Below are 72,089 nucleotides of genomic sequence, written 5' to 3' on the forward strand. Positions count from 1 at the left end.
GTAACTGGTTTTTTGAAGAATTTGCCAAGAGTCACAACTTTTAAAGTGACTTGTTTTCAAGAGAGTCACAACTTTTAAAGTGACTAGTTTTTGAAGAAATTACCAAGAGTCACAACTTTTAACATGATTTCTTCAAGAGCCATCAAATGACTATAAATATGTGACCATGGCACGAATTTCAGAAATAACGATTTATTGATTCATTCTCAACATCTTTCTAAGAGTTTTTGTTCAATACTTGCTTTGTCAAGAAAAGTTCATTGGGTAAAAACTTGTGCTGTTCTATTTTCCTCTCCTCCTCCATTCTTACAAAAAAGCTTTTCAAGAGACCTACTCTTGGTGACTATTTTCAAGAGAAGGTCTTCTTGGTTGAACACTGAACACAAGGGACCAACGTTCCTTGGGTTCATTCCAAGAAGCAGGATTTGCTTCTTGGTTGATCACTGGACTCAAAAGACTAACCACTTTTGGGTTCATTGCAAGAAGTGGGTACAACTTCTTGGTTGATCACTGGACTCAAAAGATTAACCGCTTTTGGGTTCATTGCAAGAAGTGGGTACAACTTCTTGGTTGTTATCACTGGACTCAAAAGACTAACCGCTTTTGGGTTCATTGCAAGAAGTGGGCATAACTTCTTGGATGTAATCACTGAACACAAAGGAGGGGATTCCTTTGTGATTCATTGCTCTTAAAGGATTTTACAAGGATAGTGAAAATCATAAGCGGGTTGTTTGGGGACTGGATGTAGACACAAGTTGTGGCCGAACCAAGATAAATCCGATTTTACATTCTCTCTTCCCTTATCTCTTTTACTTTTTGTTGTCTTTACATTTCCGCAAGTTATTTTCCTTCATTCATTATTTCAGTAACTTGTTAACAAAGAAATAATTGAATCTGGGAAATATTTAAGAAAGGGAAAATTTCAATTAGGGATAGTCAACGAAATCTTATTTCAACTCCCCCTTCTTAAAATTTATGAGGCCAATTGTCCAACAACGATGATCTTATTTTCCTCCAGGCACCAGCCTAACCTTATAGGACTTCCATTGTTTTTCAAAAGCAAATATCAAGGGTACACCTTTGCAAGCTTACCAATCTCAGGTTTTCGAAAAACAAAGACAAAAAGAGACGAAAAGTTTTAAGAGTAAAGTAAAACATCTAGGTTCTAAATCATATTCGCATTTTCTAAATGAAGGTAACTAAGGTCCCTTGAGGGTGCCTTCGAAGAGATTAGCCAGACATAATAGATATCATACTTACAATTTATCGGAGAAATCAAAGGGGGAAGAGGGGAAAGATCCGAGAAGAAGTGTGATATTATTGCATAAATCACTATTACAAACTATTTCCTTTCAGTCTCTCTCACTAGTTTTTCTAGTGTTTTTCCAGTGTACATACAACTGAGCCAAAAGGCCTTTATATAGAGAAAACGGAAAGAAAACAACAAAAGGCCCCTTCAGTCAAGAACAATAAATTTACTATTCATTTACTTTGTTGCAAGGCCCATTTTACAGCAAAATTTTATAGATAGACTCAGTGTCTGAGTCTTAGAAAAAGTAAAGATTCGCGCCTTAAATTTACAGCTGTGTTTTTGGCAGGATGCTTCTGTCTTCAGCTCTTTGTTGATTTTGTAATAGTAACATCTTCTTCGTCTTGGATATTTCCAGAATAGAAAATGTCTGATAAGTCTTCCATTGAGAGATCGGTGGATGGAAAATGAGAGGTTTGTTGTCCATGACATCCACTGGCTTCATAAATTTCTTTATCTTTCTTCTCTTTTTGGAAGAATTGCACCAATTTGTTGTTGTGATCAACCGAGAAAGGAATAAAAAACTTCCCATTGTATGATGGCTGGAAGAGCTTTGTGTCGTGGGTTTCTCTTATTAGGTCAAACTCTCGTTTGTCTGACTTTGAGAAAAACTATTGGTACCCTTGTATTTGTGCCCTCATGAGGCTGTATTGGTACTGTGTGTTACCCTGTACATCCCAACTCTCATATTCGTCATTGAACAGACAGGGAAAATTTCTATGATCCTCTGGTAGGAGTTTCATGACATGGCAGGGGTAATTTTGGGCCAAAAAATTACTCGGGCAGGTTGTTATCTTGATGACAATGTAATCCATCATTTCTGTCTGTATTAAGTTTATGGCCTCATTGATTGAAGGGTTAAATCCTTCAAATCTATCTGGTGGAGGAATCAAGACTGATTCCAAACATCCATAGTCCAGTAGACTCTTTGTGGAAATTGCTAAGTCCTCATATCCAAAGGACTTAAACTGGTCTAGGTCTAGTTTGGCTTTCTTGAAAAGAAATTTTATTTTGCAAGGACAATTGGTTTTGTCTTCGCAGAAAGGGGTTTTGTTGACGCATACAAATTTTTGGTTGAAATAGGCATTCATGCCTATGTAGAGACCTGAAATTTGGGTTTGGTTGCTATGTACCCTAAACAATAATTTTTGTATTTTTTTAAAATTGTATAGGCTCAAGCCATTTATTGGTTCAGGGATATTTGGGCTGACAGAGTCCTTATAGGTTTTATGGCTAGTTTTGATTTGGTCAGCATTTATGACTATAGTCATGGTTTCTGGTTCAAGGGCCTTTTTTTATTTTATTGATGTCCGTGATATTTAATTCAAGGGCTTTCTCAGCTTCTTCCCTCGAATAGTAACATTTATAGATTGAGCTTTGAATAGCCTCCTTTGCAAGGCAAAGGTCTTTAAAATTGGTATAAACACTTTTATGAGATCCTGATAACTGTATAACCTTTTCTCTAGAAGGAGAGGCTTTTGTAAGGAGAGAGACTCTCTGGTTATCTGCTATACATAAATTGTATAGGGTGCAAATTATGCCCTTTTTAACTGAATAGACAAATTGGTCATTATTGTTTGTATGTTTTGGAATATTCCAAATGTTATCAATAAGACAATTGAATTTGTCATTGACAGCTTCCCTACCGGGGTAATGAAACTCGTTTGTAAGTAGAAACAATTCTTGATTGCCAAACTTCATTTTCTGCTTTTATATTTTGATAAGAAACCTTACAAGGCTTCATCTTGTTGTATCCCTAGAAAACGAGAGAGAATATCAGCAACAACATTCTTAATTCCCTTTATGTGTTCAAAATTTATTTTTATTCCGTTATGATAAACATATTCTTGGAATAATAAAAGCCATCTTTTGTGAGATTTTTTATCAGTATTTATTTGTTGGCTACCATAAGCCATTATTGCTACCATAAGCCACTATTTTTTCGCAATCGGTCCTGAAGCATACCTACAAATTTCTTCATCATGAATTTTTTTGTATTTATTTTTCTTTTTCTTTAGGATGACTCCTCATCCTTGTTCACAACCATCACATTCTATGACCAAATAGTCAGAATCTAGTGGCAAAGATAGATATGATAAATTATTAACCATTTCTTTTATTTTCTGGACTAATTTTATATCATCTATATTGAATTTTCTTTGTCTAGTCAAAGATGTTTTGTTGTAAAGAGAAGCAGTATATTTTCCTAGGTCTTTAATAAAATTTATTGCATAATTAAGTAGGCCTAGAAAAGCTCTCAGAGATTTTATATCTTCCATTTCATCTAGGAAACCAAGAATTTTTTGGGAGATATGAAGCTGGAGCCTTATTTCTCCGTTTCCTATTTCTGTTCCTAGGAAAGAGATGTGAGTTTTGCAGATTTCCATTTTTGACTTTGAAATAATTAGGCCAAATTTTTCAAATAAATAAAGAACTTGTTTAAGATGTAGATAATATTCTTTTTAGTTTTTGAGAAGATGAGTACATCATCTATAATATGTACAAGTAAATTCTTTATAATTTCCAAAAATGTTATTCTTTTCATCATGACATTCATATAGAATATTTACTTGTTTTCTCATTATTAATTTTTGTCCGGAAACCTAATGATTTTTAGTGAAATCTTTTTTCTTAATCATATTTTTTTCCATCCACAAGACTCATCCAACAACAATTTATTAACTGACTCCCTTATTTATAAGCTTATAGATAAACTACTATTTATTAGAATAATATATATATATATATATATATATATATATATATATATATATATAAATTATTATTAAATAATTATATGACATGATACCAAATTCTTTCTCTCAAATCACATTGAATTATCAAATTTCATAAAAGATAAACTTCATGTTATGAACTATAATTCAGAAAATGAAAAATTTATACTTATGTTTATTAAAATTTAAAACACCAGCGCATTATGCGAGTTCATATATAGTTTGCAATAATTTTTGCTTTTATTTTTTATGTTTTAAAATTTGTTTCAGTTTTTTAAGTTTTAAAAAACAACTTGTAATTTTTGTCATTATTCCATCAGTTTCATAATAACACCTGTCACGTTTTACATTTTAAAATAATCAATTTTACCATAATGTAGGTTTATTTTTTATTTTTTTGACAAAACAAAGTTAAAAAATCCCAATACCAAGAATCCATTCTCAAATTGCTAATCTTCAAATTAGATCCGACCTATTTCAGAATCCAACAGAAATAAGGCCTATCTTTCAGCAACTGCACATACTGATAATTATCACAAGAAACTACAAGAAATTCAGCAGCTAAAGCTCGTAATAGACAGTCAAGTAAAATGAGGAAGTTGATTTACAAAACAGATTTAGTGCACCAGTTAACTTGTTTCATGCTTTGAAAGCGCGCTGTTAGCAAAGTAATATGCACACCTATTATAAATCTACTATCAAGAAAAGCATAAGGTGTATAGCTGCTTTTAGCAATGAGTTCCGGAGCTGATTTTAATCAATATCCGCTCACTTCAGACTTCACAGTATATTATACTGTTGCACTGCACCTTTGTCTTCAAAGTTTACATTTAATCCACCCGTATCCAATGCATTTCTGTTGTGATTTGGTCTCTGCAATGAAGACAATAAAAGACCATGACATCAATAGCATTAATTATTAAAATTGAAAGATCAATATTATTCAAAGAACAAATTTGACAAATCAATCTATATTTAGAAAGTATGTAAAAGACACTTACATGGTGAAATCATCAGCAACTATATCGGTAATATCATTGGTTGATTTTCTTTTGGAACAAGCAAGGCATGAGTTCTTAGTTCTAACTGTGACACAGGATAGGCAGAAAGCAAGCACAAGCAATCAGCCCCTTCAGGAAGAGGATTTCTGTGGGGAAAAAGAAATTCTAGCTAACAACGCAGAACTAAAAAAGACTAGGTTAGAGTGAATGAAATTTTTTCTAAATCATGAATGAATAAAGACTAAAAGAGGGGATAGTCACCTTACTGACATAGCTAATCTCAAATATTAATGTTGTTATTTTATCAACTATATTAACAATTGCCTCAAGCTAAAGATCAATATCCACAATGAAGCACAAAATAGATAGGAGCTGCAGAATTAATGTCTACCGTACTCACCGCCTTACCCCTCATTCTTGGACATTCTCTATCAAATCATCCCACGGAGAAGCTTCAACAGACTGCAATCTAATAGGTGGACTAAGTTCTATCAAAAATGGAAATGCTGTTAGCTCAAGAGTCAAGACCAAGTAAAAATCCATTGAATTGATCTTGCTGTAATGTCCATTCAATTCCAAATGCACAGTAACTTTGCTTTGAATCTTGCAATTCATCCAAGCCCTGGAAATTGGTGGAGCGATTGGTGGCTCTGGTACTACACTCCTGGAAATAGAAAGGGTTCCATGTAAGGGTTTAAGATAGTCACCATAGGGTCATTCAATTTCTCTCAACCTCACGTCTTTCTTTTTTTCTTTCTCATAGGAAAATAATTTCTGGAAAGTTCTACCACCAATATGTTTCTGGTCTCTTTTACAAGTTCTTTATCAAACATTATTAAATATTCAATGCCTAGCTTTATATTGTTGTCAATTAATTATTGGAAACTGAGAATGTTTCCACGTTATAATATGTATTAACTTCGATGAAATTTTTAAATGCCTATGAATGTGTTTTGGTTTGATACAAATGTTAGGAGTAAGAGTTAAGTGGTCTTCTATAATTCTATATATGTCTGCATAACATTTTCTCAAAGATGGTGAGTGTACTAAACATGTACCAATGGGATAGAACACACTTGCACATATTATAATATACAATAACTCTTAACTCTAAAAGCAGATTGTCAAGGTATTTTAGACTTCTGTCTGAAAATTGTATATGAAATAACAAATAGTTCTCTGTAGGAAACTGGAAACTGGAAACTGATGAAAGGAGTTGGATTCACTCAATTATTCCAAGCAACAAATGGATTATGGTTAGAAGCTTCTATTTTGAGATAGCTATTATGACTATAAACAATGTTCTCTAGTAATATTGACTTCAGTATCGAAATATAATAGAAAAGAAAAATCACCACTACATCATTAATTGAAGAAACAAAAAACAGAGTATATATAAATGAATATAAAAATAATAATAATAATAATTGTGCCTTTGAGTTAAATCTTACCTCAAATGGATTAGAATTTCTTTGATGGAACTGTGGTTGAAAAGAAACTACTAGCTTTGGGTGAATGAGCTCAATTAGCGTTGTTAATCACTTGATAAAAGCTTGCACTTCCTAGATGAAGAATTTCCTCTGAACATCATGTTTGGGTTTAATTGTTGAAGATCTTCCTTAAATACCCAACGATACCCACAACTTTTCACCTGCAACCGCAAACCTTTAGGGTGGTCACGTATCCAAGTTGTGAATCCCCTTGTATCAAGACCATGCATATCAGTTTCGTGTCTAGGAAAAAGAAGGAATTCTTCCCGAGAGGCAAACAAAATCAGCAAGTGATCTAATTCACCTGTGACCAGATCATTCTGCAAATGTATTGGAAGTAATTGATGTGTTTTATTCAAAACCTGTTTATTTTGAAAACTGTATCCAATACTTGGATAATGATCAAGATGTGTCGATCTATTACCAATATTAGACGGATCATGATGTGCCACTAATAATGCACAACAGGCAACACCTATCCAATTTGGGTCTTCCATAACAGGAGACGGGTCCATGCTTATTGAATCACCCTCATTTTGTTTACTGAACCACCTTGGAATTTCAGTTCCAGGAATAACAATATCAAGCCTATTAAAGGAAAGAGAGGATTGCCAGTGTACCTGATACCAGAAAAACACGTTACAGGTAGACATAGAAAAAGTAATATAAAGAAAGAAAGAGAGTCGTTACCTCAAAGATTTGTGTCATCCAAGAAAAAACCATGCGATAAATAAGTTCCATTTCACTCAAATTGGGGCAATTGAAAGTGTTTAATTCCCCGTAATATTTGTGATTTTTTCTCTTTTTTGGTGTTGGAAGCTCGGGCAAATATTTCAGCTGCTTGCAGTGCTCTAAGTTTAGAGATCGAAGTTCGGAAAGTTGCTTAATGGTATTAGGTAGTATCACAAATTTGTTTCCCCCCAAATTTAATATTACTAAAGAATGTAAGTTCCCAATAGCATCAGGGATTTGAAGTAGATTGCAGAAGCTCAGATCAAGAACAAACAAACGTGGGAAACGAGATAAATAAGGAACCAACAAACCCAGTGAATCTACTTGTTTCCAAGAGGAGAAAATATAGAAAGGCAGCATTAGCATTTCGTATACAGAGGATGTTGATAATTGGATGGAACTTCTATTTTCATCAATTTTTTCCATATGTTCTGTCTCCCTTGGTTTCTGTAACAGCCTATTATTAAGTAATTTTGAACAGCCTGAGAGATTAAGGTACTTAAGAGAACTAAGCCCAAAAATGATATTCAGATTAAGGAAAAGATTTATACAATTCCTCAAATTCAGAGAATCAAGCTCTCTTAGGGTACCAATGGATGGATCGATGCGTACAATTTTTGTACATCCTTGGAGATTGAGATTCCTAAGATGTGGGACTCCACTTAAGTCTGGCATCTCAATAAGATTTTGGGAGTGGCTGAGATCTAAATCTTTCAAATTCGGCAGATGCTGCAAAAGAAACCAAAGTTTGGAAGTTACTATATGCATTAATTTTTAATTTTCATTTTATAAAAAAAGATAATCTGTCGTCTTTTTTAATTTGTCAATAGTGGGAGATAAAATTAAAAACATTTAGAATTTCCCGTGCTTCTTTAATTGTGTTAAATAAATTTTAAAATAATGAGATGAGATAAAGTATTTTTTTCTATTTGTTAATTTAAAGACAAAGAAAGTTGAATACGAACACTATATAGTACCTTTGTGTCTTTCCATAATTGTTTGATATTGCTATAAGGCAAAATCAATTCGACAAGTTGATCGGGATGAAAACTTGATGGCATAGACAAGAAAGGATAGTTATCCCAGTATAAATATCTCAATTCATTAGAAAGATAATTGAGAATTCCTGAAAAATTCACATTCTTAAGCATGAGTAACTTAAGATGAATCATTTTTGATAGAGCATCTACTTTCATTGTTTGTTGTAGAAACTCATCTTGGTATTTTTCATTACAAATACATATGGCTTCAAGATTTTTGGCCTCCTAAAGCATTGTGAAAAAGAAGAAGAAAACACATTAGATTTTTATAATATTGTATATATTTTTGAAAAATGACAACCTAATTTTTTTTATTAAAAAATACTTTACCTTATTTTCTATCATAACTTTTTGGAGATCCTTGTAGTCCCATAACCTGCTCCACTTTCTAGGTTGCTTGGGTGCCTTTTCTCGGATAATAATCTTGCCCAACTCTTTCAACAAGTCATGCATTTGAATATTACTATAACGATCAAAACTTATGAGTGATTTTTCAACTAGAACTTTCATACCAATTTTGGGATAAAATCCCCGATAGCCTAGAATTTTCTCAGGAGGTATAGACCGCCGGTCATAATCCTGGAATTGATCACTTGAAAAGAAACAAACAATATCTAGAAATATTTCTTTTTCCATTGTCTCCAATCCATCAAAACTTATTCGCAACACATCCATGATATCTTTACTTGGATTTTCTTTCATTCTAGTTAATGCACTTCTCCACTCAAAAACATCTCGATCAAACAAAAATGAGCCCAATACTTTGATTGCTAGTGGAAGACCATTGACATACTTCAGTACATCATATGTTACCTCTTCATACCCTTTCTCAATATCATCGGATTTGAAAGCTTTTTTGCAAAGTAATTGAAGAGCCTTATCCTTCTTAAGGAGTTGAACATTGTAAACTTTATATACTCCATAATTTTTTAAGATATGCATATTTTTAGAGATTATGATGATTCTACTCCCTTCACCTAGATATTCAGGATGCAAAGCCAAATTCTCTAATTGTTCAACCTGATCAACATTATCAAGAACAATAAGTGTCTTTAAGCGACGTAGCCTAGTTCTTATCAACATGGTTCCATGGGAAAGATTGTGTATCTCCATATTTCCTTGATTTAGAGCTTGACAAAGAAGTTGTTTTTGTGCACTTGTTGCACCAAAATCCCCACAATATTTGTTTAAATCATCAATAAAACAACGAGCATCATATTGAGGAGAGATTTTACCAAACAAAGCAGTAACAAGTGTTGTCTTTCCTACTCCACTCATCCCCCAAATTCCCACAACGCGAACAACATCATTTGCGCTCAAATCTAGAAGCTCTTCCAATTGTTTCACACGAGAGTCCATATCAACTAAATCACCACTGAAACTCCAAATTTGATTATGACCCAGTAGGTTCATTACTTCTTCAACAATTTTTTCAATTTCTTCATGTTCTGGCCTAAAACACCAAATTAGAGCAAAACCACAATCATCATTCATCACTAAGTGTTAAGAGACTTTCAAAAACAAAATCACATATATAATATAAAAAATATGGCCAAGTACTTACTTATTTTGTACATCCCAACCACTACGATTGCCAATTGCTTTGAGAGCTTTCCTCCATTTATTTACCATTTCCAAATCATCTTTGAACCTTTCTTCGTATTCAGCAAAAGCTTTTCCAAACTTTCCACTCTGTTTCCGGACCTCAGAAGGAGTGACATCATAGAAAATAGGGAGTACACTTCGCCCTGTTTCTTCAACCCTATCAAAAATCTTTCTCAGCTCTTTCAAGCACCATGTGGATGATGCATAGTCTTTTGAGAAGACAACAATGAAAACATGTGATCCTTCGATTGCCTGCAAGAGCTCAGGCTCCAAGAGTTCCCCTTTGTTGATATTTTGGTTATCCCTGAAAGCAACAATGCCTTTCCTTTGAAGAGCAGCAAAAAGATGATCAGTGAAACTATTACGAGTATCCAGACCTCTAAAGCTCACAAACACATCAAAATTCTTCGCGTGTGATGAAGAGCAAGCCATTGCAGAAGGTGAAAACTAAACCTGCTTCCTGAAGATAATTGAATAGTGGGACGACAAAGTGCGTAGATAGTTAAAATTTAAAACGCTGTCTGCAGCCGGTGGGCAAAAATGTAAATAATTGGAAGACGTGTTCTAAGGTATAGGAGTCAAGTCATAGGGACCATAATACTGCATGTGTTTAGAACAAGGCATATAACGACAGCTAGGTAAAACTTTCTACGAGTTGACAATGAATTAATATATATTTGCGCACACAAATATAAATTTTATTATTTTATAGACTAATGTTACTGTCATTCATAACTTGTCATAATTGTTTAAAAAAAGGAAAAGTCTGGCCTAGTGGCTTACACGGCCTGCCATCAAGTACTTTCTATTCGTTATTAAATGTGGTACATAAATAAAAGCAAAACTTGTTTTTTTTTTTTTAAAAGTACTGATGAAATAAGCAAAAAGAGGAAAAGATCGGAGATTTTAGGTATGATTATGTGTCCTCCGATTTAAATAAGAGTTGCATACTTTTAAATTTTATTGTTTTTATATATCAAAAATGGTGTTCATATTTAATTATTAAATACTCACAAACAATAAATAATATACTACAAATAAAAATATCACAAATTTTTTAAAACAAAAATTGATGACAAGTTATGGGATGATAGTAACATTAATCATTTTATAAATTAATATATTTTTGTGTGTGTATATTTATCGTCATCTCTTGTGGAATGTTTTACCTACCATTTAGGTGTTGCTTCTAGGAAGCCTCCCATTTTTCTCTTTCGCAATCTAGTTTAAGAAATTTCAATCAACTTCACTGGAAATTTATGAGAATTTTCCTTCTCACTATTCTTGAAATCGATATTTCAAGGACTTGCACTATTGTGTGGTATTTGTTCGTGGGAAAGGCATGATTAGAAGCTATTGGAAAGGTGAACGAAATAATAAGATGCTGTTATAAACTTATAACTAGATTTTGAACCCGGGATTTTTTTTAAAATTATATATATATATATATATATATATATCATTATTTATTTATATAAATAAAAATAATTTTTTTAAACATTCCGTATTATGTTAAACATAATTATATTATTAATGAGAAAATTGATTAATTATATTTTTAATTGAACTAATTTCATTTTAAAAATGGAATGCATTACAATTTATTGTAATTTTTTGTTTATTCAAGTAATAATGGCGATGTAATATCTTTTGAAAAATAAATGTACATAAATTAAATTATCTATTTTAAAGATTTTTAGTTGTGAAATAAATATATAAATATTAAAATTTAAAAATAATGTTAAATATTATATTTTTAATGAATATATGTTATCTTTAAACTTATTAAGTCTCTTGAATTACATTATAATTTATTTTTTCTCCAAGTAATAATTTGAATGCAATACCAATATGAAATATAAAAGTTAAAAAATAATATATATATATATATATATATATATATATATAATATGTACAATATTTAATTAAATTTTTAGTGTTAAAAAAGTATTTTTAAATTTATTGAAATAGTATGAATTCTATTAAATATATATGGTCATTAATTATTTTTAAAATTATAAATTTACGTATTTTGAATATATTAATTTTGTGTAATATTTTTAAAGTTTTGAAGTTTGAATTAATTAACCTCACTATGACGTAATATAAATCAAATCACCTTGATTTAATTATTATTATTATTATTTATGTTCTCTTAGTTTTAGTTTTATTTTCATTACTTACTAATTTTTAAGTTATTTATAAAAATAATTGTATGTTTCAAACTTTAAATATCATTGTTTACACATTTATTAACTTATTAAATATGTCACCAATTATTTGTATTTATTATTAATATGTTATTAACTATTACATTCTATTTTTTCTTTGTAATAATAATTATATTGTTAGATCCGTTAGCTATTTAAAATTAATGAGATTTAATTGATGTTTATTATGTCTAAATATACAAGAATATTAAGTTATAACCACTACAAGAAAAATAACCTATGCCCACAGACAAAAATCATCACTAATTGTTAAAAATAATGTAATAAAGATTTTCTCTTACGGACATTTTGATCATCAACTTTGAGAGAGCATAGATTATAGTCTCTCCATATAAATTTTATCTACGAATTTGTGCGTAGGTAAAAGTCATTAACTTACATCTACAACCTCTAATTGTAGATAAAAATATTAACTTGTACCCACAACCTCCAATTGTAAGCAAAAGCCATTAACTTAAGTTTATCATTAAAAGAAGGTAGATACAAACAATTTAATTACTTGTACTTATAGACTTTAATAATAGGTAAAAATCACATAATAGAAAATTCACATTACTTGTTATCTATTGAGTCCAAGTACATGGCTTCTCTCTTAATCATAATCAAATTTTTCTCCTGCCTTGACAAACCAAAGAGGCTTCCATTCAATTTTTACACATTGAATCTCCCAATAATCTTGTATCTTCACAAAAACTTTAGATATTTTTTCATGTTCAAAGAGAGCATTGACAAGGTTTGTCTCAATGACTAGGTGAAGAAAACCAAGATAAAGAAGAAAATGAACAGTGCCAACAAACCCAATATCATCATGATCTGGTCATTTGCACTGCCTTCTACATGACCATTGGCACTTTTTTCTGATATCATAAACAATGAGACACACTTCAACTTTCACCTTCAGCATTAAAAATTTTCCTGTACAGTAAGGAGCTCTTCATGTATAGAAAGTCCAACACCTCCTATTATTTGTACACTTAAACTAAGCTCATCCAACTCCTCATCTTGTCTCTAATCAGTAAAAACCAAGTGTAACAGCAAAAAGAGGTAAAAATCATAACTTTATTGTAATCACTAGACTTTATTTTATTTACGTGAACAAGAATTGGCTATATAATAATAATTTTAAAAATATTTATGAAGATAGAGAAAATTATACAACTCTGAGCCTCTGATAAATATAAGAAATACCTTAATTGCAACCTCGCAAGTATCAAGAAGTGCTCCAGAGTCAATATTCCACAATTGAACCTGTGAAAAGCAATCCACATTACTTTCATCTACAAGAGAATCATAAAGAAAATAAACAGGGATGTTGAATGAATTACTAACTGTGAAATCACCTGTTGTGGACTACAGAAACGAGCTTGTATTATTCATATCCATTAGAATTACACTTTCTTTGTATTTATAGACATTTCTATTGCAAATCCTAGGTATAATCCTAACAGATTTTGGCATTATTTGCCTTGGAGGAATTGTGAAATTGCAAAACCGAAGGCGACAGCATCTAACGGTAATCAGCTCTGCAGAATTGGTGGATTCTGCTTCTGGAAGGTATTGCCAGCTCAGCATCACTTGGCCACGTAATCCTCCAGGTACCTTGGTCTGCTGCTTCCACGTTTTGGTCTGCCACTGCTCTCATTCTTTCCTGCTTCCTGCTCTGTTTCTGCATAATTCTCTGGGTTTTGCTCTTTGTTCTGGTTCTTAATCACAACATTCCCGCGGCCATCGAAAACGACCTTGTCTTCAAGGTTGTAGTCAATCTTGAGATCCTTCCGACTTTCCCATGAAGTATCTTCAGGGAATCAATCCGACCATTGCACTAGCACCAATAAGTTCTGTCCCGAGGGTGTATTTTCCCATTTAGTGATACTTGCAAATAAAATAATAATAATAATAAAAATAAAAAGTAAAATGATATACATGATCAAATATAATCTTCAATTTTAATTTTCATTTCTCCCAAAATGTATTAAATAAATAAATTATATAAGAACTTTTTAATAAAAATATGATATTGATTCAAATATTTAATCAATCTTACAAAAATATTCAAAGAAACTATTAGACCCGAAATCAAAATATATATATAAATAACACTAAAAATAAAAAATTTAAAAAGATGATTATTTTTAAATTATGAATATAAATTCACCTTATATCTTCCTGATCTAAAAAAAAAACTAAATTCTTGATTTTCACGATGATTAAGAACACATTCAAATATCTTTTATCATTGTGTAATTTTGTATTAAAATAATCTAAAATATTTTTTTATCATTGACCAAAAAATTGTTTTAGAAAATATAATTTAATATTAGAAAATATTGTTAACTTTATCATAACGATAAATCTTGTAACATATTTTTACATATAGCTATTTTTATATAAAAATAAAGATAATAACATTTATTATTTAATTATTACATTTATAGATTTTTAAAAAATTAGTTTTTAAAATATAATTTACAATAAAAAATAATAATAATGTAAAATTTCTTATATTTATATTAACTATTCTATCATTAATTTACATTTATTTAATTTAAATAATTAACATTGAATATAACTAGTAATAATTTTGATTTTTAAATTTATATATATATATATATAATTTTTATTTTTTATTTTTATATTATTTTATAACTTTAAAGTCATGAATTTAATTTATTATTTTTTCAGATTAATTAATTATAAAAATAAATAAATTTGTGTATAGATAGTAATATTAACTTAATGTAAATTTTTATATTTATTTTATTTAATTTTTCCTTCATCTTAATTCAATATATAAAATCAAATATTTAAAATAAATTAAGTTATTATTAATGTGAAAAGTTATTAATTTTATTAAAATATATCAATGACTATTATTCAATATTATTTTGAATTAATATAATAATAGAAAATATAAAATATTCTTCTTTTTCAGATCACTAATTTGATGACTCATTTTACTGATGTGAGAGCCTACTATTGAAAAATTATTTTTCCTTCAAATCACTAGTTTTGGATGACTCCGTAATATTATAAAACTCAATTTTTATATATTGTAAATAAATAAATTTACCGAAGTATCAAGTCTCCGTTTGCTTGCCAACAAAAAGTAAGTCACCGTTACTATTTATCTTTTATATTTTCCGGGTAGGATAACAACAACTTTTTAAAGCTAACGAATAACTCACCTCCTGCTTTATAATCAAAAGAGGACAATGATATATTTAGGACTTGATTGAAAAGAATTAGAATAATACTCCTTCACGTGGGGTGCAACTGCAAAGCACTGTCATGCACTCCCAATAAATATTCTTTGAAGGATATATAGTAACACGTTTTTTTATTATATATTTATTATTATTATTATTAATTATAATTTATTTAAAATTATAACATAATGAGTAAAGTTCAATAAATATCACTAGGTCAATAATAAAGAATATATTCAAGGAAGGCAAGAAAAGGATTATGATTAAGGAAAATTATTAAGTAATTCAAACCATGATCTCAATTAATCACATATAACTATATGTTACTAAATTATTTTGCTAAATAATAAAAAAGAAAATTATATATATGTCACATAATTAGTGGAGAGTCAAGACCATAACACTTGATAGTATGACACTACCTAAAATTTCTCCACGATTAGAAAGTTAAAATAGCAGGTAGGGCCAAGCACCAATACGTGATTCCTGATGGTGTGAAATTTATGCGTTGACCCGTGTTTGTTAAAAGTCTTTCTTCTTTTGGTACACGATGGTTCGAACCTAGCTATATATAACCTTTTCTAACTAATTAGAGTGCTATTTTTTAATATTATAATCAGTTTTTAGTGCAAAATTATCACATTTAAAATCTGGAAGTTAATTCTTGATTGTGTTAGAGTCCCCGGAAAACATGTTCTTCCTATTTTTTATGATGGTGATCCATCTAATTTAAATAATTAACATTGAATATAACTATTAATAATTTTATTTTTAAATTTATATATATATATATATAATAATTTTTTATTTTTTATTTTCATATTATATTATATTATTTTATAACTTTAAAGTTATGAATTTAAGCATATAGGGTCTACAAAAGCTGCGTCAGCGCCCGTCAACGGAGAGAACACGCTCTCGAGATTTTTTAAAACACATCACAACCCACAATTTCGTTATTAAACACTTCTTCCCGTATTGCACTTTAATTATACATCAAGTCATCAACGCTCAACTAGTTAGCTTTCGCTGTTGCAATTGCTATGGCTTCCAACAGCATGGTCCCATGCAGCACTTCACCAGCGATGATAAAGAAATATGAAGTGTTTGTGAGCTTCAGAGGTAAGGACACACGCAACAATTTTACTGATCATCTTTTTGGTGCTCTCCAAAGGAAGGGCATTCTTACCTTTAGGGATGACACAAAGCTGAAGAAAGGGGAGCGTATACTCTCTAGCCTCATGCAAGCAATTGAGGGGTCTCAGATTTTTGTTATTGTGTTCTCAAAGAACTATGCTTCTTCAACATGGTGCTTGCGAGAACTTGAAAAGATTCTTGATTGTGTTAGAGTCCCCGGAAAACGTGTTCTTCCTATTTTTTATGATGTTGATCCATCTGAGGTTCGAAAACAAACGGGAGATTACGGGAAAGCCTTCACCAAACACGAAGAGAGATTCAAAGATGATGTAGAGAAGATGGAGGAAGTGAAAAGATGGAGAAGAGCTCTCACACAAGTAGCCAATTTCTCTGGTTGGGATATGATGAATAAGTAAGTAATATTCTATAATACTAATGAAAAAGTCATGAATTCACTCTCAGTTCTCAAACAACTAGACATAAGTTGATGAAAGTATTTTATAATCCCTTGATGTGTTAACATCATAGTTCTTGCAGTTGTGGTCGTGAGTGTGGTCATCATTGCGGCATGAAATTATTATATGCTTAAATATATATTTGATCTATCCGCAATAAATATTTGGTTGTGTATTTATTTCTTAATAAATTTTTGGAACGTGATGATAAAACAATAATTTTATTTTTGGTCATTAATACTTATTTTTAGTCCCTAATAAATTAACAAATTTTGTATTTGTTTTATGATAAATATTTTTCATTTGCTATTAATACAGATTAAAACAAAAATTACTAATTTATTAAGAAGTAAAGATAAATTTTTTTAATATATTAAGGACTAAAACAAAATGTCAACTATAAAAAATAAAAGTATTATTTTATTAGGGACCTAATACAAAACAAAAATTTATTAGGAACAAACACAAAAATTAGATATTTATTAGAAATCAAAAACATATTTAAACCATTATTACATTGTAGCCTATGCAATAAAAATTATTGTTATGGTTATTATAGTTATTGTTGTATATATCTTTTGTTTATAAGATTGTATAGATTTTTAGTTCATTCTTGTTAATATTTTAGGGAAATAGAAAGGTGTTAGTTATTGGATGATAATTGATTAGTTGGGTTTAAGATGAAGGTGCAGATTGAAGTATTAATTAGAAGTAATAGATGACTTAGTGACGGGATAGCCCTTAGACAATGGAATGAGGAGTTTACATGAATTTCTAAAACTCATTACATTAAGGTGCGGTAAGCCTATTTATAGGCCAACAAGGTTGGTGACATTATACTTCTAGAGATAGATCTTTTTAGACTTTATACAATAGTCTAGAATACTATCATCTACTTAGGTTCTAAATCCTTTTAGATTGTTCTTAACAATACTTTTATACTTTTCTAGTACATTTAACTTCTAGATTAATCATGAGCTTCTAGGACAATTTCTATTCTAGAAATTCGTATCATATTTTAACACTGCTCCTTGATACAAATTTCAGTAACTCTAAATTTGGTCTATGGTAAGTTGAACTTTGTTCTTGATAGTGCCTTCGTAAGTACTTGTTCTTCGATCTTGTAGTGCTTGAGCTAGATTTGCTTTTGCTTAGTTTCTTTGAAGTTTCTTCAAGTATAGCTGGGTTGCAAATTTCATATATGTCCACCAATGATTTTACTCATCTTGGAGTAGACTCTGGTGAAGAATCTTGGTGTAGAGGAGACGGAAGCATACCTGCTTCTTCTGCCACTTCTTGAACTTTTTCTGCTTCCCCATCCAAGAAATATTTTCATCAACCTCAACATCTCGACTGATGATGAGTTTTTTGTTTGTAAGTTGTAGACCCTATAGCCTTTTGATTGCATGTTGTATCCCAAGAAGATTTCTCTTGTACTCTTGTCTTGTAGCTCATGTCTCTTATGATGTATGTAGCAAATAGATCCATATACTCTTAGATGTTTAGCCGATGAATTTTGTCCGCTCCATGCTTCAATAGGAGTCTTGTCTTGAACTGCCTTAGTCGGACATCTGTTGTGTACGTAGACTGCAATGTAAATTGCTTTTGTCCAAAATGTATTAGGCAAACCTTTTTCTTTTAGCATTGATCTAGCCATCTCTGCGATTGTCTTATTCTTCCTTTGAGACATGCCATTTTGTTGCAGAGAGTATTTGATTGTAAGTTGTTGCTCGATGCTTTCATCTTCACAGAACTTATCAAGCTCGTGTAAGTTATATTCTTTGCCTCGACCACTTCCTATTATGTTAGTATGTTTTCCGCTTTTTTTCTCAACAAGAGTTTCGAACTTCTTGAATATTCCAGTGACCTCTAATTTTTCTTTGAAGAAGTAGACCAAGTTATTCTAGAAAAGTCATCGATAAAGAGGATGAATTACTTGTTGTTTAGTGACAGTGTCCTCATCAATCCACAAATGTTAGTGTGGATTAACTCTAACAAGTCTTTAGATCTCCGTGCTTTTTTAGTTGAAAATGGTATTTTGTGTTGCTTTTTGAGAAGACATCCTTCACAAGCGTCATTATATTCATCTACGCATGGCAGATGTCTCATCATATTCTTCTGATGTAGCAACTTCAAAGCTTGAGTGTTGAAGTGACCAAATCTTTAATGTCATAACCATGAATCATCAATTGTTGCTCTCATGGCAATGTTAGTATTAGTAGTATACTTGAAGCTTATTGGAAAACTTATATTTCCTTTCTCCATTTTAACTTTGGCAATTTCTTGCCTTTTGTTCTTTTTATCATAAATAGTGCACATATCTCCTTCGAAGTGAAAAGAATAGCCTTTCTCCATCATTTGGCCAATGCTCAAGAGATTTTCTTTAAGATTTGGAACTAGTAAGACATCTTTGATGAATCTCATACCTTTCTTTGTCTCCACCACGACAGTGTCTTTTCCTTTTGACCATGACTCCATTTCCCAATTGAACTTTGATTGTGGTTGTGTGATTGCTGCAACCGCTATCCAAGTACCCATTTCCACCTGTCCTATCATTGGAATCTCAAGTAGCATAGAAAACATGTTGCTTATTGTCATGCTCTTCGATGGAATTTGCTTGATGCTTGTTTTTATCGGGGCAATTCTTTTCCACATGTCCAAATTTCTTACGATAGTGACATTGTGCAACATCTTTTCCTTTCTCCATTTTAACTTTGGTTTCCAATGATGCCAGCAATTCCTTCTCCGAGTGACTTGTCTTTTTATAAATGCTTTATGGAGGATACTTTTCTTGATTGGTCTTAGAGAAATGTCTAGAGTTCTGTTTGGGTCTAGAAACTTCTCCATATTTCTTCCCACCATTTGCTTTATTTTGAAATGCTAATTTGAGCTTTGATTGGAATACATTTTCGACAGAGTCCTCATCATGCCTTTTCAATCTTTGTTCATACGCTTAAAGAGAATCCATAAGTTGTCATTGATAAAGTAGGAAGATCTTTGGTTTGCTCTATTGTGGTCACAAGTACATCATATCTAAGAAGAATAGAAATAAGAATTTTCTCAACAATTTTCTTGCGAAGATTATTTTTCCCATATGCTTTCATTTGATTGACTATTTCTTTTATCCTAGAATAGTGGTCTTTAACGGTCTCAGACTCCTTCATCTTTATTAACTCAAAGTCCCATCTTAGAATTTAAAGTTTAATGGCACATACCTTGTTGCTGCCCTGAAACTCCTCCTACAGTGTACTCCATGCATCTTTAACATTTGTGGCATTCATTATTCTTGGGAAAATTACGTCACCTACTGCTTGTTGTAAAATATATAATGCCCTTGAATCTTTTTGCTTATTCTCCTTCAACTCCTTCTTTTGTGCAGCAGTAAGAGTTAAAGTGTCTGTAGGAGCAATGAATCCTTCTTCTACAATGTCCCATAAATCTTGAGAGCCAAAAAATGTCTTCATTTTAACGCTCCAATAGTCATAATTTTCTCCTGTGAAAATAAGGACCAAAATAAATGGGTATTGGTCATGCTTTAAGGTAAATTTTCTTGAGTATTTTAGAATATGGTGGGATTTTTTTGAAAGTAGTTGGATGATATTTATACGCCCAGTTGATCGGACGTAGCTCTGGTACCGCTGTTAGTATTTTAGGGAAATAGAAAGGTGTTAGTTGTTGGATGATAATTGATAGTTGGATTTATGATAGAGGTTTAGTTAGAAACATTAATTAGAAGTAATAAATGGCTTAGTGGTTGTGTAGCTCTTAGACAATGGAAGAAGGAGTTTACATTGATTTCTCAAACTCATTACATTAAGGTGTTGTACACTGTTTATAGTTAGGCAAACAAGGTTGGTTGCATCATACTTCTAGATATAGATTTTTCTAGACTTTATACAATAGTCTAGAATACTATCTTCTACTTAGGTCCTAAATCCTTCTAGATTGTTCTTAACAATATTCTTATACTTTTTTAGTATATTTAACTTCTAGATAAATCATGAGTTTCTAGGGCTTTCTTTTTTATTCTAGAAATTTGTATCATATTTTAATTATTCTAAAATTTTGTATGTTTGCCACCGTTAGATGTCTCCTACGTTACCCAAAATCCCCACTCAACCATATCCATTTGACCATCGACACTTGGTGTCACGACCCACCCTTGGACCATGACCGACACACAGACTATGATTTCCTTAGTCTGACTAGCCTACCATATATTAAATAACCTGTAAAAGAACACATAATATATCTAGATAAATCTCTCTCTCTCTCTATCTCTCTCTCTCTCTCTCTCTCTATATATATATATATATATATATATATATATATATATATATATATATATCCCATTCCATCCATTTAATATCAAGGCCTCAGGTCACAACACAGACCCTTAACATATTATCCAGAATATCCACTAATAACACTGTTGATTTTAAATATTAATCATCAAGGTATCTCAAAACATCATAAGTACATCATCAACATACCTATAAGAGAGAGTCATTTAAATTTCAAGATAAAGGATTTCTCTCTAAATCTATTAATACTCTTATTCCTATAGTTGCATTATACTGGAGTCACTAACAAAATATCCATTAGACGCAATGGAGGCCTACCAAAAGATAATCAAATTCCTGGGTAAGTCAGCAAATCCTAGGAAGTCAGTTACTCCACTATTTGTGTATCTGAGAAAATAAAATAAAATGAGGGAATAAGTCACAAAGACTTAGTGAGAACATAAATACAAAGCGAACATGAAGGAGAGTACAACACAGCACGAGTCTTTACATCCAAAGAAATTTAAAATGAACTTAAAGAAATAAATAAAATACAACTTGCTTTTAGAAATCAGTATACTAAAAAAAATATAATTTCAATGATGCCAACAATTCCTTCTCTGAGTGACTTGTCTTTTTACCAATGCTTTATGGAGGATATTTTTCTTGAATTCTGTTTGTTTATAGAAACTTCTTCATATTTCTTTCCACCATTTGCTTTATTTTGAGATGCTAATTTGAGATTTTATTGGAAGACATTTTCAACAGAGTCTTCATCGTGCCTTTTCAATCTTTGCTCACCCGCTTCAAGAGAATCCATAAGTTTTGTCACTGATATGGTGGACAGAACTTTAATTTGGTTTTCTTTATTGTAGTCACAATCACATCATATCTAAGAGGAATAGAAATAAGAATTTTCTCAACAATTTTCTTGCCTAGATTATTTTTCCCACATGTTTTCATTTGACTAACTATTTCTTTTATCATAGAATAGTAGTCTTTAACGGTCTCAGATTCCTTCATCTTTATTAACTCAAAGTCCCATCTTAGACTTTGAAGTTTAATGGCACATACCTTGTTGCTGCCCTGAAACTCCTCCTGCAGTGTACTCCATGCATCTTTAACATTTGTGGCATCCATTATTCTTGGAAAAATTACGTCGTCTACTGCTTGTTGTAAAATATATAATTCCCTTGAATCTTTTTGCTTATTCTCCTTCAACTCCTTTTTTGAGTTGCAGTAAGAGTTAAAGTGTCCGTAGGAGCAATGAATCATTCTTCTACAATGTCCCATAAATCTTGAGAGCAAAACAAATGTCTTCATTTTAATGATTCAATAGTCATAATTGTCTCTTGTGAAAATAGGGACCGGAATAAATGAAGTTTGGGTAGTATTGGCCATGCTTTAAGGTAAATTTTCTTGAGTATTTTAGAATATGGTGGGATTTTTTTGAAAGTAGTTGGATGATATTTCTACGCCCAGTAGATGACTGAACGCAGCTCTGGGACTACTGTAAGTATTTTAGGGAAATAGAAAGGTGTTAGTGGTTGGATGATAATTGATAGTTGGATTTAGGATAGAGGTGTAGTTAGAAACATTAATTAGAAGTAATAAATGACTTAGTGGCTGTGTAGCTCTTAGACATTGGAAGAAGGAGTTTACATTGATTTCTCAAACTCATTAAATTAAGGTGTTGTAAGCCTGTTTATAGTTAGACAAACAAGGTTGGTTGCATAAATCTTCTAGATATAGATTTTTTTAGACTTTATACAATAGTCTAGAATAATATTTTCTACTTAGGTCCTAAGTCCTTCTAGATTATTCTTAACAATACTCTTATACATTTTTAGTATATTTAACTTCTAGATAAATCACGATATTCTGTGACTTTCTTTTTTATTCAAGAAATTTGTATCATATTTTAACTATTCTAAAATTGTATGTTTGCCACCCTTAGATGTCTCCTACATTACCCAACATCCCCACTCAATCATATCCATTTGACCATCGACACTTGGAATAGAATATTGAAATTTGAAATCTTTGTTTTTGACTAAAAATTGGGATAGAATTGTGTTGAGGTTCTTTTGGGCTCGGTTACAATTTCGTTACGGCTCTGTCCCAGTTGTGTTGCGGTAATTCATGCACATGATTTAAATTCACACTGCAAATAAGGTTATTGCCATTGTGGGTAGCTCCACAACCAAAGTATTGTAGCTGCATTAATAGGTGTTGTGGTTCACGATTTAGAACCATTTAACAGGTAAACTTGATGTGAATTACGTGGCACGTGTTTAAGGAAAAGTTGTTATCAAAATGAAAAAAAATAATAGTTACCTTGTTCTATACATCTACTTTCGGTTTGGTTCTCTTAGGTGATAATTTGGTACTTTTGCTATTCTTTAAACTTTCAGGTCACAATATGATGAGATTGAAAAAATTGTTCAAGAGATACTAAGTAAATTGGGTCGCAATTTTTCAAGTCTTCCAAATGATCTAGTTGGGATGGAATCTCCGGTTGAAGAACTAGAAAAACTTATACTTTTGGACCCAGTTGAAGATGTTCGCATTGTAGGAATTTTTGGGATGGGCGGAATAGGAAAGACAACTCTCGCTTCTGTTTTATATCATAGAATCTCTCATCAGTATGATGCCTGCTGTTTTATTGATAATGTAAGCAAAGTTTATAGAGATTGCGGTCCAACTGGTGTGGCAAAGCAGCTGCTCCATCAAACTCTGAATGAAGAAAACCTTCAGATATGCAATCTTCATAACGCAGCTAATTTGATACAAAGTAGGCTACGTTATGTAAAGACACTTATAGTTCTTGATAATGTTGATGAAGTCAAACAACAAGAAAAATTAGTTTTGAATCGTGAATGGTTAGGTGCAGGGAGTAGAATCATCATAATTTCTAGAGATATGCAAAACTTAAAAGAGTATGGAGTGACTTCAGTCTACAAAGTTCAACTCTTAAATGGTGCTGATTCTCTTAAATTGTTTTGTAAAAAGGCTTTCAATTGTGATGATATTGTGGGAGGTTACAAAGAGTTGACATATGATGTGTTAAAATATGCTAATAGCCTACCACTAGCAATCAAAGTACTAGGTTCATTTTTGTGTGGTCGAAGTGTCTCAGAGTGGAGAAGTGCCTTAGTTAGACTGAAAGAGAATCCAAACAAAGATATCTTGGATGTGCTTCAAATAAGTTATGATGGGCTACAGGAATTGGAAAAGCAAATATTTTTAGATATTGCTTGTTTCTTCAGCGGGTACGAGGAGTTATATGTGAAGAAAGTTCTAGATTGTTGTGGATTTCATGCTGAAATTGGAATAAGAGTTCTCCTTGATAAATCACTCATAGACAATTCACATGGATTCATTGAAATGCATGATTTGTTGAAAGTTTTGGGCAGAAAAATTGTTAAAGGCAATTCACCCAATGAGCCACGAAAGTGGAGCAGGTTGTGGCTCCCTAAGGATTTCTATGATATGTCGAAGGCAACGGTATGTATTGTTACAAAATACAAGATTTTATTAATTTCATCTTTTTGTTAAAAAATTATTAATTAACTAACTTTGATGATATCACTTTCTTTTCATTTTTAATCTGTTATGAAAATTTTGATAACTCCTTCACAAAAATCATGATAAAAATATAATATATTAATTGAAAATACAAAATAAACTAATCTTTATTTCTAGTTTTATGTATACAACAATTTATGAATCATTTTGTAATGCTTTAGGAAACTACAAACAATGAAGCCATTGTTTTAGACATGTCCAGAGAGATGGGAATATTGATGACTATTGAAGCTGAAGCATTGTCCAAAATGAGTAACCTTAGGTTACTCATACTCCATGATGTGAAGTTTATGGGAAACCTTGATTGTCTCTCCAATAAACTACAATTTCTCCAGTGGTTTAAGTATCCTTTCTCCAATTTACCATCAAGTTTTCAGCCAGACAAACTGGTAGAATTGATCTTGCAACATAGCAACATCAAAAAACTATGGAAAGGCATAAAGGTATCTTTTTAATTTTACTTTTTGAAATGAGTTAAAAAAAAATACTAATATCAGTTGATTCCCACCAATTTTCAGAATCTATTAAAAAATATGGCTAGTAACTATCTCTTCATTCTTGTTGGTATTTTACAGTATCTGCCAAATTTAAGAGCTTTGGATCTCAGTGATTCCAAGAATCTTATTAAGGTTCCAGACTTTAGAGGGGTCCCTAATCTTGAGTGGATAATTCTTGAAGGATGCACAAAACTTGCATGGATCCATCCATCGGTTGGTCTTTTAAGAAAGCTTGCTTTCCTGAATTTGAAAAACTGCAAAAATCTAGTAAGTCTTCCCAACAATATTTTGGGTCTAAGTTCTCTGGAATATCTAAATATCTCTGGTTGTCCAAAAATATTTAGTAATCAACTGTTAGAGAACCCAATAAATGAGGAGTATTCCATGATTCCTAATATCAGGGAAACTGCCATGCAATCCCAGTCAACATCCTCCTCCATCATCAAGAGATTCATACCTTTCCATTTCTCGTACTCTAGAGGGTCTAAAAATTCAGGTGGTTGTTTGTTGCCTTCCTTGCCTAGCTTCTCTTGTTTGCATGACCTTGATCTAAGTTTCTGCAATCTAAGTCAAATCCCTGATGCTATTGGATCCATCCTTTCTTTAGAAACCTTAAATTTAGGGGGAAACAAATTTGTTAGCCTCCCCAGTACCATCAACAAGCTTTCCAAACTTGTACATTTAAACTTGGAGCATTGCAAGCAATTAAGATATTTGCCTGAGATGCCAACACCTACTGCCTTGCCAGTAATAAGAGGAATCTATTCTTTTGCTCATTACGGAAGAGGATTAATTATTTTCAACTGTCCTAAAATTGTTGATATTGAACGTTGTCGTGGCATGGCATTTTCTTGGTTGTTACAAATCCTGCAGGTACTCACTCTATTCGATCTTCCCTACATCCCTGTCATATTCTCTCTTTCCATTTATGTAGGAACTATAGCAACTAAGACCTGTCCATGTTTCATGTACCAGGTGAGCCAAGAGTCAGCTACCCCTATTGGTTGGATTGATATTATTGTTCCTGGAAATCAAATACCAAGATGGTTCAACAATCGATGTGTTGGTAATTCAATAAGCCTAGACCCGTCTCCCATTATGCTTGACAATAACTGGATTGGCATTGCTTGCAGCGTGGTATTTGATGATCCAACTAGTTTGGATAATGATTGGAAATCCTCTATAAGCATTGGTTTTGAGACAAAATCTTATTCATCCCGGGGTTCACCGCTCTATATTCCAATACTTCTTGATAGGAATCTTGTAACGGTTAAATTGCATCACTTGTGGTTACTCTATTTGACTAGGGGAGAATTTTTTTCCTATTTTAAAATAGAAAAAATGCTTGATCTTTATGGCATCAAAATGCATGCCATGATCGACAACTCTCAAGGTTTGCACTTGGAGGTGTGCAGTTGTGGATATCAGTGGGTATTTGAGGAGGATCTGCAAAACTTAAACCCAACAATAATGCGTAGAGGATACAGCAACATTCCAGTTGATGATGATTTTGTGAACGGCGGTTCAATTCTTTCATTAGAAGCTGGAAGCTAGTCAGAATAATGGCTTCCATATTTGTCCACAATTTTTTTTTAATTGGTTGACAGCGTTTGGTAGGTGTTTCTACAATTCCCATTTAGTTATTACTTCTATGAACAAGCTTGTCACTGAGGGTGATTTTCCCTAGACTCTATATATAGATTTCAACCGTTACAATTCAAAACTGGCATTGCATGACACTAAGATTCTTCACTCGATCAGTTTTCAGCACATGCCTCTTTATCCTGTGTTTGGATGTAGACTTTTAAAATACCATAGGATTTAAAATAAAAAGTAATTCAAATGAAGGCAATCTAATTTTATTAAATTGCAAAATAACTTGTTTGGTATTTTAATATGTATCATTTTGTTAATATTTATTTCAGTCATTCCCTTTAAAAACTGATTCCTTTTCCCGCTGTATTCTTCCATCTGGAAAACGTCTCCAGCAATGGCAAGTACTATTCCGGCAATCTGTAGTGGCAAGGGTAACCACTTCAACGATCTCACTTATGCATCAAAGGCCAAACATTAGTCACGTTCGAACCTTTGTAAGCATTGACAACAATGAAGGTAAGGTGTCACAACACCACCTTACCTCCGACGCTGAGGGATGCGTGTTGATATGCAATTGACAGTGGCGACGGGGATGTGTTCTCAATGAAGTCGAAAATCACAAACACGGTTCTAAGGTGTGACAATTATTGACCTTAAAAAGATTTATTCACGGTATCCCACACAAATCGCTTCTTTTTTTTATTACTAATCAGTCTAGAGCTGTCAAAACGGGTCAGCCTGGCCCACGTGGGCTGGCCCGCAACGGGTTGAGCTAAAAGTGGGCTAGCCCAACTCGGCCCACTTTTGTGTGAGTTAACAAAATGCCAGCCTGGCTCGGCCCACCACGGGTTGGTGGATTATGCGGGTTGACCCACTTTTCTGCCTTTTTTTATAAAAAAAAATTATTTCAAACAACTTAAAATAAAATCCAATATAAAAACCAAACTAAATCAAATCCAAACATTCAATATTAAAGTGATTGAAGTCTTCAAAATAAACATTCAATATTAAGATAATTGAAATTTAAATGTCATAAAAAATAAACTTCTAAACTATTGAAATTAAACATTAGAGTCATGGACTGTGAAATCCAGAACAACTTCCTCTTCTTTCTCAACATCACCATTAATTTCATCTATAAAGACAAAAAAAACAATATCATTAATAAGTCAAATAAATAAAACAGCACACCCATAACAAACTAAAAATTATGGAAAAAGAAATGTAAATTACCAATATCTTCAAAACCATTTATCCAATTTTGGGTTAAAATTAGTGCTTGAACATTGGAAGGAAGAAGACTAGTGTGATACTTGTTTAGCACACGAGCACCAATGCGAAATGCTGATTCACTAGCAACAATTGTTATAGGAATGCTTAACACCTTAGTAGATGGAGTGAGTTTTCCATTGGTAGTCTCATTTCGGTGAGGGATACCTCACTCTGATGAGTTTTTGGTTGTGCAACGTTGCCAGAAATCGTTCTTGTGGAGCAATCTGTTTCTGAGGAGAGGAGCACATTGTGTGGTTGGGCCCTGGGGTATGAGTGTGAGATAACGGAAGAATTTGAAATTCTAACTATTTTAGTGGAATTCTAAATGCCTCCTTTTAACAATTGAAATACCTTAAAAAAAATTACATTACACTCTTTAAATGCTCTATCCAATCACACGTTATCTGGTATTCTTATTATTTTTTCTTCAAGGAGGATACTCTTTCTGATTAGCTGAAGGATGATTGCTGATATTGCTTGTTTCTATCCTTCAGTCATAGGTTTGGGGTCTAAATTCTCACTAAAGTGAAACAGTAGAAGAATATATTTAACAAATATATTGCTATTCCTGAATTGGGTATAAATATTTATCGAGCTAGCTCTCCGGAAAAACATATAACTTAGTAATGTTGTATCAGACTTTGACATTTTAGTTCCTTCATTTTATTTTATATTAATATGGATGGATAAACATTTAGTATATGTTGAAGGTGCTCTTATCTGATGGCTACAGCTAAAAGATAAAAAAGTAAATTAAGAAAGAACAATATGGATGCTCTTAAAAGTGTTATTGGATGCTTTATCAGTCTAAAAATGATGCAAAATTAGGATTTTAAAAACAAATGTTCTCTCATAATTAAGTTCACACAACTCACTAGGACAAGATAAAGTTATTGACTTACTGGACCATGATCTCTTTCCATCAAACTAACCTTTTTTCTCTTTGTGATTCATGTTCCACTGTTTGACCGACTCTTGCTTCTAGGAAACCAGTATTTTCACAATTGTCATGCAACATTTCAAGTGTTAAATCCTTCAGAAAAAGCCTAAATAGTCACTTCACAAATATCATGCAATTTTTATTCAATGACTAAATTTAAACTACTGGAATTAAATGGTTGAAATTAAAATGCACAAAATCAAAATAAAGAAAAGAAGTAACATATATAACTATCCTAAAAAAAACAAAATGCGATTAACTAAAAGCTAGATAAGGTAAGAAATCCTAGGTTGCTTCCGAGTAAGTGCTTCTTTAACGTCATTAGCTTGACGAGTCAAATGCCTCCAAGGTGGCATGAAGGTCACATAGAACACATCCTCCTTGCATTTTTACTTTTTTGCTGAAGATGCCATGAATCTCGTGTATTTTGGAAGCACCTTCCACGTTATTGCAAGAGAAGGAAAGAATGACACTTAAGGCTTTCGTATGTTCTCTATGCCTTTCTTCCTTGACAATCAGTTGATGAGGAGGGGCATTGACTTGGAAAATACTTTCTTGTTAAATTTCTACTTGTGAGTACTTCTCCCACTGTTGTGCTTTCTCCTCACTTTTTTCTTCCTCTTCCTTCTTTTCTCCTTCTCCTTCTTTCTCTTCATCTCTATCTATCCTTCCTTCCTCAGATTGGTCTTCTTCTACTTCACCCTCCTCTTGTGCTCTCTTCTGGCTTCTGGTCAGAACTGCCTTACACTCTTCCTTTGGGTTCTTCTCTGTGTTGGCCCCAAAAGTTCTAGTGGGCCTTTAAGCTTTTGCTTGAGCTAATTGGCCAATTTGAACTTCCAAATTCTTAATTGTTGCATCAGTGCTCTTTTGATGTGACCTTGTTTCCTGCATGAACTGTATTAGAAATTCTTCTATGTTAGTGGGCTTCTCTTGATGACTCAGCCCCTACTGACTCTTGTGCTCCTTGTTGTACTGATTCCTTAGATGACTCCTCCAGCTTGAACCTTGTGTAAAAGTCCTCCCTCGATTGAATCCTGGTGGGTCGTGATTGAATCCTGATGGTCCTCCCTGGTGGTACCCTTGGAATCCATGGCGATTATGTACTCCCATGTAATTTACCTCTCTGGAAGGATCTTGTTGGACTATGCATTGCTCAGGCTTGTGTGTTCCTCCACATGTGTGACATCCTTCTACCCACATAAAAGAAGAGTGAGAAGGACTTACCGCTTGTAATTGTTGAGGAAGCTTACTGAGGGTCTCTGTTAGGGCTTCTATTTGTCGGGACAACAACTTGTTCTGTGCCAAGGTGGCATCTTAAGTAGTGAGCTCTAAAAGGCTTCTCTTTGTTGGGGCATATGTGCGATCATGATGGATGACGTGATCACTAGCCGCCATGTTCTCTATAAGTTCCATTGCCTCCTCCAGTGTCTTTAGCTTGATCTTCTCTCCTGCGGATGCATCTAGTAGTTGCTTTGATTGTGGTCGCAGGTCGTCTATGAAGATGTTCAGTTGCATCGGTTCATTGTACCCATGTGTAGGAGTCTTCCTGAGTAGTCCGTGGAAACGGTCGAGCGCCTCGCTGAGGGATTCGTCAGGAAATTGATGGAATGAAGAGATTTCCATCTTCCCTTCAGCGGTCTTTGATTCTGGGAAGTATTTCTTTAAGAATTTCTCCACCACCTCATCTCATGTCCACAGGCTATTCCCCTTAAACGAGCGAAGCCATATTTTTGCTTTATCGGCCAAAGAGAAACAAAATAAGTTGAGGCAGATGGCGTCTTCAGGCACTCCTGCTATCTTCACCGTGTTGCAAATGTGATGTGTGTGGCCAAATGTGTGTACATATCTTTACTTGGTAGGCCGTGAAATAGATTCCCTTGAATCAACTGGATGAAGGAATGTGGATATGAGATGTTGGCCACCTACACCTCTAGTCTGGCTATGTTGGTGAAGTATTGAGGTATAATAGGACTAGAGTAATCCTCTAGCATCATCATCTGTGAATGATCTTCTGCCATGATGCGTTCTTCAAAGAAGGAATGTGCACTGTTCACAAAAGAAACAACTACTGTCCATATTATTACATAAACAAAATGAAACTTAAATATTTTTTTATATTTTTATTTTATAAAAAAGAAAAGAATAAAATAAGAATGAATAAAGAAAGAAAAAAATTGAAAAATAAAATGAAGCAACAAAAATAATTAATAGATAAAAAAGTAAAATAAAAAGTGAAAACTAATTGTTTTAAAATTGGAATATGCAAATAATCAAGTACGAAAAACAAAGTCCCTGGCAACGACGCCAAAAACATTTAACTAGTTGGCAAGTGCACCAATTTATTACAAGTAGTAAAGTACTCGAAAGTTCGAATGTCGAATCCACATGGACTTTGTTTGTACTTAGATTAAAGCAAATCCAATTTATAAGCAAGAGATAAACAGATAAAGAAAGATAAAAGATAAGGTGAAGGTTTAAAAGAAAAGATAAAAGATTTAAAGATAAAAATAGAAGATAAAGAAAAAAAGATAAGATAAGAACTGTGAAAGATTAGAAAGATAAAAGATTAAGATAAAGATAAAGAAAAGATAAGAAAAAATAAAATAAAAATAAAAGATTAAGATAAAAAAAAAAAGATAAGATCAAATAAAAAAAAGATAAGATAAAAATAAAAGATAAAAATAGAAGGTAAAAGAAATAAAATCAGAAAGTGATAACGTTAGGACCTAGCCTGCCTTGTTTACATAGAATGTATGAATTTATGGTTTTTCTTTATCAACTTAATCAAATCTCTCATCTATCCATTTACTTGCCCCTGATGCCTCATGATGACAAACCTATTTTATTTACCTATCTCCCAAATACCTCTGCAAAGACTCTATAAATAAAATGCATGAAGACTAGATTCTAGATGTTTGCTAAATGCATGGGCAATAAGTCACCATTCTATGCCTAGCAATGATCACCTTATGGTTTCTTCCCTTATTTGTTCTGTTAAGAGTTACCCTCTCCCGAGCAATTAACCCCTAAAACTAATGCATGCATCTTTTTTTTAGATCTTATCAAAGGTTACCCTCTCCCGAGCAACTAACCCCCAAAAGAAAATAAAGATGAAAATGCAAGATAAAGTAGAGAAGAAAATAGAACAAAAAAACCTGGTATTGCATTGATAAATAGTGATAGTACATCATACGTCGCTTGACTTTTAGGTCTGCTAGGTCCTAACTAGGGGTTTAGTCACTCATGGTCATTGAGGGCTTTACAACTAGAGGGGATGAAAGAAAGGGGTAAAAGAAAAAAAGGAAGGATTTCCCCTAAGGGATAGACCCTGTGTGGGTTGTGTTGTGTCTTCTTGGCTTGACTTACTTCTTATAGTTGTTGAAGTGGATTTGGCCTGATGCTGAAAATCTTTCTTATCCATATTTTTGATATTTTCTCGATGTTTTTCTCTTTTAGTCCATTATTTTCATATTTGCAAGCCATAAATAATAAAAATATCAATTTTTATCATTTAAGCCAAAAATAACTGCTAAATAAATATTTTTAAAGATATTTTTAATATATTTTTATTATCAAAATAACTCATATTTAACAGTTATCACCACTCAAAAATGTCTCAATCAAACAAAAACTACCCCAACACTTTAATTGCTAAAGGAAGGCCAGTACCATACTCTAGTACTTGGTTTGTCATCCATTCATAATCTTTCACAATATCAATAGATTTGAAAGCTTTTCTACAAAATAATTGAAGAGCATTATGCGTATTTAGGAGTTTAGCATTATAAACTTCATTCACTCCATAATTTCTTAAAATGTGTCTATCTCTAGAGATTATGATGACTCTACTACTCCCAACACCTACATATCTAGGGTCCAAAGCCAATTTTTCTAGTTGATCAACATTATCAAGAATAATAAGAGACTTTAAGTGACACAGCCTAGTTCTTATCAACATGGTTCCTTGGCAAAAATTGTTTATCTTGTTATTTCCTTGGTATAGAGCTTGATGAAAAAGTTGTTTCTCCTGTCAATCCAAAATTCCAATAAATTTTGCTTATGTCTTCAATGAAATAATTAAAATCATATCGAAAAGAGATTTTATTAAATAATGCAGTAGTCAAGTGTAGTCTTTCCCATTCCACCCGCCCCACTAATTCCTACAACTGGAACAATTTCATTTGAATTTAGATTTAAAAGCTCTTCCATTTGTTTCACATGAGAATGCATATCAACTAAATCATATCCAAAACTTAAAATTTGATTATGTCCCAATATGTTGATTCAATTTTTTCAATTTCTTCATGTGGTTTGAAACACTAAAGTAGAGCCAAAACACCAAATCATCACTAAGAATTTAGACTTTTTAAAACAAAATTATAATACATATGATAAATGCTGTGGAGAATGAAAAGGATGCCAGCTGTTGGTGGGCGAAAACGTAAATTAGTTAAAAACTTATTTCAATTTTTAGGAGTCGGAGAGTTATATAATATTGTTAAATAAATTGTTATTGTGTTGCAACTTGGCGTTTTCCTCTGTAGTGCTTAGACCCTGCTCAACCAATTGATGAGAAGATTAATCAGCATAAATTACTTTTTTTGGTACTGTGTGAAGGAAATAATTAGAGAGACTTTGAACAAGCACGCGTCAACAGGAATGAATTTTACACGACTATAATGAGTCACATATAGCTGATATTTTTAAGTTTTTTTTACTTTCAACTTGTGGGATCTTTCTTTGCATTGGATGACAGTTGCACATCTTTTGAAGTTCTGGTTCATATTATCCTAATGTCTCATGTCAATTGTGTCCTTTTCTAGTAATTAAGAGTGATGACTTTTTTTTTTCTTTCCATCATGACATTCATATTGAATATTTATTCACTTTCCTCATTATTAATATCTGTCCGAAAGTTTAATTATCTTTAATAAAATTTCTTCTGTTAATCATATTTTTTTCATTTACAATAATCATCTAATATCTTACTTAAATAGATTAAGTCAATGACCAATTAGATCAACAACTTATTAATTGACTCCCTTATTTATAAGCTGATAGATAACATATTGTTTATTAGAATAAAAAAAGATATATATATATATATATATATATATATATATATATATATATAATGAAAAATTATTATTAAATAATTATATACCAAATTTTTTCTCTCAAATCACATTGAATTATCAAATTTCATAAAAGATAAACTTCATGTTATGAACTATAATTCAGAAAATGAAAAATTTATACTTATGTTTATTAAGATTTAAAACGCCAGCGCATTATGCCAGTTCAAATCTAGTTTGCAATAATTTTTGCTTTTATCTTTTATGTTTTACAATTTGTTTGAGTTTTAAAAAACAAATTGTAATTTTGTCATTATTCCATCAGTTTCATAATAACACCTGTCACGTTTTACATTTTAAAATGATCAATTTTACCATAATGAATGTTTATTTTTATTTTTTTGACAAAACAAAGTTAAAACCTGTCACATGTATAAATTGATTTTGTTATCTTATAATAATTAATTTAAACATTGTTAGGGTTTTTCACCGAAAATATAATAATTTTACATTATAAAAAATCCCAATACCAAGAATCCATTCTCAAATTGCTAATCTTCAAATTAGATGCGACCTATTTCAGAATCAAACAGAAATAAGGCCTATCTTTCAGCAACTGCACATACTCATAATTATCACAAGAAACTAGAAGAAATTCAGCAGCTAAAGCTCGTAATAGACAGTCAAGTAAAATGAGGAAGTTGATTTACAAAACAGATTTAGTGCACCAGTTAACTTGTTTCATGCTTTGAAAGCTGTTAGCAAAGTAATATCCACACCTATTATAAATCTACTATCAAGAACAAGGCCGTGTAAAGGCCTCCAAAAAAAATAAATTTTTAGGCCCCTAATTTTTTTTTATTACTAACTATTAACAAATTTTAACTAATCAAAATAAAATAATTTAGAATCTCTCTCTTCCCTAAAAATTAGTCAATGAATATCATCTTTTAAAAAATTAACCAATATCACAATTAATGTCATTTAAAGTATTTTATTTATCCCAAAAAAATAAATCCTTATTAACTTTTCTTTAACCCATCTCAATTTCCTAACTAACGTATCTCACTCTCCATACTCAATTTTTCACGTTTTTTCATCTCCTCATCTTCTGTTCATAAAAAAAAATTATTTTTCTCCTTCCCTTGAATGAAACCTATTGTCTATTGATCAAAATTTGTCTCCGCGCTCAACCTCTCTGGATTTGACATCGTCTGGATTCTGAACGCTTATAAACTGCATACATCGCAGCGTCCCGCGTACGAAGCCTTTCATCTTCATCCTGGTGGATTGATGGAATGATTCATTTCACAGGCATGACTCTGGGTATGCAGCAATACAACACGTATCACGTAGCACCCTTGTGCCTGACCTAACATCTAAACAACAAAATCTCTGTCTGTTTCCAATTCCAGGTTCTATCGTTCTGTTCATCGATAATCATTTTCTATATTTATTTTAGAGTTTAGTTTATTTAGATTTCTTTAATATTTAGTTATTTTTTTATTTTGATTATTTACAAAAGAAAATGTCAAATAGAAAGTATGAATCTGGTTATGAAAAATTGAAGAAAAAATGAAAAGTTGAAAAGCTAATTGAAACTCAATGTGGTGCCCTTGATAAATTTGTTATTATTCATAAAAATGACGAAGAAACAAGTTCAATAGGTGAAAATATGATAGAGCAACCACTGATAGATCATACTGACAATGAAGAAAATGTTATAGAACAACCACCTATAGATAATACTGACAACGGTGTAGAACAACCACCAAGAGATGATACTGACAATGGTAAAAACGTGATAGAACAACCACCTATAAATAATACTGAAACACAAATAGTCATAATTTTAATCAAGAACTAGAAGACAATATTTTAGAAATAGGAGTAGAAGGGAATGTTGAGCATAATAACACTTCTAGTGAAGTACCTACAAATATTTATGACCCAAGACTATGAAAAAATATTGATGGAAAATTTAGAGATTTAATGATAGAAAAAGGGTCTTATCAGACATGACAATTTTCAATATCCAAAAGATGAAAATAATAGATATTTCTATTCATCATGTTATCAACGAACACTGTCAAATGGAGAAAAACATGATAGAAGATGGCTAGTTTATTCTAAAGATTTAGACAAAGTGTATTGTTTTTACTGTAAGTTATTTGGTTCAACAAATGTTAGTCAACTAGCAAATGAAGGGACTAAAGATTGGAAGAATCTTGGTTCCAAACTTAAGAGTCATGAAACAAATCGTGAACATATAATTAATATGACCAAGTGGATTGAACTAGAAAAGAGATTGACAACAAAACAAACAATTGATAAGCATATACAAGAACAAATTAACAAAGAAAAGGAACATTGGGAAAAGGTTCTACTTAGGATTATAGCTATAGTCAAATATCTTTCTAAAAATAATCTTGCTTTTCGTGGAACAAATGAAAAGATATATGAAAAAGGTAATGGTAATTTTTTGAGTTTGATTGAGATGCTTGCGGAATTTGATCCAATTATGCAAGAACATGTTAGGCTCATAAAAAGTAATGAAACTCGTAATCATTTCTTGAGTAATACCATACAAAACAAGCTTATAGAAATGATAGCCTTCCAAGTGAAAAAGTCAATCATAGAGAAAGTTAAAGATGCAAAATATTTTTTTGTTATTCTTGATTGTACTCCTGACATCAAGAACAAATGACTCTTATCTTGAGATGCGTTGATACTTCTAAATCTCCAATTAAAATCGAGGAGTATTTTTTAGAATTTTTAAAAGTTGATGACACATAAGGAAAAAGTCTTTTTAATGAGCTTGTTAATGTTTTGAAAAAATATGGCCTTAATATTGATGATATAAGGGGACAAGGTTATGATAATGGTTTCAACATGAAGGGTAAAAATAAAGGAGTGCAAAGAGGATTATTAGACATAAATCCTAGAGCATTTTATACATCGTGTGGGTGTCATAACTTGAACTTAGTTTTATGTGATATGGTTAGATCGTCTCCTAGAGCTATTTCTTTTTTTGAAGTTCTACAACGTATTTATTCTTTGTTTGCTTCATCTACCAAACGGTGGAAAATTTTGCAAGATAATGTATCTAAATTTTCTATTAAATCATTATCTCAAACTCGTTGGAAAAGTAGAATAGAAAGTGTCAAAGCTATTAAGTTTCAAGCTCCAAAGGTAAGAGATGCTTTGACTGAATTATCAAAAAATTGTGAAGATCCTAAATTAAAAAGTGAAGCCATGTCTTTAGCAACTCATGAACTTGAAGATTTTGAATTTTTATTAGGCATGAATATTTGGTATGATATTTTGTTTGTTGTCAATTCTGTTAGCAAAATTTCTACAATCAAAAGATATGCATATAGATGTTGCTATAGATCATTTAAAAGGTCTTATCACTTATTTAAAACATTATAGGGAAAACGGGTTTGCGTTGGCTTTAAAATCCACAGAAAAAATGGCTATCAAAATGGATATAGAGCCAAAATTTCGTGAAAAACGTAAAATTCATAGAAAACCTCATTTTGATGAAAATATTAGTAATGAGATCACACATTCACCTGAAGAATCTTTTCGTATTGAGTATTTTTTATACATATTAGATCAATCAATTAATTCTATTGAGACACGATTTGAACAATTTTTACAATATGAGACTATTTTTTATTTTTTATCTGATTCCAAAAAAATTAAAACTTTAGATGAGGATGAATTGAAAAAATATTGTATTAATCTTGAAAGGTTTTTAAGGTTTAATGAATACTCTAATATTGATAGTCTTAATTTATTTTCAGAATTGAAAGTACTAAGAGAAGTGTTAAGAGAAGAAATTAACACACTAATAGAAGTATTGCGTTATATTAAAACTTTAGATTCTTTTTCAAATGTTTACATTACATATAAAATTTTATTGACAATCTCTGTAACAGTTGCTACTGCTGAAAAAAGTTTTTCAAAATTAAAATTGTTTAAATCATATCTAAAATCAACAATGTTACAAGATAGATTGAATGGATTAGCTATTTTATCTATTGAAAATGAAGTGTTAGAATTACTTGATTATAAAATTCTAATAAATGATTTTGCAGCTAAAAAAGTTAGAAGATTAATATAAAAATTGATATTTTATATAATATACTAAGTCACTTTAAAATTTTTGTAAAAAAAGACCCCTTTAACATTTTCGCCTTAGACTCCAAAATGTCTGTACACGACCCGTGATGAGAAAAGCATAAGGTGTATAGCTGCTTTTAGCAATGAGTTCCGGAACTGATTTTAATCAATATCCATTCACTTCAGACTTCACAGTATATTATACTGTTGCACTGCACCTTTGTCTTCAAGTTTACATTTAATCCACCCGTATCCAATGCATTTCTGTTGTGATTTGGTCTCTACAATGGAGACAATAAAAGACCATTACATCAATTGCATTAATTATTAAACTTGAAAGATCAATATTAATAAAAGACCAAATTTGACAATACAATCTATATTTAGAAAGTATGTAAAAGATACTTACATGGTGAAATCATCAGCAACTATATCGGTAATATCATTGGTTGATTTTCTTTTGGAACAAGCAAGGCATGAGTTCTTAGTTCTTACTGTGGCACAGGATAGGTAGAAAGCAAGCACAAGCAATCAGCCCCTTTAGGAAGAGAATTTCTGTGGGGAAATAGAAATTCTAGCTAACAATGCAGAACTAAAAAAGACTAGGTGAGAGTGAATGAAATTTTTTCAGATCATGCAACACCAGCAGTTCTGAATCATGAATGAATAAAGACTAAAAGAGGGGAAAAATCTCCTTACTGACATAGCTAATCTTAAATATTAATGTTCTTATTTTATCAACTATATTAACAATTGCCTCAAGCTAAAGATCAATATCTACAATGAAGCACAAAATATATAGGAGCAGCAGAATTAATGTCTACCGTACTCACCGCCTTACCCCTCATTCTTGGACATTCCCTATCGAATCATCCCACGGAGAAGCTTCAACAGACTGCAATCTAACAGGTGGACTAAGTTCTGTCAAAAATGGAAATGCTGTTAGCTCAAGAGTCAAGACCAAGTAAAAATCCATAGAATTGGTCTTGCCGTAATGTCCATTCAATTCCAAATGCACAGTAACTTTGCTTTGAATATTGGAATTCATCCAAGCCCTGGAAATTGTTGGCTCTGGTACTACAACCCTGGAAATAAAAGGGTTCCGTGTAAGGGATTAAGATAGTTACCATGGGGTCATTCAATTTCTCTACAACCTGAAGTCTTTCTTTTTTTTCTTTCTCATACGAAAATAATTTCTGGAAAGTTCTATAACCAATATTTTTCTGGTCTCTTTTACAAGTTCTTTATCAAACATTATTAAATATTCAATGCCTAGTTTTATATTGTTGTCAATTAATTATTGGAAACTGAGAATGTTTCCACGTTATAATATGTATTAACTTCGATGAAATATTTAGATGCCTATGAATGTGTTTCGGTTTGATACAAATGTTAAGAGTAAGAGTTAAGTGGTCTTCCATAATCTATATATGTTAGTATAGAGCAATAAAAGAAGAGAAAGAGATAAAGGGAAGAAAGAAAAAGACACAAAGTTTAACGTGGTTCAGTACACAATGTATGTGCCTACGTCCACGGCTACACTAGGAGAACTTTTTATTACTTGCACATAAAAGCTTACAAGGTGTCTCTATATATAACACTAATGAGACACAAGTTTTTATAAACCAAGCGATGTGGGACTAAGACCACACAAGTTTTACGGACCAAGCGATGTGGGACAAAGGAACTAAGACCACAAACTCTAACAATTCTCCCACTTGGGGTCTAAGTTCCAAACTCTAGCAACTCCTTGTAAGCAATGAGTTCATCGACTCTTTACCTAGTGTAGCGCCTTCATCTTCAATTATCCTTGAAGGCCAACTGAGACAATGCAAAGCCTCAGTTTGTCAGTTGTAACAGCTTTAGTCAACATATCTGATGGATTCTCTGATCCTAAGATCTTCAATAAAGATAAGTCTCCATCATTTATCAACTCCCTGATAAAATGGTATCTTAATTGAATATGCTTGCATCTAGAATGGAAGACTGGATTCTTAGCAAGACTTATAGCACTTTGACTGTCACTAAACATTGGAGCATCATCTTGTTCTTTCCCTAATTCATTGAGAAAATTCTTTAGCCAAATCATCTCCTTAGCTGCTTCTGAGATAGCTATGTACTCGGCTTCCATGGTTGAGAGAGCAACTCTATCTTGAAGTTTAGACTTCCAACTCACAGCAGTACCTCCCAAGGTAAAAATGTAGCCTGTGGTGCTTTTCTTGGTATCAAAATCTCCTCCCAAGTTTGCATCTGAAAATCCCTGTAAAGTGAGATTGTCTTTTGTGAAGCACAAACACATCTCTGAAGTACCCTTCAGATATCTGAGTATCCACTTTACGCCTTTCCAATGCTCCTTTGCTGGATTTGATAGGAACCTACTGACAACTCCCACTGCATGTGCTATGTCAGGTCTGGTACACACCATAACATACATCAAACTCCCAACTGCTGATGCATATGGTACTCTTGACATGTAACATTTTTCTTCATCTGTCTGCAAAGATTGCTTCTTTGAAAACTTCAAATGAGATCCCAAAGGGGTATTCCTGCTCTTAGAATCTCCAAGGTAAAACCTATCAAGCAATTTGTGTATATATTTCTCCTGAGACAGCTTCAAGATTCCTTCTGATCTGTTTCTAAGAATTCTCATACCAATGATTTGTTTAGTTGGACCAAGATCCTTCATTTCAAAGTTTTCTGCCAACTGCTGCTTCAACTTGTTAATTTCTGCCATACTAGATCCTGCAATCAACATGTCATCAACATACACGACAAGGATAACATAACTATTAGTATATTTCTTAACATAGCAGCAATGGTCCATGTCACATCTTTTGAATCTTGAGTTGCTCATAAACACATTAAATTTCTTGTACCATTGCCTCGGTGCTTGTTTCAAGCCATATAAACTTTTGTGAAGCTTGCATACAAGATTCTCCTTGCCTGGCACTTCAAAACCTTTTGTTGGGTCATATAGATGTCTTCCTCTAAATCCCCATGCAAGAATGCAATTTTAACATCTAACTGCTCCAAGTGAAGATTCTCTGCAGCTACTATGCTTAGAATAACTTTGATGGTAGTCATCTTTACAACTGGAGAGAAGATCTCTGTGAAATCAATTCCTTGTTTCTGCTGAAACCCTTTCACCACAAGTCTCGCCTTGTATCTTCTTCTACCGTCAGATTCTTCCTTTAGCCTATAGACCCACCTATTATGTAACGCTTTCTTTCCTTCTGGAAATTTAGTTAAAGACCATGTCTTATTCTTCTGAAGGGATGTCATCTCATCTTTCATCGCTAGCTCCCACTCAATAGTGTCATTCCCCTGTGTAGCCTCACTGAAACATTCTGGCTCACCAGCATCAGTTAACAACAAATAATGCAATGAAGGGGAATACCTATCTGGTGGTACTGAAAATTTGCTAGATTTTCTTGGAGGAGTTGATGGTTCTGGTTCTGAGTCAACCTCTACGCCTATACTCTGGTTTCTGTTGGCCACATCACTTTCTGAAATTTCTTCAAGTGTTGCTTTCTCAGAAATTTCTGACAGTTTACCTGCACATGTAGATTTTGCAGAAAATTTGTCCTTATAAAATAAGTTCTCATTAAAAGTAACATTTCTGCTTCTGATAACTTTCTTGGTTTGGTCGTCCCAAAACCTGTAGCCATACATGTCAGATCCATAACCAATAAAATAACACTTCCTCGCCTTCGGATCCAATTTATCTCTACTATTAGAGTCTGTCAGTATATATGAAACACAACCAAAAATTCTCAAATGTGAAAGTTTTACCTCCTTTCCAGACCATACTTCTTTGGGCAACTAATAATTCAAAGGAACTGATGGTCCTCTATTGATGAGATATGATGTTGTGTTTATTGCTTCTGCCCAGAATGCTTTAGGCAAGCCAGATTGGATCCGTATACACCTTGCTCTCTCGTTCAAGGTTCTATTTTGTTGGGGAGATTCGAGGGGTACACCTGTGGACCACGAGCCACCACATAAGGAGACCTGACACCACACTCTAACCCAAAACCTTTAGGCTCAGGTTTATGGGTATTCTTCTCACTTATATGGTGTTCAACCTTTCCACTTCTACCCGATGTGGGACTTCACCTTACACTTATAATCCAACACATCTCCCCCTCAAGTGTGAGTCTCTTCCACATGGTAGTCTCCCCCTCGAGCGGAAGTCTTTATCATCCACGAGTATAGCCATGGCCACTTGCGGTACTTGCCCTGCCTGCTAGCCATTCTGCCCACCCCGCTTCCCCTGCGGGGCACGCTGTGCCACTAGCCATTATGGCCACCTGCGGTACTTGTATACTCGTCTGAGCCGGTCACCATCTTGAACCATCGGCTCTGATACCAATTGTTGGGGAGATTCAAGGGGTACACCTGTGGACCACGAGCCACCACATAAGGAGACCTGACACCACACTCTAACCCAAAACCTTAAGGCTTAGGTTTATGGGTCTTCTTCTCACTTATATGGTGTTCAACCTTTCCACTTCTACCCGATGTGGGACTTCACCTCACACTTGTAACCCAACACTATTCATCCTTTCTGCAACACTGTTTTGCTCAGGTGTTCCTGGTATTGTCTTGATCATTCCGATCCCATGTTCTGAACAGAAGTCTTTAAACTTCTGACTATCATACTCCCCGCCATTATCAGATTTCAGACTTTTAACCTTTAGACCTGTCTGATTTTCAACTTCTATTTTCCACCTTTTAAACACAGAAAACACATCAGATTTATTTTTAAGAAAATAAATCCATACCTTCCTGGTATAGTCGTCAATAAAGGTGACATAATAGCGTGAGTTTCCAACAGATTTCACTGGGGCTGGCCCCCAAACATCTTTGTGCACCAATTCTAGCTTTTCAGCTTTAAGAGTCTTCCCTACCCTTGTGAAACTGACCTTTTTCTGCTTTCCAAGGATACAATGTTCACAAGCACCAACATCAACATGCTTGAGGCTTGATAGCTTACCCTTTGCCGCCATAAGCTTCATTCCTTTTTCACTCATGTGTCCAAGTCTTTGATGCCACATGGTTGAATTATTGACAGCCTCAGTAACTGCTACCATATTCTCATCTGCAATCATGTAAAGAGATCCTCGCTTCTTTCCACGAGCCACAACGAGATTGCCTTTTGTTACCTTCCAAGCTCCATCTCCAAAAGTTGTGTGATGTCCCTCATCATCCAACTGCCCTATAGATATTAAATTTCTCTTTGAGGCAGGAATATGTCAGACATTGTGCAATGTCCATAGGGATCCACTGGAGGTCTTGATGTTGATATCACCTCTTCCGACAATGTAAAGAGATTTTCCATCTGCAAGGTAAACTTTTCCAAATTTTCCAGAAACATAGTTAGACAATAAATCTTTAGAGGGAGTAGTGTGGAACGACGCACCTAAGTCCATGATCCATGAATCAACAGCACTAACCAAACTGCAAATTAAGACATCATCAAGTTCATCAGTTGCTGCATTTACGGATTCATCATCATCGCGCTTCTTGTTTTTGTGTGACTTGTTCTTCTTTGGTGCCTTGCACTGATTGCTAAAGTGACCTCTCTTGTCACAATTTCAACAAGTAACGTCACTTTGAAATTTTCTCTGACCTTTCTCTCTTGACTTTGATCTGCCTCGACCATTCTGACCCTTCTGGGTAGTCCTTCCTCTACCTTCAGTATGCAATGCTGAATTGGAAACATGACTGGAAGATTCTCCTGAATCTCTCTTGCGAACATCTTCGCTTAAGATCAAGTCACGGATGTCACTAAGCTTTAATGTGTTCTCCCTTGTAGAACTACTAACTGCAGTAACAGTTGCAGCCCAACTATCCAGTAGTGATGACAATAGAATCAATGCCTTCACCTCATCCTCAAATTTAATCTGCACTGATTCCAACTAGGCAAGAATAGTATTAAATTCATTAATATGATCAGTTACAGAGATACCTTCTCCCATCTTGAGGCTGAACAACCGGCGCATCAAGTATACTTTGTTGGTTGCCGATGGCTTCTCGTACATATCTGATAATGCCTTCATTAAGCCTGCAGTAGTCTTCTCGTTCACGATGTTGAACGCGACGTTCTTGGCTAATGTCAATCTAATCACGTCAAGAGCCTGCCGATCTAGCAAGTTCCATTCTTCTTGCTTCATGTCTTCTGGCTTAACCCTTGATAAGGGATGATACAACTTCTTCTGATATAGATAATCCTCTATCTGCATCTTCCAAAAGCTGAAATCTCTGCCATCGAACTTCTCGATCTTCACCTTCCCCTCTTCTAATGCCATTGCTCCCACTGCCTCCTCTAAACTGAGAAGACTCCCACTAATTCCTTTAAACTAAGGAAATCCCGTGGAGTAACCAAAAACTCTTGATACCAGTTGTTAGTATAGAGCAATAAAAGAACAGAAAGAAATAAAGGGAAGAAAGAAAAAGACACAAAGTTTAACGTGGTTAAGCACACAATGTATGTGCCTACGTCCACAGCTACACTAGGAGAACTTTTTATTACTTGCACATAAAAGCTTACAAGATGTCTCTATATATAACACTAATGAGACACAAGTTTTTAAAAACCAAGCGATGTGAGACTAAGACCACACAAGTTTTATAGACCAAGCGATGTGGGACAAAGGAACTGAGACCACAAACTCTAACAATATATGCATGTCTGCATAACATTTTCTCAAAGATGGTGAGTGTACAATATTATAATATACAATAACTCTTAACTCTAAAAGCAGATTGTCAAGGTATTTTAGATTTTTCTGAAAATTGTAAATGAAATACCAAATAGTTCTCTGTCGGAAACTGATGAAAGGAATTGGATTCCTTCAATTATTCCAAGCAACAAATGGATTATGGTTAGAAACTTGTACTTTGAGATAGCTATTATGACTATTAACAATGTTCTCTAGTAATATTGACTTCAGTATCGAAATATAATAGAAAAGAAAAATCACCACTGCATCATCAATTAAAGAAACAAAAAGCAGAGTATATATAAATGAGTATAAAAATAATAATAATAATAATTTTACGTTTATGAGTTAAATCTTACCTCAAATGGATTAGAATTTCTTTGATGGAACTGTGGTTGAAAAGAAACTACTAGCTTTGGGTGAATGAGCTCAATTAGCGTTGTTAATCACTTGATAAAAGCTTGCGCTTCCTAGATGAAGAATTTCCTCTGAACATCATGTTTGGGTTTAATTGTTGAAGATCTTCCTTAAATACCCAACGATACCCACAACTTTTCACCTGCATCCGCAAACCTTTAGGGTGGTGATATATGGAAGTTGTGAATCCCCTTGTATCAAGACCATGCATATCAAATGGTAAACGAAGGAATTCTCCCCGAGAGGCAAACAAAATCAGCAAATGATCTAATTCACCTGTGACCAGATCATTCTGCAAATGTATTGGAAGTACTTGTGATGTTTTATTCAAAACCTGTTTATTTTGAAAACTGTATCCCATACTTCCAAAATGATCAAGATGTGTCCATCTATTACCAATATTAGACGGATCATGATGTGCCACTAATAATGCACAACAGGCAACACCTATCCAATTTGGGTCTTCCATAAGAGGAGACGGGTCCATGCTTATTGAATCACCCTCATTTTGTTTATTGAACCACCTTGGAATTTCGGTTCCAGGAATAACAATATTAAGCCTATTAAAGGAAAGAGAGGATTGCCAGTGTACCTGATACCAGAAAAACACGTTACAGGTAGACGTAGAAAAAGTAATATAAAGAAAGAAAGACAGTCGTTACCTCAAAGATTTGTGTCGTCCAAGAAAAAACCATGCCATAAATAAGTTCCATTTCACTCAAATTGGGGCAATTGAAAGTGATTAATTCCCCGACATGTTTGCGATTTTTTCTCTTTTTTGGTGTTGGAAGCTCGGGCAAATATTTTAGCTGCTTGCAGTGCTCTAAGTTTAGAGATTGAAGTTTGGAAAGTTGCTTAATGGTATTAGGTAGTGTCATAAATTTGTTTCCCCCCAAATTTAATTCTTCTAAAGAATGTAAGTTCGATTCCCAATAGCATCAGGGATTTGAAGTAGATTGCAGAAGCTCAGATCAAGAACAAACAAACGTGGGAAACGAGATAAATAAGGAACCAACAAACCAAGTGAATCTTCTTGTTTCCAAGAGGAAAAAATATAGAAAGGCAGCATTAGCATTTCGTTTACAGAGGATGTTGATAATTGGATGGAACTTCTATTTTCATCAATTTTTTCCATATGTTCTGTCTCCCTTGGTTTCTGTAACAGCCTATTATTAAGTAATTTTGAACAGCCTGAGAGATTAAGGACCACAAGAGAACTAAGCACAAAAATGATATTCAGATTAAGGGAAAGATCTTTACAATTCCTCAAATTCAGAGAAACAAGCTCTCTTAGAGTACCAATGGATGGATCGATGCGTACAATTTTTGTACATCCTTCGAGATCGAGATTCCTAAGATGTGGGACTCCACTTAAGTCTGGTATCTCAATAAGATTTTGGGAGTATTTGAGATCTAGAATTTTCAAATTGGGCAGATACTGCAAAAGAAACCAAAGTATGAAAGTTATTATATCCATTAATTTTAAATTTTTATTTCAAAAAAGAAAGATAATCCGTTGTCTTTTTTAATTTAAAATTTCATGTGTTTCTTTAATTGTGTTAAAGAAAGTTTAAAATAATGAGATGAGATAAAGTATGTTTTCTATTTGTTGATTTAAAGATAAAGAAAGTTAAATACAGGCAATATATAGTACCCTTGTGTCTTTCCACAATTCTTTGATATTGCTATAAGGTAGAATCAATTCTACAAGTTGATCCGGATGAAAGTTTGATGGCAAAGACATGAAAGGATAGTTATTCCATTGTAAATATCTCAATTCATTAGAAAGATAATTGATGATTCCTGAAAAATTCACATTCTTAAACATGAGTAATTTAAGATGAATCAGTTTTGATAGAGCATCTACTGTCATTGTTCGTTGTAGAAACTCTTCTTGATATTTTTCAATATCAATAACTATCGCTTCAAGATTTTTGGCTTCCTAAAGCAATGTAAAAAAGAAAAAAAAACGTTAGATTTTTATAATAATGCATATATTTTTGAAAAATGATTGCCTAATTTTTTTATTAAAAAATATTTTACCTTATTTTCTATCATAACTTTTTGGAGATCCTTGTAGTCCCATAACCTACTCCACTTTCTAGGTTCCTTGGGTGCCTTTTCTCGGACAATAGTCTTGCCCAACTCTTTGAACAAGTCATGCATTTGAATATTCCCATAACAATCAAAACTTATGAGTGATTTTTCAACAAGAACTTTCATACCAATTTTGGGATAAAATTTCCGATAGCCTAGAATTTTCTCAAGAGGTACATGTCCGTCATAACCCCAGAATTGATCACTTGAAAAGAAACAAGCAATATCTAGAAATATTTCTTTTTACATTGTCTCCAATCCATCAAAACTTATTCGCAACACATTCATGATATCTTTACTTAGATTTTCTTTCATTCTAGTTAATGCACTTCTCCACTCAAAAACATCTCGATCAAACAAAAATGAGCCCAATACTTTGATTGCTAGTGGAAGGCCTTTGACATACTTCAGTACATCAGATGTTACCTCTTCATACCCTTTCACAATATCATCAGATTTGAAAGCTTTTTTGCAAAGTAATTGAAGAGCCTTATCCTTATTAAGGAGTTGAACATTGTAAACTTCATCTACTCCATAATTTGTTAAGATATGCATATTTTTAGAGATTATGATGATTCTACTCCTTTCACCTGGATATTCACGATGCAAAGCCAAATTCTCTAATTGTTCAACCCGATCAACATTATCAAGAACAATAAGTGTCTTTAAGCGACGTAGCCTAGTTCTTATCAACATGATTCCGTGGGAAAGATTGTGTATCTCTATATTTGCTTGATTTAGAGTTTGACAAAGAAGTTGTTTTTGTGCACTTGTTGCTCCAAAATCCCCACAAGTTTTGCTTAAATCATCAATGAAACAACGGGCATCATATTGAGGAGAGATTTTACCAAATAAAGCTTTAACAAGTGTTGTCTTTCCTACTCCACTCATCCCCCAAATTCCCACAACGCGAACAACATCATTTGCGCTCAAATCTAGAAGCTCTTCCAATTGTTTCACACGAGAGTCCATATCAACTAAATCACCACTGAAACTCCAAATTTGATTATGACCCAGTAGGTTCATTACCTCTTCAACAATTTTTTCAATTTCTTCATGTTGTGGTCTAAAACACCAAATTAGAGCAAAAACACGATCATCATTCATCACTAAGTGTTAAGAGACTTTCAAAAACAAAATCACATATATAATATAAAAAATATGGCAAGTACTTACTTATTTTGTACATCCCAACCACTACGATTGCCAATTGCTTTGAGAGCTTCCCTCCATTTTTTTACCATTTCCAAATCATCTTTGAACCTTTCTTCGTGTTCAGCAAAAGCTTTTCCAAACTTTCCACTCTGTTTCCGGACCTCAGAAGGAGTGACATCATAGAAAATAGGGAGCACACTTCGCCCTGTTTCTTCAGCCCCATCAAAAATCTTTCTCAGCTCTTTCAAGCACCATGTGGATGATGCATAGTCTTTTGAGAAGACAACAATGAAAACATGTGATCCTTCGATTGCCTGCAAGAGCTCAGGCTCCAAGAGTTCTCCTTTCTTGATATTTTGGTTATCCCTGAAAGCAACAATGCCTTTCATTTGAAGAGCAGCAAAAAGATGATCAGTGAAACTATTACGAGTATCCAGACCTCTAAAGCTCACAAACACATCAAAATTCTTCGTGTGTGATGAAGAGCAAGCCATTGCAGAAGGTGAAAACTGAACCTGCTTCCTGAAGATAATTGAAGAGTGGGACGACAAAGTGCGTAGATAGTTAAAATTTAAAACACTGTCTGCTTCCAGTTGGTGGGCAAAAATGTAAATAATTGGAAGACGTGTTCTAAGGTATAGGAGTCAAGTCATAGGGACCATAATACTGCATGTGTTTAGAACAAGGCATATAACGACAGCTAGGTAAAACTTTCTACGAGTTGACAATGAATTAATATATATTTGCGCACACAAATATAAATTTTATTATTTTATAGACTAATGTTACTGTCATTCATAACTTGTCATAATTGTTTAAAAAAAGGAAAAGTCTGGCTGTGATATTTTCATTTGTAATATACCATCAAGTACTTTCTATTCGTTATTAAATGTGGTACATAAATAAAAGCAAAACTTGTTTTTTTTTTTTAAAAAAGTACTGATGAAAGAAGAAAAAGAGGAAAAGATCGGAGATTTTAGGTATGATTATGTGTCCTCCGATTTAAATAAAAGTTGCATACTTTTAAATTTTATTGTTTTTATATATCAAAATGGGCGTTAATATTTAATTATTAAATATTCACAAACAATAAATAATATACTACAAATAAAAGTATCACAAAATTTTTAAAACAAAAATTGATGACAAGTTATGGGATGATAGTAACATTAATCATTTTATAAATTAATATATTTTTGTGTGTGTATATTTATCGTCATCTCTTGTGGAATCTTTTACCTACCATTTAGGTGTTGCTTCTAGGAAGCCTCCCATTTTGCTCTTTCGCAATCTAGTTTAAGAAATTTCAATCAACTTCACTGGAAATTTATGACAATTTTCCTTCTCACTATTCTTGAAATCGATATTCCAAGAACTTGCACTATTGTGTGGTATTTGTTCGTGGGAAAGGCATGATTAGAAGCTATTGGAAAGGTGAACGAAATAATAAGATGCTGTTATAAACTTATAACTAGATTTTGAACTCGTGATTTTTTTTTTAAATTATATATATATATATATATATATATATATATATATATATCATTATTTATTTATATAAATAAAAATAATTTTTTTAAACATTTCATATTATGTTAAACATAATTATATTATTAATGAAAAAATTAATTAATTATATTTTTAATTGAACTAATTTTATTTTAAAAATGAAATGTATTAAAATTTATTGTAATTTTTTGTTTATTCAAGTAATAATGGCGATGTAATATCTTTTGAAAAATAAATGTACATAAATTAAATTATCTATTTTAAGGACTTTTAGTAGTGAAACAAATATATAAATATTAAAATTGAAAAATAATGTTAAATATTATATTTTTAATGAATATATGTTCTCTTTAAACTTATTAGTCTCTTGAATTACACTATAATTTATTTTTTCTGCAAGTAATAATTTGAATGCAATACCAATATGAAATAGAAAAGTTAAAAGATATTATATATATATATATATATATATAATATAATATAATATAATGTACAATATTTATTTCAATTTTAGTGTTAAATATTGAAGTATTTTTAAATTTATTGAAATAGTATGAATTCTATTAAATAGATATGGTCATTAATTATTTTTAAAATTATAAATTTACTTATTTTGAATATATTAATTTTGTGTAATATTTTTAAAGTTTTGAAATTTGAATTAATTAACCTCATTATGACGTAATATAAATCAAATCACCTTGATTTAATTATTATTATTATTATTATTATTTATGTTCTCTTAGTTTTAGTTTTATTATCATGGCTTACTAATTTTTATGTTATTTATAAAAATAATTATATGTTTCAAACTTCAAATATCATTGTTTACACATTTATTAACTTATTAAATATGTCACCAATTATTTGTATTTATTACTAATTTTTAATATGTTATTAACTATTACATTTTATTGTTTCTCTATAATAATAATTATATTGTTAAATACGTTAGCTATTTAAAATTAATGATATTTAATTGATGTTTATTATATCTAAATATACAAGGATATTAAGTTATAACCACTACAAAAAAAATAACATATTGACCATCAACTTTGAAGAAGCATAGATTATAGTCTCTCCATCTAGGTTTTACCTACGGATTTGTGCGTAGGTAAAAGTCATTAACTTATATCTACAATCTCTAATTGTAGATAAAAACATTAATTTATACCCACAACCTCCAATTGTAAGTAAAAGTCATTAACTTATGTTTATTATGGAAAGACGGTAGATATAAATAATTTAATTACTTGTACTTATAGACTTTAATAGTAGGTAAAAATCATATAATAGAAAATTCACGTTGCTCGTTATCTATTGAGTCCAAGTACATGGCTTCTCTCTTAATCATAATCAAACTTTTCTATTGCCTTGACAAACCAAAGAGGCTTCCATTCAATTTTTACACATTGAATCTCCCAATAATCTTGTATCTTCACAGAAGCTTTAGATCTTTTTCCATGTACAAAGAGAGTATTGACCAGGTTTGTCTCAATAACTAGGTGAAGAAAACCAAGATAAAGAGGAAAATGAATCGTGCCAGCAAACCCAATATCATCATGATCTGGTCATTTGCACTGCCTTCTACATGACCATTGGCACTTTTTTCTGATATCATAAACAATGAGACACACTTCAACTTTCACATTCATCATTAAAAATTTTGCTGTATAATAAGGAGCTCTTCATGTATAAAAAGTCCAACACCTCCTATTATTTGTACACTTAAACTAAGCTCATCCAACTCCTCATCTTGTCTCCTATAAGGACCGATAGATAAAATAAAAGACAAATAAAATAGAAACCAGAGATTGATTATTTTCCCAAAACTCTTGAGCACTGTATTTCCAGCCTTTATCTGTGTTAAGGCTACCTGCCAGTCTTTACTCTCCCCCATTTTTTTTCTTGCACAGAAAAAAAGGGAATCCACCATTTTAGTTAATATTTCTTATTTAATAGAAATAGTAGATCCAAACAAAACTCAAATAATTAGCAAAGATGATATTAAAGAAGCACAAGAAACATAAGCTCATGTGTCCACAATTTCACACAGAGGAGCTCACTTATGTCTCAGAAAGCATAGAGGAGGAGTGGACAACATAATTCAATCGACTTAAGAGGTCAAACTAATGACCAGAAATATATTTTCCACCTTGGATGCACAAAAGTCACGGTCAAGTCAAAAAGTCATTTCCAGCATAATGATGCAAGTCAATGGTCATTTCCAACATGTTTAACAGCCATTACCTTGGCAACGGAAAGAGTTTGTGCAGAAACACTGCAACTCAACAATACTATTCCTTGCAAGCTACAGAGTATCAAATAAAACTCGTCAGTGAACAAAAACATAATTCTCCAGAAGAGAAATATGACAGAATGCTATAGTGAGAGAATTACCTCTAAATGGCCACAGCAACAAGCAAACCATCCAGTACGGTACATAAATCAGTAACACCATGGCCACGCTCCTCTGCCTTACCATTAGCCTCTAAAAGACCTGCCTTTGGAACAGAGGATGCAGAACAAGAAAGTAAAAACCAAGTGTAACAGCAAAAAGAGGTAAAAATCATAACTTTATTGTAATCACTAGACTTTATTTTATTTTATGTGAACAAGAATTGCCTATACAATAATAATTTTAAAAATGCTTTATGAAGATAGAGAAAATTATACAACTCTGAGCCTCTGATAAATATAAGAAATACCTTAATTGCAACCTCGCAAGTATCAACAAGTGCTCCAGAGTCCAGAGTCAATATTCCACAATTGAACCTGTGAAAAGCAATCCACATTACTTTCATCTAAAAGAGAATCATAAAGAAAATAAACAGGGATGTTGAATGAATTACTAACTGTGAAATCACCACTGCCAGATAGAAGAAAGCCTTGAGGGCATTCCTCAGACTTAATGAAGGCAAGGCAGGAAACAAACCTGCAAATAAATACATTTTATTTATCTAGAAACAGTAAGAGAAACTTTTATTTAGCAAAAAAAAAAAAAAACATGTCAACTTCACTAATTCTTCTAGAAGAAAAGTAAAAGTAGGGAAAAAGGAATCCGGCTGAAAATAACTGAAGTTGTAAAATTCTTATAAGATGACCTCTCAAGTACTCGAAATAGATCATACCGAAAAGGACTTAGTATTGTATAATACTTTAAGTGGATGAATTACCAATTACGCAATATACTCAGTATCCGCAATCATCAAAAGTTGGTATTGTCAGTCAATGAAAGTCATCAAATTCAACAATAATAGAAGAGAAGAAACTCTTACTCTGTATGGCCGAGACCGAAACTCTGTACCCATGGAGCTCCATTTCAAGGCTTCTTGGGAAAATTAGTAACCTGTGATGTGCATATAATGATTAAGAGGAAAAAATAAAGGAACATTAAAATAACACAGAAGAGTTTTTTGAAATGTTAGCTTACTTGAATTTTGAAATCACGATCTGCGCTTAAAATATAGCGACCATCCGGTGAAAATTCCTGCAGAAGACAATCACGTAAAAACAATTATAAGAAAATAACAAACTTAACTAATCCATGGAGAAAAAAGAAATTCATATAATAAAATCTCTCAATTTTATGATACAGATTAAAGATACATGTTGGTAATAATCAATAATTAAACTTGTAATTAACAATAGAGTTGAAAATATAGGAAGATATCTTACTGAGATAGTTATCAGAAGTTACCTCCTCATTGTAGCATCTTCACAAACACCTTATGGGAAGTTAAAAATGGACAGAATAGTATTTTTGAAGGCAGAGACTCCGTTTTCTTAACGGTACTCTCGCAAATGGCGCTGATACTGCATTGGAAGAATCGATAGTGTGAAAACGGAACAACGGTTATAAATGGTTTTGGGATTTTGGTTCCTCCACTTACCGGCGCAATAGAGAGGGACGAAGGCTTTGAAGCGTTATCCGCGATTAACAAAGATTTCGGTGGTGCTACTTTTATTCTACTCTTTGTAAAATAAACATGAAGTTTTGATATGGAAGTCTTTATGATTTTACTTTTACACTAATTGGTTGTAGGTATCTTTTTTTTTTGTTGAAATTTTACCTTCACCCAAGTCACTTACACATTACTTATGTGTAAGGTCTTTAAGATTTTACATGTAGTTATTATTTGTAGGTTGATTTTTTTATTGAGTTTTTTTCTATATCAAATAATTATATATACAAGTATTTGATTTTATTTACGATAAATACTTGTACGTAAAAGTTTTTCTTAGGTTTTACCTTCCTAGATTAGATTAAGCACGTAGGCAAAAATGTCTCCAAGCAATAGGTCATTTTTTTAGTGAACTTCTTATAATTGACGTTTATAATTAATCATTGTATTATTAATATTATTATTGTTATTATTATTGTGTAATATTTATTGTCAATTTAATTATTTATTGTAAGTTTTAGCATATATTTCAAAACTAAAAATATTATTATTTAATTGATTGTGTTAATGGTAATTATTGAATTATTTACGCTGGTAACATCTATTTTAAAAAAAATAAATTAGTCAATAGATAGTTAAAAATTATCATTCGACAATTGATTTGAATTGGAAAAATAAAATTTTTTAATTGATTTATTCAAAATATGATTGATAAAAAAATAAAAATTATCACAATAATAAAATCTCTTCATGTCTTATTGAACAATTGTAATATAAAAGTAAGATTTCTAATATAATAATTATAGAAGAAAAAACATAAAGCATATATAAAAAAAAACTTGAACAAAGATAATAATTAAAAGTGATAATAACAAATACTATAATAAAGAAGAAGTAGAAGAAAAAAAGTGGAAGCTGACAAAGAAAAACTAAAAAAATAATGAAAGACAATAAGAAGGATGATTCATATAAGAATTTTCTAATAAAAATATGATTCTGATTCACATGTTTATTTAATTTCACAAAAATCATTTAAAGAAATAATTAGACCTAAAATTAAAATATAAATATAAAAAACATAAAATAAAAATTATAGAAATTTATTTATTTTATCAATGATGAATATAGATCCACATTATATCCTACTAATATAAAAGAATTAAATTTTGATTATTGAGAATGATCGATGACACATTCAAAGTATCCTTTAATGCATAAAAATAAAGAATAAAAAAATGATATTATATAAAAATATATAATACCATAACAATAAAATGAGGAGAGAAAAAATAACGGGAGTGATACTTGTAAAGAAAAAAAATAATGATAAAAACAGAATAAAATGATATGCATGATCAAATATAATCTCCAATTTTTAGTTTCTATTTCTCACAAAATGTATCAGATAAATGATTCACATAAGAACTTTTTAATAAAAACATGATATTGATTCAAATGTTTAATCAATCTTACAAAAATATTCAAAGAAACCATTAGACCCCAAATCAAAATATAAATATAAATAACACTAAAACTAAAAATTTAAAAAGATGATTTTTTTAATTAATTATGAATATAAATCCATCTTATACCTTAATGATCTAAAAAAACTAAATTCTCAATTTTCACAATGACCAGGAACACATTTAAATATCTTGTTATCATCGTGTAACTTTAGTATGATATTAAAATAATCTAAAATATTCTTTTATCATCGAACAAAAAGTTGTTTTAAAAAACAATTTAAAATTAAAAAATATTGTTAACGGTAAACGATAAATTTTGTAACATATTTTTACATATAACTATTTTTATATAAAAATAAAGATAATAATATTTATTATTTAATTATTACATTCATTGAAATGCATGATTTGTTGAAAGTTTTGGGCAGAAAAATTGTTAAAGGCAATTCACCCAATGAGCCAAGAAAGTGGAGCAGGTTGTGGCTCCCTAAGGATTTCTATGATATGTCGAAGGCAACGGTATGTATTGTTACAAAATACAAGATTTTATTAATTTCATCTTTTTGTTAAAAAATTTATTAATTAACCAAAACAAATTTATATGATATGCCTTCCTTGCCTAGCTTCTCTTGTTTGCATGACCTTGATCTAAGTTTCTGCAATCTAAGTCAAATCCCTGATGCTATTGGATCCATGCTTTCTTTAGAAACCTTAAATTTAGGGGGAAACAAATTTGTTAGCCTCCCCAGTACCATCAACAAGCTTTCCAAACTTGTACATTTAAACTTGGAGCATTGCAAGCAATTGAGATATTTGCCTGAGATGCCAACACCTACTGCCTTGCCAGTAATAAGAGGAATCTATTCTTTTGCTCATTACGGAAGAGGATTAATTATTTTCAACTGTCCTAAAATTGTTGATATTGAACGTTGTCGTGGCATGGCACAGGTACTCACTCTATTCGATCTTCCCTACATCCCTATCATATTCTCTCTTTCCATTTATGTAGGAACTATAGCAACTAAGACCTGTCCATGTTTCATGTACCAGGTGAGCCAAGATTCAGCTACCCCTATTGGTTGGATTGATATTATTGTTCCTGGAAATCAATTACCAAGATGGTTCAACAATCGATGTGTTGGTAATTCAATAAGCCTTGACCCATCTCCCATTATGCTTTACAATAACTAGATTGACATTGCTTGCAGCGTGGTATTTGTGGTATTTGATGATCCAACTAGTTTGGATAATGATTGGAAATCCTCTATAAGTATTGATTTTGAGAAAAAATCTAATTCATCCTGGGTTTCATCACTCTATATTCCAATACTTCTTGAAAATCGCTCTATATTCCAATACTTCTTGATAGGGATCTTGTAATGGTTAAATTGCATCACTTGTGGTTACTCTATTTGACTAGGGGAGAATTTTTTTCTTATTTTAAAATAGAAAAAATGCTTGATCTTTATGGCATCAAAATGCAAGCCACGGTCGACTACTCTCAAGGTTTGCAGTTGGAGGTGTGCAGTTGTGGATATCAGTGGGTATTTGAGGAGGATCTACAAAACTTTAACCCAAAAATAATGCGTAGAGGATACATCATGTTGAAATTGCTACAAAGTTTTAGAAAATTCTTAAATATAATATGTATGAAAATGGTAGAATATCCTATAACTATAATGTGTATGAATATGGTAGAACAATCTATAATTATAATGTGTATGAATATGGTAAAACAATCTAAAACTATAAGTATATGTATAAGATAGAAGAATCTAGAACTATCATGATACTAATTTATCATGAAAACTCTAGAAAGACCTAAAGTAATGTAGAAACATTCACCAACATTGAGAGGTTGGTGACTTGAGCCTATAAATAGGCAATTGGTATGTTGTAATTGATCATCCAAGAAATCAATGACATAACCTTCTTTCTGAAATAATTCTCTAAAACTATCAACTATCAACTATCATCTAATCAATTATTAACAGTGGTATTAGAGCTACGTTCGGTCATACATTGAGCATAGTTATATTACCTACCTACCATTCCAAAATCCTCCCAACTACTTCAAAAATTTCCTTTGTACTATTAACCTACTCCAATAATATTTTTTCTAAGTATGGATAACACTACTCAATCGTCAAATATTTCTATCCCTATCTTCAATGGTGAAAATTATGATTTCTAGCGTGTTAAAATGGAAACATATTTTTCATCTCAAGATTTATGGGACATGGTAGAAGAAGGCTTCACCGTTCCAGCGAATACTTCAGCTCTTAATGTATATCAAGAAAAAGAGTTGAAGAAAAATAAACAGAAAAATTCAAAGGCATTGTTCACCTTGCAACAAGCGGTGACTGATCCAATTTTCCCAAGAATTATGGGAGCTAAGACTGCCAAAGAAGCGTAGAACACATTGTAGGAGGAGTTTCAAGGAAGTATTAAGGTACGTGCCGTTAAACTTCAATCTCTAAGAAGAGATTTATAACTATTGAAGATGAAGGAGTTTGAGACAGTTAAAGATTATTATTCTAAAGTTAAAGAAATAGTTAATCAAATGAGAGCTTTTGGGAAAGATATTCTTGACAAGAAAATTGTTGAGAAAATTCTAATTACTATGCCCCAAAAGTTTTACCCAATCGTGACAACGATTGAGGAAATCAAAGATTTGTCTACTCTATCAGAGACAAAACTTGTGGGTTCTCTTGAAGCATATGAGCAAAGTCTATATAGGAATAAAAAAGATACACTTGAAAATGCCTTCCAATCAAAGTTTAAATTTCAGCCCCAAAACAAAGAAAATGGAGGAAAAAAAATTATGGAGAAACTTCTAGAAGAAGAGAAGGCTCTAGGAATTTCCTTAAGAACAAAATAGATTAAAAAAACCTCCATACAATATATGCAAAAGGCAAGGCCACGCAAAGAAAAATTTTTGGTTCTGTAATATGCCACAATGCAACCATTGCAAGAAGTTCGGGCACGTAGAGAAAAATTGTCGCAACAAAAATAGGCATCAAGCTAATATCACAGAGGAGCATGATCAAGAACAATGTATGTTCTATGCCACTCAGGACTCAATAAAAGAAAAGGGAGGAAGCTGGCACTTGGATAGTGGATGTAGTAATCACATGGCCAAGGATGAGACTATTTTCAAAAGCATTGACGAGTCTGTCAAAGTCAAAGATCGATTGGGAAATGGAAGTGTGGTTGAATCAAAAGGCAAAGGCATTGTCATGGTGGAGACAGATAAAGGTACGCGACTCATGTCATTCTAGAGAATGGTCAAATGAGGGAGAAAGGCCACACACTTCACTTTGAAGGAGGTGTATGCAAAATCTTAGACAACAAAAATAAAAGGTCTGAGATAGCCTAAGTAAAGATGAATAAGAGCAATAAAAGCTTCCCTCTAAATTTAAAATATGCAACAAACATTGCCATGAAGGTACAAGTTGATGATTCATGGCTATGGCATCGAAGATTTGACCACTTCAACACACATGCCTTCAAATTGTTACATAAGAAGAACATGATGAGAGATCTTCTAAGCATAAAGGAGAACAATGAAGTGTGTGAAGGATGTCTCCTTGGTAAGCAACACCGATTTCCTTTCTCAACAAGCGGAGCATGGAGAGCGAAAGATCTATTGGAGTTGATACATACGGACGTCTGTGGACCAATGAGGACGTCATCACATAAGAACAACAGGTACTTCATACTCTTCATTGATGACTTCTCTAGAATGACATGGGTATATTTTCTAAAAGAAAAATCAGAAGTCTTTGGAGTATTAAAAAAGTTCAAGGCCTTTGCTAAAAATCAAAGTGAAAAACGGATAAAAATACCAAGAAGTGATTACGGCAAAGAGTACACCTCTCGCGAGTTTGAAAGATTTTGTGAGGATGAAGGCATTGAGCAACAACTTACAGTCGCATATTCTCCTCAACAAAATAGAGTGTCCGAGAGAAAGAATCGCTCAGTTATGGAAATGGCTAGATCGATGCTCAAGGAGAAGGGACTACCTAACACATTCTGGGCTGAAGCAGTCTACACTGCTGTTTACATATTCAACAGATGTCCAACTAAGTCTGTAAAAGACAAGACTCCAATTGAAGCTTGGAACGAGAAGAAGCCATCAGAAAAGCACCTAAGGGTCTTTGGATCTATATGCTACATTCATATTCCAGACATGAAGAGGCACTAGCTTGAAGACAAGACTATATGAGGTATCTTCCTTAGGTATAACAATATCTCTAAGGGCTACCGTGTCTACAACTTGCAAACTAAGAAACTCGTCATCAGTCGAGATGTTGAAGTTGATGAGTACGCTTCTTGGAATTGGGATGAAGAAAAAGTGGAGAAGAACATTCTTATACCCACTCAGTTACCTCAAGAAGAAGCTGAGGAAGAAGACCCAGGTGAACTACCTTCACCTCCACCACAACAACAAGATCAAAAACTATCATCACCAGAGTCTACTCTAAGACGAGTAAGATCTTTGGTGGACATATATGAAACCTGTAACTTGGTCATACTTGAACCTGGAAGCTTTGAAGAAGCCTCAAACACTACTACAAATTGTGTCTTCTAAGTCGATTCTTAGAACGCAGCGTCGTAAATTGGTACTACACTTTCTACATCGGTTTATGAACCGTCGTAGATAGTTATCTTTTCTAAGACGATTATTTAATAACCGTCTTAGAATGTTCATCTTACAAAGGCGATCCTCATAGTTAATTGTCTTAGTGACTATTACTTTCTAAGACGGTTTTCATGTCACCCGTCTTAAAATGGAGTCCACAACATGAAAAATCTAAGACGGTTATTAGATAACCGTTGTAGTATGTTTGAGATTCTAAGTCGGCTCTTTTTAATAACCGTCTTAAAATAACCTTTTTGAACTTAATTTTCTACGACGGTTATTCTTATGACGCCTTAGTTTCTCGATCATTCTAAGACAGTTATTAAATAACCGTCTTAGATAGTTTTTCTTTTGCTTTTTTTTGGATTTTTTATTTTGGTTTTTTTTATTAAATAATCACCCTGGGAATATTGTCACGTGTTAAATTTACTATCTTAAAAATTCACAACAATTTATAAACCATTAGACATAAGTTACTTTTTGAAATAAAAATTAAGGCTTTTCCCACCAATTTTCACTTTATAAACCATCAATCATCCAACAGAAACAATAATCTTTATTGCATAAATAACCGAATAAGTAAATTGTCTGACATATCGAGCAACTATTGGGAGAATGGAACAATTACTATTAACTCCAATGACAACCACAATTTCAAAAACTAGAGCACATAACATTATATTTAAGAAGGAATGTTTGGACTAATTGGTGCACCATAACCATTGGAACCACGACCAAAATCAGGCCCTCCACCAACACCACCCTGCAAATAGAGTTAAAACATATACATATAAGGAAAATTTGACATGTCAAAGTAGGCCATGACAAGAACTTCTACTAATTCTTTATCAAAATTAGGACAATGCTACTTCATAGATAAAAAAGAATATGGGTTTTCCTAACTAGAGATTAGAGAAATATCAAAATAATAAAAATTGATAAAAATAACAACACATTTTCTCTCAACCTGAAGTCATCATGCCCAACTCTAGCCAAAATTTTCAATATGATTTGATTTTTGCACTGGTAAAAGCAAATAATATACCTAGTTTAAGTATGAGGATCGAAAATGATAAGAGGGTCAAAATGTTGTTCAGAGAGCAAAGGAAGAAGCTTCTACATAAAGACTATAGTCTAAAAGTCTGAATTCTTTTTTCTGAATAACAATTTGATTACCAAATACGGGCAATTCAACAATAAAACTTATTGTTTGTCAATGTGATATTAGCTGGCAGATTACATTAACATCCCTAAGATTACTTCAAATTATACACAATACCCCTCCTTATTTCATTACAAGGATAACAAGGACACTAACCAATTTGCCACAAATTTAATTAAAAAACCATAGTAGTGATTAAGAGTTTCCTGTTACTGCAGTGAATTTAGAGACAAGTTTTGGTTCATTGCCCTTTGGGTTCGTGAAACGACCACATCATCAAATGATAGTGGCTGAGGGGTTGCTCTGTAAATGCGTAACAAAATATCCTGAACGAGAGGCCCAAGTTTTTCTTACAACTTTTTATTTTAATTTTTTCAAATATCTAAAACAATGATGTAAACTTTTTCAATTATCGGCAATAAAAGAAAGAGAGGGCCCATAAAATTAAATGAAAGAAGGCATGAATGCTATGTGTAGTATAGTAATCATTTGTTGATGTGGACCAAAAAACACACGTCTTAGAAGAATGGGCTAGTATTTCTTTTAGTTTGTAATCAATCATTCTATCGGGTATTTAGCCCATCTTCAATTTTAAAAAATTGTCTCTTCGTCTTTGTTATAAACTATTGAGTTATATATAAAATGTAAGAATTTGAACGGGGCAATAAAAAATGTAATTCATTTTTATATAGGACTTTTTTTTTATAAAAAGTAGCTTGACGGGTAATAAATATGAAGGATTTGACATGTGACACTAATTTTGACAGATTTATGATATAAAATATGGGAAATAATTAAAAATGATACTGATGTCTAACAAACAACTATTATATATATGTCAAATTGAAATTATCAAGAACATAAATGTAAATATAAAGAATAAATAATTAAATTCTTTATTCTTCTAAGTCTTTATAGAAGGTGTTAGGAAGAAAAATTATGCATATGATTCATCGGAAATCTTATAGATAAAATATAGTACATAAGTTAATATAATACGTTTATTAGAAAATATCTGACAATTTATACAACTAAAATTAAGAGTGTAATTTTACTTGTCCAAATTTTATGAAAGGAATTTTTTCTCAGAAAACATAGAACAAATATTTATAAATACAAAAATAAGCATTCAACTTCAAACATTGAATTATTTATAAATATAAAAATAGTCATTTCCACTGCCTTTTTATTTCCTATTACAATAGAAGAACAAGGAAAATTAAATAATACTGTATTCATTAAATAAAAATGAGTCTTTAAAATTTACCTGAAAAATGAGGTCTGCGTGGATCTCCACGGTATCCATCACGGTCACTGCCGAATCTCCTCTCTCCGTCAAAGCGAGGTGGGCCTACTCTCTGGATTTGAATCTCCTCTCACGGTCACTGTAGATTCGACACATCAATCTCTGGGTGCTTTGCCACATTGAAGTCCTTCTTAGCAAAGCAAACTCCCTCTGAATCAAACAAACACACCGTACAATTTTAACAAAACCGTAAAGCACAACAGGAGACAACAACGTTAACTAACGAACCTTGGAAGATGTATTTGTAGATCTCTTTACGGTTCTTCTCGGGAATGATCTGCACAAAACAAATCAAATTAGGGCAAGCATAAGTTGATTCCACCATGGTTGCTATGGTGGGTGAAGCGACAACGAAAGCAAGCTTAGCTGCTGCTACCACACTATGCGTAATATAAAACCCTAATACTACTTTCTTCCCATTTTATAATGAACCTACCAACGAGTTACGGCTTATGTTTTGGGCCTATACATGGCCCGAGTTTGACAAAATCCCTAAAATGTCATTTTGACAAAAATATAACAAAATCATATATGGGGGTGATTAATTTTAAATGCAAGTTATATTTTTTAAAATGAAATAAAATACTAATTAAGAGGTGTGTGGATAATAATTAATTTAATTAAGAAACAAAATAATTTAATTAAAAAGAAATAATAATATTTTTTATAACTAAATTATCTTAATTAAAACATATATGTGTGGATAATAATTAATTTCATTATTTCAAATCAGAATATATAATTATTCAAATTACCTCAATTATTATATTTATATAATTCTATGAATTAAAAATATAAAAAAGTTTCTCTAAAATTTTCTTGCTCAAGTGCATAAAATGTCCCTATAATTTTATTATAATAAAAAATTTAAAATAATCTTAATTACCTTAATTTATAAAACATATACCAATAATGACTTTAATTATTTCAAATTAGAAAATATACTTATTCTAATTACCTTAATTACTATATTTATATAAAAAGTTTAAAACCATCTTAATAACGTTAAAACCATCTTTAATAAATAAATCACGTCCTTCGTTCTATGCACTCATCGTGCTCTTTCAATTTATTATTAGCATCAATCCAGTATACTATTTATGTATATACTCACTATGCAAACGTATTACGTATGCAATCAAATAAAATATTTTAAAATACTAAAAAACTTTCCTTTATTACGTAATCTACCAAATAAAATATTTGAAAAATATTAAAATCTTACACGTCAAAATATTAAAAAAAATTACTTATAAATATGGTCAATAAACTTTCCTTTTTAAATTATATTTTTTTATCCATAAACTTAAACTAAATTTTGTTTAAAAAGATGAAGTCCAATATATAATAATAATTTTTTATGGAAGATAGATATAGCATTGCTAAATAGAAAGAGAAGAGCAGCTCACTGAGCTTCTTCAAGAATAACTATGCCTTCTTCGCTCTTCACTGAAAATAGTTATAAGCTCGAGTAGTATTAACTAAGTACTAACCACTACATAAACTGAGAAACAGATAACTATGGCTTCTTTTAGCTTACCTTGGTATTAACTAAATGAGGAACCCGAACCCTTTTGAAGCCATCAGGCAAACGCTAACAAGGTGAAGGGTTTTCCATATCAGTAAAAGCATTGCAAATCTGCAAACAAATCACAACCAAATAATTAGCATACAGATTTTGTTTTGTCCAACACCACAATAAAGATCTTTACTAATAATTAAAAGACCCAAAAATCATGTTAATCTGCCACAAGTTGAAATTTGATACTGCCAATTATAATTTAACTATCTAAAAGCATAATACTATTGAGACAAGTAATTCTCACTTGCTAGGAAGATTATTTGGGTAAGGATTAAAACAGGGACAAATATGTTATAGTTTATGCCTACATTACTGTCCAAGTCAATATGATGACCAATCAATCACCTGTTTTTCATCCTGAAGCCCTCTATTAACTTAGTAATTTAACATGCTGAACAATTAATATTACCACTTTTGTGAAACCAAGTTTAAATCTTATTAAAGAAAACAATATAACATGCTACTAAACAATACAACTTTGCTTGAAACAAATCAATGGATTGACCGTAGCACAATGGCAACACTACTTTATGGAACTGTAACAATTTAATTTCTATTCCATATATCTTGTTAATAATAGGAATTGTTACACTGCCATAAATATTAAAAGAATCTGACATTCTCTATCGGGACTTGGGATAATTTGACTTCCGTCCTTAATGACAATGGTATCATCACTGTGTACCTTGACCCCATCAACAAGTATTGTATTTTGAGTTCTTGACTACAGCATGAATGCATGATACACCTAGAAACAAAAGAATTAAAATAAAAGGAGTAAAATATGAAAAGGAAAGGAGATAACACCCTTCTTGAAGTGATACATAAACATCTAATACTTCAACCCAAAATGGGGGGTGTAAAAAACATTTAAAAATAATTATTTAAGTAATCAGTATTCATTCACCATCATGAAGCTGAAACAAGGTATATATATTTAAGTAATCAGTATATATATTTTTTCTTATTATTGTCCTAGCTGTGATTTCCTAAGTTTTAACTCTAAAAAAGCAACATAGTGCACAAGGTCTGCGAGAATGGCTGAGTAGCGGCGCCGCGAGATCTATAGATGAAAGTTAACATAAAAATCATACATTTAAATAGACTCACAATACAGAAACTATACATTTAAATAAAAGTTTTAAATGAATAATGTTTGGAGTTTTAAAAGCAAACAAAAAAGCAATGCACTACAGCTAAACAAACAATTCATACTTTTCATTCCTTTTGAGCAGTCATCATCAACAGAGGAAATAATATAAACTTCCACCTGATTGCACCCTTCTCCCTCCTTTTCTGGTGAATCTTGAACCTCCTTTCTTTTCTTCTTGTCTTTCTTTGACCTACCTACAAAAGCAGGACAAATTTCATGTGAAAACGAATGTATAGTTTCCAAATGCAAGAGTGAAATCCACCAGAAAATGTATTTTATTACATAGTTTGATAGCTGCTCCAGTATCAGAATCTCTGTGCCCATCTAACCCTTGGATCTCCTCAGCTTTACAATGAGGATTGTACATTACTCCATCTGACACCATTGGTTAAAAAAACAAAGATGTTGAGAATGAACATTAGTTTACTTAATTTTATAAAAAAGGTGTATACTAGATGCCAGAACAGGGAGAAACAATAACAACAAAAACAAAATTAATACAATATAGCATTAGAAAAGTAATGAACAGTTCTACAAGCCAACACCCAATAATCATCACTCACCACTTTGCTCATCCAAATCAACCTCTTGGCCTTTCGGTTTTCGTTTCCTAACTAGATTCTTGTCCTTGCTCTTTCTCTTTTTGTTGATGGAAGTTTTCTCCTTTTTTGCATCTCTAACCTGCATTCCATTGGCACTATCCACTGAAACAAAACAACCACTTTATTTTAGGGACAGCTCAACAAAATGCGATGAATATGAAAGCATAATATCAACATAGTTTACCTTCACCGTTCTGCGTGGCAACAATTATCTCAACATTAGGGTTTTGTTCCCTGTACCTCTTATTCTTCTTCTTTTCCCCACTGTGTGAGTGTCTTTTCCCCTTCTTCATCACTTTCATCGTAATGAAAACTCAACCTGTGAAAAATATAAAACATCAATAATATTATCGTTACTCCGGAAATTAAGAATCAACTATATAACATGTAGTAGTTGCTATTGATTGATAAAAAGGACAAATAATTGGAGTACCTTTTAGATTTGAGAAATAATGATAGATAAGTTGCAAGCGATGAGGGAGGGAAGAATAACAATCGTCGTTGTTAACAAAGGTATCGAGTATTGTGTGGTAGCGCGGCTAGGGCAATTGGGACATGGACTGCACGATGAAACAATTCACAAGAAATTTGATCCACTCAGAAGTTAAAACCCTTTCCTTTACAGTGGCGTATAACCTAATATTTTTGAGACAGCAGGCTAGGTTTGAGGTACACAATGTGGGTGAGGTTCAAGGTTTGAGGTACACCATGTGGGTGAGCTTTAGGGGGCAAGGTAAAAAGTTTGACGGAGATCGACAATGACTGAGGAAGAAACATGAATGGTCTGTGAGAATGGCTGAGTAGCGGCGCCGCGGGTTTAGGTTAGTTTTTATATTCGTAATACTACGACGGTCCTAGGTCAAAATCCGTCGTTGACTTCGTTGTATGTAATTACAAGTTTGCCACTACCATACATTCTAAGACGGTTATTTATAACCACCTTAGAATGTACGACGTGAAAAATTATTTTTTTTCTCTCTAATTACAAAATTGCCACCGTGCCTTTTACTAAAACGGTTCTCCAGAACCGTCGTAGATCGCACGATGTAGAATGCCATAATTCTAGTAGTGAAAGCAGGAAGTATGGGTCAAGGAAATGGAAGAAGAGATACAAATGATCGAGAAAAATAACACATGAGAGTTAGTAAATCGTCCCCATGGAAAAGATATCATTGGGATTAAGTGGGTCTATAAGACAAAGCTCAACCCTGATGGCACTATATAGAAACACAAGGCAAGGTTAGTAGCTAAGGGTTACTCACAACAACTCGGAATTGACTACAATGAGACATTTGCACCAGTAATTCGTCTTGATACCATAAGAGCTCTAATAGCTCTTGTGTCACAAAAAGGATGGAGTATCCATCAACTAGATGTCAAATCCGCCTTCCTTAACGACGTACTTGAAAAAGAGATCTATGTGGAGCAGCCACAAGGATTCGTGTCTGAAGGCAAAGAAAGCAAAGTGTTAAGACTAAAAAAAACACTCTACGGCTTGAAGCAAGCACCTCGAGCATGGTATAGCAGAATCGATTAGTATTTCATGGATCGAGGATTCAGGAGGAACAAGAGTGAGCCTACACATTACATCAAGTCTCAAGCTACACGGCCTGACATAATGTATGCTACAAGTCTTCTATCAAGATTCATGCAAAGCCCAAGTCAAATACACTTTGGAGCAGGAAAAAGAATTTTGAGGTATCTACAAGGAACAAAAGAGTTTGGTATAAGGTATACTACCAAAACCAACTCAGAATTACTTGGCTACACCAACAGTGATTGGGCAGGATCGGCAGATGACATGAAGAGTACCTCTGGCTATGCTTTCTCACTAGGATCAGGAATGTTCTCTTGGGCGTCAAAGAAGCAAGCTACAGTAGCACAATCAACAGCAGAAGCAGAGTACGTGGCAGCTGCTGAAGCAACGAGTCAAGCTATATGGCTTCGTAGGATACTTGAAGACATGGGAGAAAAGAGATCAAACTCGACTACTGCAGAATAGAAGATCAAATTGCAGACATATTCACAAAGGCGTTGTCGAGACCAAGATTTGAAGAATTACGAGCTATGCTCGGAGTCACAGAAATTTGCATTAAGGAGGAGTGTTGAAATTGCTACAAATTTCTAGAATATTCTTAAATATAATATGTATGAAAATGGTAGAATATCCTAGAACTATAGTGTGTATGAATATGGTAGAACAATCTACAACTATAAGTGTATATATAAGATAGAAGAATCTAGAACTGTCATGATATTAATCTATCATGAAAACTCTAAAAAGACCTAAAGTAATATAGAAACATTCACCACCATTGAGAGGTTGGTGACTTGAGCCTATAAATAGGCAATTGGTATGTTATAATTGATCATCCAAGAAATCAATGACATAGCCTTCTTTCTAAAACAATTCTCTAAAATTATCAACTATCAACTATCAACTATCATCTAATCAACTATTAACACAACAACATTCCAGTTGATGATGATTTTGTGAACGGCGGTCCAGTTCTTTCATTAGAAGCTAGAAGCTAGTCAGAATAATGGCTTCCATATTTGTCCACAATTTTTTTTAATTGGTTGACAGCGTTTGATAGGTGTTTCCCTAGACTCTATGAATAATTCAAAACTGGCATTGCATGACACTAAGATTCTTCACTTGATCAGTTTTCAGCACATGCCTCTTCATCCTGTGGATGTAGACTTTTAAAATACCATAGGATTTAAAATAAAAAATAATTCAAATGAAGGCAATCTAATTTTATTAAATTGCAAAATAACTAGTTTGGTATTTTAATATGTATCATTTTGTTAATATTTATTTCAGTCGCCCCCTTTCAAAACTGATTCCTTTTCCCACTGTATTCTTCCATCTGGAAAACGTCTCCAACAATGGCGAGTACTATTCCGACAATCTGTAGTGGCAAGGGCAACCACTTCAACGATCTCGCATATGCATCAAAGGCCAAACATTAGTCATTCAAACCTTTGCAAGCATCGACAACAATGAAAGTAAGGTGTCACGACACCACCATGCCTCCAACTCCGAGGGATGCGCATTGATATGCCATGGACGGTGGCGACGGGGATGTGTTGTCAATGAAGTTAAAAATCACGAACAATGACAATTATTGACCTTAAAAAGATTTATTCGCGGTATCCCTCTATAAATTGCTTCTTCTTTTTTTATCACTAATCACGAACCTATAATTGTCATTGTCACTTGTTGTTTCCATTTTTATTGGCATTAATAAATACATCATTGGCTATTTTCATTTTTATTGGCATTAATAAGATATGTATCCGATTGCTTAAATATAGGATATTTGACTTTAGAATTCTTTGGAATCCTTGTCTGCCTTATGATTTTCAATTAATTACATCTTTTAAAAAATTCTTTTAAAATAAACATTAAAATTATAACAAGATATCAGTGCATAATAATCGGGGTTCCAGCTTATGCATTGACAAAACAGCTGGTAGTGATCAACCCTGTGTGCATGTCATGGCTATCCGAGTTCCGCAGTTGATGGAGTGAGTTTTCCAATGATAGTCTCATTCCGGTGAGGGATACCTCACTCCGATGAGTTTTTGGTTGTGCAACGTTGCCAGGAATCGTTCTTGTGGAGCAATCTGTTTCTGAGGAGAGGAGCACGTTGTGTGGCTGGGCCCTGGGGTACGAGTGTGAGATAATGGAAGAATTTGAAATTCTACCTATTTTAGTGGAATTCTAAATGCCTCCTTTTAACAATTGAAATACCTTAAAAAATTACATTACACTCTTTAAATGCTCTATCCAATCACACTTTATCTGGTATTCTTATTATTTTTTCTTCAAGGAGGATACTCTTTCTGATAAGCTGAAGGATGATTACTGATATTGCTTGTTTCTATCCTTCAGTCAAAAGTTTGGGGTCTAAATTCTCACTAAAGTGAAACAGGAGACGGATATATTTAACAAATATATTGCTATTCCTGAATTGGTTATAAATACTTATGCCATTTTTTAATGTGTAACTCGGTTCATCCAGCTAGCTCTCCGGAAAAACATACAGCTTAGTAATATAATGTTGTATCAGACTTTGACATTTTAGTTCCTTCATTTTATTTTATATTAATATGGATGGATAAACATTTAGTATATGTTGAAGGTGCTCTTATCTGCTGGCTACAGCTAAAAGATAAAAAAGTAAATTAAGAAAGAACGATATGGATGCTCTTAAAAGTGTTATTGGATGCTTTACCAGTTTTTTGTTTCTTGAAACTTTTGAAATGGAAGAATGTAAAGGCTTCTGTCAAAGAATAAGATGAAATGCCCATGACCATTTTGATAAACTCGAGTTCAACTTCCAGGGAGAAAATTTTAGTATTAGAATATTTCTAGAAAATGACATTTAAAAATAACTTAAATATATTATTTAATTTCTAATATATACTCAATCAATTTTCATATTTATTTCGTAACAAATTTTTGTTTTGTGTTAAGTCTGGTATAAAATAACACTTTTGTTTTTTGTTCTTGATAATTTTTTTAAGTTCGGGATAAATTAGTGATTTTTGTCTTTACTCCTTAATAATAAATGAAAAAAAAATACAAAAATCTAATTTAAAAGGGAATAAAAATATGTGTGAAAGAAAAAATTATTATTTTATTAGAAACTCAACCTAAAATAAAAATCTATTAAAAAAATATAAAAATTAAATATTTATTAAAATTTAAAAACATATTTAAGCCTTTAAAAATGTAAAGAGAATTTGATAATTTCAATATTAGTTGAACTTATACTATCATTTTATAATATTTTTATTTTAGTCCAATTAATACTTAAAATAATTTTACAAAATATTGAAATATTAATTACCAAATATATTTCAGAATTAACCATTAAAATATTATTCTTGTTAAGAAAAGAAAATATGCCCAATCAAAACAGAACTTAGGCTGATGAGAAGGGCTAGGGGTGATTTGGTAATTTAAAGAAAAATATATAAAATTGCAGAAAAATTCTCAAAAATTATTTTTAATATTATAGATAATATTTTAAGTAAAAATAAAGCTTCTATAACTTTTGTAATTATATTTTGGCTGTAAAAGAGATTCTAGTTAGTTTGATAACACCAAGGGAACTTTTGTAATAATCTGAGCTCCGATCCAGAAATTCAAAAAAAAAATAAAATCGAATAGTATTTGATAATCGAAGACAACGGTATGTATTAAATTCTCAAATTTGGTTTAGATTTTTAAATAATTTAGAAATTGAAATTGGTGAAAATCGAGATGTTGTAAAGTCTTGGAAAAGTTTTTAAAAAATATTTTGTTATATAATATGTTTGGGATCCTTAATAAATATATAATTTTTTTATTATTTTCTGATAATTTTTTTTTTCATTTTTACTCCCTGAGCAAAACAATTGTGTTTGGCCCTTAGTAATTGTTTTAGTCCTTAAAAATTAAAAATTTTATATTTATCTCCTCATAATTTTTTTTGTATTTGTTATTAGTGTCTTCAAAAATTTAGCAAGAACTATAAATATTAAGAATAAAAATTAAAAATATTATTTTATTTAAAATTCAATACAAAGAAAAAATTTTCAAGAAGTTTTTTTTAGATATTTATTAAAAATTGAAAATATATTGTAACCAAAATATTTTCATTTTTTATTTTGATTTCTGATGATTTAGAAATAAAATGATTTTTTTTATTTATGTTGTTTTCACTTTCATCTTGGTCCCTAAAATTTTTAATTATTTTTCTATTTAAAACCCACTAACGTGAATGCCACGAGGAAAACCACTTAAGAGAGATACAAATGTCTATGATGCCATGGCACTAACTCGATCGATATTGTTTATTCGTTAACACAGTTACTAAGGAAGGCTAACGGAAGGACTAACTTGCTTGATAAAATGCCGTTACAGTGATTTTTATAAAAAAAAATTTATCTTTTTAAGACCAACTTGTTAAGCCCTGCACATTTTCAGGAAGGAATTAGGTGGTTTACTCTTATACACTATTATAAAAAATGAGATTGGCAGTCAAA

The 72,089-nt window shown here is 32.2% G+C and overlaps 6 protein-coding genes and 1 pseudogene across 16 annotated transcripts; 2 read left to right on the forward strand and 5 right to left on the reverse strand.

Moving 5' to 3' along the window:
- Nucleotides 1-4,469: 4,469 nt before the first annotated feature.
- On the reverse strand, nt 4,470-10,487 carry LOC114378377 (TMV resistance protein N-like). 6 transcript variants are annotated; one of them, XR_003659313.1, is made up of 8 exons: nt 9,872-10,487; nt 8,638-9,760; nt 8,245-8,532; nt 7,226-7,996; nt 6,497-7,155; nt 5,454-5,709; nt 5,046-5,130; nt 4,470-4,917 (listed from the first exon to the last, which is right to left on the reverse strand). XR_003659313.1 is itself a non-coding variant. In XM_028336961.1 (6 exons), exons 1-6 carry the CDS (start codon nt 10,342-10,344, stop codon nt 6,851-6,853), a joined length of 2,856 nt encoding a protein of 951 aa, XP_028192762.1. In that variant the 5' UTR covers nt 10,345-10,487; the 3' UTR covers nt 6,716-6,850. The 6 variants fall into 6 exon arrangements, 1 of the variants encoding a protein (XP_028192762.1); XR_003659310.1 differs by having other exon boundaries at nt 5,046-5,191; XR_003659311.1 differs by having other exon boundaries at nt 5,446-5,709.
- Nucleotides 10,488-11,254: 767 nt separating this feature from the next.
- On the forward strand, nt 11,255-13,576 carry LOC114378802. Its single transcript, XM_028337418.1, has 3 exons — nt 11,255-11,276; nt 13,309-13,389; nt 13,482-13,576. Exons 1-3 carry the CDS (start codon nt 11,255-11,257, stop codon nt 13,574-13,576), a joined length of 198 nt encoding a protein of 65 aa, XP_028193219.1.
- A 2,660-nt stretch (nt 13,577-16,236) lies between these two features.
- On the forward strand, nt 16,237-27,125 carry LOC114378376 (TMV resistance protein N-like). Its single transcript, XM_028336960.1, has 5 exons — nt 16,237-16,898; nt 23,639-24,731; nt 24,974-25,255; nt 25,388-26,182; nt 26,285-27,125. The coding sequence occupies exons 1-5, from the start codon at nt 16,393-16,395 to the stop codon at nt 26,861-26,863; spliced, it is 3,255 nt and encodes a 1,084-aa protein (XP_028192761.1). The 5' UTR covers nt 16,237-16,392; the 3' UTR covers nt 26,864-27,125.
- Nucleotides 27,126-32,748: 5,623 nt separating this feature from the next.
- LOC114378803 lies at nt 32,749-33,326 on the reverse strand (annotated as a pseudogene).
- Nucleotides 33,327-46,456: 13,130 nt separating this feature from the next.
- LOC114378380 (disease resistance protein RPP2B-like) lies at nt 46,457-47,779 on the reverse strand. Its single transcript, XM_028336964.1, has 4 exons — nt 47,506-47,779; nt 47,117-47,404; nt 46,654-46,900; nt 46,457-46,628 (listed from the first exon to the last, which is right to left on the reverse strand). The coding sequence occupies exons 1-4, from the start codon at nt 47,683-47,685 to the stop codon at nt 46,543-46,545; spliced, it is 801 nt and encodes a 266-aa protein (XP_028192765.1). The 5' UTR covers nt 47,686-47,779; the 3' UTR covers nt 46,457-46,542.
- Nucleotides 47,758-49,347, reverse strand: LOC114378379 (TMV resistance protein N-like). The gene is made up of 2 exons (XM_028336963.1): nt 48,736-49,347; nt 47,758-48,625 (listed from the first exon to the last, which is right to left on the reverse strand). The coding sequence occupies exons 1-2, from the start codon at nt 49,206-49,208 to the stop codon at nt 47,803-47,805; spliced, it is 1,296 nt and encodes a 431-aa protein (XP_028192764.1). The 5' UTR covers nt 49,209-49,347; the 3' UTR covers nt 47,758-47,802.
- A 14,891-nt stretch (nt 49,348-64,238) lies between these two features.
- On the reverse strand, nt 64,239-66,816 carry LOC114378381. 6 transcript variants are annotated; one of them, XR_003659321.1, is made up of 7 exons: nt 66,481-66,816; nt 66,232-66,366; nt 66,009-66,149; nt 65,728-65,820; nt 65,508-65,639; nt 64,911-65,040; nt 64,239-64,349 (listed from the first exon to the last, which is right to left on the reverse strand). XR_003659321.1 is itself a non-coding variant. In XM_028336966.1 (7 exons), the coding sequence occupies exons 2-6, from the start codon at nt 66,347-66,349 to the stop codon at nt 64,988-64,990; spliced, it is 537 nt and encodes a 178-aa protein (XP_028192767.1). In that variant the 5' UTR covers nt 66,350-66,366; nt 66,481-66,816; the 3' UTR covers nt 64,248-64,349; nt 64,978-64,987. The 6 variants fall into 6 exon arrangements, 4 of the variants coding, with proteins under 4 accessions (XP_028192768.1, XP_028192767.1, XP_028192769.1 ...); XR_003659322.1 differs by having other exon boundaries at nt 65,563-65,639; nt 66,481-66,812; XM_028336966.1 differs by having other exon boundaries at nt 64,248-64,349; nt 64,978-65,040.
- Between the last annotated feature and the right edge of the window lie 5,273 nt (nt 66,817-72,089).

The sequence above is a fragment of the Glycine soja genome, chromosome 12 (assembly GCF_004193775.1).
Source record: "Glycine soja cultivar W05 chromosome 12, ASM419377v2, whole genome shotgun sequence".
Taxonomy (NCBI): Eukaryota; Viridiplantae; Streptophyta; class Magnoliopsida; order Fabales; family Fabaceae; genus Glycine; species Glycine soja.

Bases quoted from the DNA above. Each gene is read 5' to 3' on its own strand.
- LOC114378380 (XM_028336964.1), bottom strand. From the start codon at position 47,685: ATGAAAGTTCTTGTTGAAAAATCACTCATAAGTTTTGATTGTTATGGG. The intron at 47,405-47,505 runs GTAAAATATTTT...ACATTGCTTTAG, and splicing joins AAGTTATGATAGAAAATAAG to GAAGCCAAAAATCTTGAAGC. The intron at 46,629-46,653 runs GCTGTTCAAAAT...ACTTAATAATAG, and splicing joins TGTGGTCCTTAATCTCTCAG to GCTGTTACAGAAACCAAGGG.
- LOC114378381 (XM_028336965.1), bottom strand. From the start codon at position 66,349: ATGAAAGTGATGAAGAAGGGGAAAAGACACTCACACAGTGGGGAAAAG. The intron at 66,150-66,231 runs GTAAACTATGTT...GTTTTGTTTCAG, and splicing joins TGCCACGCAGAACGGTGAAG to TGGATAGTGCCAATGGAATG. The intron at 65,821-66,008 runs GTGAGTGATGAT...CAATGGTGTCAG, and splicing joins TGATTTGGATGAGCAAAGTG to ATGGAGTAATGTACAATCCT.
- LOC114378377 (XM_028336961.1), bottom strand. From the start codon at position 10,344: ATGGCTTGCTCTTCATCACACGCGAAGAATTTTGATGTGTTTGTGAGC. The intron at 8,533-8,637 runs GTAAAGTATTTT...ACAATGCTTTAG, and splicing joins AAGTTATGATAGAAAATAAG to GAGGCCAAAAATCTTGAAGC. The intron at 7,156-7,225 runs GTAACGACTCTC...TTCTGGTATCAG, and splicing joins GGATGACACAAATCTTTGAG to GTACACTGGCAATCCTCTCT.
- LOC114378802 (XM_028337418.1), top strand. From the start codon at position 11,255: ATGATTAGAAGCTATTGGAAAG. The intron at 11,277-13,308 runs GTGAACGAAATA...TACAACTCTGAG, and splicing joins GATTAGAAGCTATTGGAAAG to CCTCTGATAAATATAAGAAA. The intron at 13,390-13,481 runs ACCTGTGAAAAG...AACTGTGAAATC, and splicing joins AGTCAATATTCCACAATTGA to ACCTGTTGTGGACTACAGAA.
- LOC114378376 (XM_028336960.1), top strand. From the start codon at position 16,393: ATGGCTTCCAACAGCATGGTCCCATGCAGCACTTCACCAGCGATGATA. The intron at 24,732-24,973 runs GTATGTATTGTT...GTAATGCTTTAG, and splicing joins ATGATATGTCGAAGGCAACG to GAAACTACAAACAATGAAGC. The intron at 26,183-26,284 runs GTACTCACTCTA...TTCATGTACCAG, and splicing joins GGTTGTTACAAATCCTGCAG to GTGAGCCAAGAGTCAGCTAC.
- LOC114378379 (XM_028336963.1), bottom strand. From the start codon at position 49,208: ATGGCTTGCTCTTCATCACACACGAAGAATTTTGATGTGTTTGTGAGC. The intron at 48,626-48,735 runs GTAAGTACTTGC...TTGGTGTTTTAG, and splicing joins GGTTGGGATGTACAAAATAA to ACCACAACATGAAGAAATTG.